This window comes from Candoia aspera, chromosome 2 (genome assembly GCF_035149785.1).
Source record: "Candoia aspera isolate rCanAsp1 chromosome 2, rCanAsp1.hap2, whole genome shotgun sequence".
NCBI classification, from domain to species: domain Eukaryota; kingdom Metazoa; phylum Chordata; class Lepidosauria; order Squamata; family Boidae; genus Candoia; species Candoia aspera.
In genome coordinates this window covers 205,253,583-205,325,671 of record NC_086154.1, presented here as the reverse complement: position 1 = coordinate 205,325,671, position 72,089 = coordinate 205,253,583, and the positions used below count along the sequence as shown (strand labels likewise).

The window sequence follows — 72,089 nt, the reverse complement described above, 5'->3', positions numbered from 1 at the left end:
GCTTGGAGCAATGCCCATTTGAAAGGTCTTTCTTGAAAAATCTAAGGCAGCAAACCTATTTCCATTTTCCCATAGAAAAAATTAAATCTCCTTTGGGTCAACCTTGATGTCTGGTGCCTTCATGGATATGTCCTAGAAGTAAATCCTGTTGAATTCAGTAGGATTTAAGTAGACATGATGCTGGACTATGCAATAGAAAATTTAAACTTCCACAACTGTAGATTAATAAAAAGGACATTGTAAAGTACAAAAAAATCCTTTAGATGAATCCTTTAGTTAATTTTTCCATTTCAGCTACAAACCACATCTGTCAAAGCCGATCAGTGCAATGCTAGCAGGCAGCATGAAGTTATGCCAGCTCGTTACAATCGCATATCAGCTGGCTAAAAGTGGATAGCCGATTAATTTTCACAAATTGGTATCTTGTGACAGGAGCTTATACTTTTTCTTATAATTGCTCTTGAATTAAACAGGAAGGGAAATACATTCCTTTTATTAAATAAATATGCTGCATTTCCCCCTGCAAGATACAATAATTGAGCAGGATTAGATACTCCTCTGAACCAGAGTTCCTCTAGATGAGGAAGGAATTGAGAAATAGATTCTATGAATAGCTTATGTTTTAACACAGCACAATTCAGTGCATATCTTTTCTCTAATTAATCTAAATATTAACTCACATGTTTTACTTCTGTAACAAAGGATATCTGCATATATAACCATATAGCTCATTTCCAATGAGAAAAATAATTACTTAATGCAAGAAGATATATTTCAGAATTATGACCCTTTGGTATCTCAGGAGCTGTTCTGAAAACAGTCTAGGTATTCAGTTTTCTCTTTGCAGATTGTCCTCTTTTCCTGCATCAAGACCATCTACATATATCAGACATTTCTTTATATTCCTGTATAATTCCAAGCTAAATTAATTAAATGCAGAACTTATCAAGTAAAACCTACCATGCATTTCCTTGATTTATTTTGTCCTGATACAGGCATCACTAAGTTAACAAGAAATATTGTGTGTTGTGGGCTTGTAATGTATCTGCTGTACCTGTGCATTTTAATATGATGTCATGGCAGGAAGCAAGGACAATTAGGAAGGAACGTAATTGGTCAGGATCTATATTTGGATGAAATAAGATGGGTGAAGGCCCCTTAGGAAATGAGCGTTGACAATATTTTACTTTAAAATTTCATCAAATGAAAACTAAAAATGGTAAGGATGGAAATATAGAATTTATGGCTGCTCCTTTTAGCAATATGAACAGCTATTTGTCTTGTTAATTCCCTGGTCAAGAGCTTTCCCAATTCCATGAATCTCCTAGCTTATAGGTATAATAAATTTTGGGTTATGTTTTTTTGTTTTGTTTGTTTATTTACTGGTTCATTTTTCAAATTGAATTCTCAAGCTAAGATAAACTATGGTTCCTTGGTAGAAAAGACTCGGAGTTAATTCCCTGGTACATCTATTGCTAAGGTAACTAAAATGGAAAATCTTTACCAACATGAAATTAAAAGACAGAATAATGTCATATTTTATTGACTTATGCATTTATGTCCCACCATTCATCTGGGGTCTCCAAGCAGTGTATATAGCATTCTTTCCTTACACATCATGCTGCTGGTCTCAAAGTGCTGCTGATAAATGCCATAAGTTGTCTGCTATAAGACCCCCTTCATTCCCAATTTAGACATGGTGTGTATTACTGAAAAAAAACTTTCAGGAATCTGCCATCCTGAGTTTCATATCCTAGAGCAGCTGCATCACCCAAGCCTGGAAAGGGGGCAACAGCCTTGACCCTAAAAAATAATCTGTGACTAGTGGCTCTGTTCTTGAAGTGGTGCAGTGCAAATGCCTGAATATGACCTTAGGCCCTATTGACAAACTGGGTATCTGCTAGTTAGGCAGATGGCCACTTGCCCAATCAAAGCCCTACCTGAAGTGAGAGGAGCTTGCTACAATGATTCATGAACCCATCAACAGTCATATGGATTAGTCCATGCTTTGCATTGAAGACCATCTGCAAACTGCAGCTGGTTCAGAATGCAGCAACCTATCTGTTATCTGGTACATGTGATCATGCATGTCATCTAAATGTTGTATTAATTATCAGGTCTGCCATTCAAAGTGCTGTAAAGTCATTTATACTTTGGCACAAAGGTTCTTTCAGGACTGTCTACTCCACCCAAAATGGACTCCTCTGAGATGCTAATCTCAGGAAAAAAACTGCTTATAATACCTAATTTTGGGTAGAGAAGCAGAGCACCAAGAGTTGAGATGTGGCATTCTATATGAATGAATGAATGAATGAATGAATGAATGAATGAATAAATAATAAATAAAAAGAAAATAAATTCAGTTTTCATACTTCTTACTAACTTGTCAGGTACAGTAGGTTAAGCTGGGAGATAGTGACTGGCCCAAGACTGGTGTGAAGGAAGAAGCCAACCAAAGAAAGATTGAGTTTCTGACAGGCTGGAACTGGTTAGGAGCTGTAGAAAAAGATATTTTCCCCCTAAATTGCCCCCCCCCCCAGGTATCCCTTTGGGAAAGGATCAAAATTCTGCTTAGTGCTCTAAACCCCCTCCCATTTGGCTATGTGACTCAAAGTGGAGCATCTGCAGCCTTTCCTATGCTTCCCAGTGCACATACATATGTGATCACAGGTACAATATACAAAAAATAACTCTTATACACTTCCACCCCCATGTTACTGTGTTTCACAGAAGAAAATACACATATCTCCAATGGCCACTGCTGGTAAAGGATTTTGAAATAATTCCAGAAATGATGTTCTACATGTTTTCGCTACCTTGTTCTAGTTTTAAGTAGACCTGGCTTGGACAGGCCGTCTGATACTGCTGTTGTCCCCAGCTTTGTTGGCCATATTGAGTTGGGATGCTGAGGCATGCTTGAATGGCAGGATGCTTGGCAAATTAGAGAATGCCTTCAAACAAGAGACTATCTGTGTAAACAAGGCCAAGTGGTGACCACATATTCAGTCAGCCAGTGCATCACTTGTGGAGGACCAGGTTAAATAGAGTAAACCACAATTCACTCACATATGTCTTCAGCATGATCCATGGATCACTCTGTTGCCTTAGTGTAATAGCAAAACAAATGCTCTGCAGAGCGACTTCTGCAGAAAGGAAAAAGATACAGTATTTATTACCAAGACAACTATTTTTTTTAAAAAAAAAATCTTTAAATCAGTAAAAATCCTAGAAACTATAGAAACACCACCTTTAAGTATACAGTTCAGTGGCATTAATAAGAAATACACATCCTATCACAAATCAGAGAAATGCATACTGGCTTGCAATATTTTGGGGCTCAGCAACATAATCTTATAAGTAGAGAATTAAGGGCTAGGAAAAAAAAAAGATACGATTCAGCTTTATGCAAAGAAAAGCTAATCCTGTGACTTACTTCTGAGAACCCCACTTTTACATTTGTTTCATTGTGCTTGAGGGAAAGTGTTTCAGTTCATACCTAGCTGATGTCTATTGGATTATATATTTTACATGGCAGATTAGGTTAACTGTAATTCAGATCATCAGTTGTGATTGCTAAATTCAGTTTGCCAAATCAGATTGTGAAAATTTATTTATATTTGGGAAAGTTGATTCAATATATATTTTTTTAAAAAAAATTCTGTACATGCACAAAATGCCTTTGAAATTTCAGATCAGTTCAGAGATACTGTAGCTGATTTGATTTGTTGATTCAATACATATCAATGATCCAATTTGGAAAGTATGTTAGTTCATTCAATTGAATAACCTTTGAATTAAACTTCTGAATTTCATTATCATGAAGCCCAGTTGTGTAATAAGTGCACAATAAATTATACCTGTATGCTCAATAATAATGAAAATAGCCTGCTTGAAAATTTGAGTTCCCTAATGTAAAATATGCAGATTTTTTTTTCATGTTGATAAAGCCATTTAATACTAAGTGCCAAGGCAATTACCGTATGTGATAATATATAGTAGCAATATGAATATTGAAAGAGAAAATAGAGTGGGTCATCACTGAAGCACTGCGGATGCCTTCAAGTTTCCTTCTGGGCCATTGTGTTCTACTTCGTTGTATTCTTCTTTGGGGGAAAAAAAATCAAAACTCAGTATGGAAAAGTAGTATGAGAGAAGGTCATAGTAAAGAGCAAATTAAATATGCATCCAATTTTAACAAGTGATCATTTGAATTCATAATGCTTTTTCTAAAAAAAAATAAGATGCACTTTTTTCCACACTTGTGATAAACAGTCCTGAATTTCAGTTTTATTTTGAGATGACCTAATTTCCCTACCATATGATAAGAGGTTGAAGTACTTTTAAAACCAATTACCTTTAAAGTTGACCTACGTCTTAACAAATGATTGACTTGCTAATTAGCTTTCATAAATATTGCTTAATAAATATGCAAAGAAAATAAGTTTCCAGCTTTTGTGTCTAACTTATTTTTGGAGTTTCAGCTGGCCATGTTGGGACACATCTCATACCCAAACTCACCAAGCTTTTTCAAAACAGTTGTGCTTGTAAATATGCTTCGCTGGATTATTGAAGGAATAAACATATCCAGCAGATAATTAAATAGTAGGAATTAGTTCTATAATACTTTATATCTGATGTCCATATTTAGGCCACAAGCCATCAATAAGCATCTCAATTCCTCTTTTTTATTTGTATCGTGTTGATCTTCTGATTTTATCCCTTTTCCCACCACCAAAGGAACAAAAAATTGCCTGGGTTTTCAAACATCCATTTACTCTGAGTATTTTCTATCTAGCAGCGGCAACTCTGGAAAGTCTCTACACCTGCCCACCACCATGGACAAAGTACTATGCGTAGGGAGAATTTCAACTTCACTGCATCCTATAATAGCAGATTTTTACTTGCTTCTTTCCCCCACTAGACTCACTCTGAACCACTTTTTGTGCAGGGGTAGGTATGTATAAATGGTTTCTTATTTTCCCTCTCAGAGAGACCTGCAGTATTAGCAAAGAAGGGAGGGATGGAGAGAGAGAGAGAGAGACAGAGGGAGAGAAAGAGAGAAGCAAAACATTAGAATTAAGAGTTCCAGGAATTGTTGGAGGACCATTCTGTGTAAATTGGACTTCAGAAGATGCCAGTCCCTGATGCCAACTTTGGGGCTCTACATTAGGATAGGATTATTTTAGATATAGCAAAGGATGAGGGCTTTCCAAGACCTTCTTCTCTATAAGCAAGCTGGGATCCTATACAAAACCTGTCCCCTACCTACATTTACTCTCATAGATTCATTTTCTTATCTCATCCAACACTTTCTGTTTATGAACTTAGTATGGATAAATCTATACATTTTCATGTATTATTCTCCTAATGCACATATTTTTGTATTCCTTTTTCTAATGTATGCTCTTTTTGCAAGCCATTTTTCTGCACATTTCTTGCATATTTTTCTCCAGTATATACATTTTATGTGGATTTCCCCTCTCTGTAGCTTTCATTGCCAAATTCTGAAAAATGTCAGGTAGTCCTCAACTTATGACCACAATTGGGACTGGAATGCCTATTGCTAAGCAAGGTGGTCATTAAGTGAGTCATGCCCAATTTTATGACCATTTCTGCCATGGCCGTTAAGCAAATCAAGTGGTCGCCAAGTGAATCTGGCTTCCCCTATTGACTTTGCTTGTTGGAAACCAGCTGGGAAGGTCACAAATGGCAATCACATGACCCCAGGATACTGCAACCATTGTAAATATATGCTGGTTGCCAAGTGCCTGCATTTTGTTCACATGATCACAGGAATGCTGTGGCAGTCAAAAGTGCAAGAACTGGTTGTAAGTCACTTTTTTCAGCATCGTCATAAGTTCAAACGGTTGCTAAATGAATGGTCGTAAGTCGAGGATTACCTGTATCAGGATGCACAGGTTTTCTGAGTTCTGATATAATTCAGCAAGTCAAAAATTTGGATATTCATTTAAAAATTACAATAGAATGAACTTCTCATCCAATGTTACGCAGAAATAAATTTAATAGACTCATTCCAAAATAAGTGCAAATATGATTGTAACCTTAGTCTGGAAATAAAATTTACTGAAATGAAGGGTATTTCTTGCCAAGTCAATTAATTTGGATGAAGGAAATCAGTTTTCTGGTTTGTTTAATAAACTGAAGTTATGAGTTTATTAAGGGTTGACAGATAAGGCCTGATTCACACATTGATATATATCCCATTGATATGCATCACTTGATGGCTACAATAGCTATCATATTTAAAGACTTCACATATAAAGCAGAAGTTTTCTGTGTAATGTGGCAACCTTGTGTCAAGTATCTGGTGATGACATGTGAATGGACAAACCGTAATTTATTGTTTATATTTATTTTCTGAGTCCTCTACGCTGATCCAATTAAAAATTACTCTGAGCAGCTAGATATCATGCCACAGATCAAGATTGTCCCCAAAATCTTGACATGCTGTCTGGTGGGGCTTTTTGCTATTGCATTTATTTATTTACTCTTCACATTTCTATCCCACCACAACTGAAATACTTTGGCATCATGCTGTGGTTCTCTTATCCATCTAGCTGTTTATCAGTTAATTCTGTAATCCTCTGATATACAGATGGTGCCACTTTGCATTCCTGAACATCAAAGACAGAAAATTGCATTGGCTTGTATAATGGAATCAGATCATACCTCAAGTATAGAAAAATTACGTATGTACGTGAGAAATGATATAATCCTCCAAAATCTCTGGTATTACTATGATCCATTGGATTAGTTCTGGTGCTAAAACCAGACAATGTTCTTATTGCTTTGAAAACCACCTTGGGCTGCTTTTTCTTGCTTACCATTCTAATGTAGAACACTTTTCTTTTTCCCCTCCCTCGTGCCTGTGCTTTTAAAAAATGCAGAAGAAGATGGCTTAGGAAAAAAACGTAATGTTGTAATGATCTGAAATATGTAACAGAGAATTGTTTGGAGTATAAAGCTTGTTGAAGAAACCTTATTTTACTCCGCCAGAGCGGCTGTTCTCTTTTCTTATTATTTTTCCAAGTTGACAGGTGCAACTGAGAGGGGAAAACATCATTTAATGTTATTGGTTTGTAGTGGGAAACATGCTCAATCTGGATGAAGCTGACAGTTCCTGCTTCTCTCTTTCACACATAATCATACTTGCATGCCCAGAATGAACTATACGAAAGACAGCATGTTTTGAAAATTACCTGAACACAGTTTTATCCTTTCATTGGCTTTCTGGCTGATGGGTTTGTGTGTGTGTGTGTGTGTTTTAAAATCATGCATAGTAGAGTAGCTTGGAGCTTTGCACTGATTCATGAGGTGGGATAGAACAGCAGTGAGCAGCGGTGTAGTTGGATGTCGGCAAGAAAAGCATCCCCCCCCCTTTTTTTAAGTCTCAAGATTATACTGAAGCTCACACAAGTGTTTTATATTTTCATCATTCACACCACACCACAGACTGCATACGCATTATGGCCAGGTGTGCCTCCAGGGATTGCAATACAATTTGAGAAATTCATAAGTTCGTGCAGGCTGTGGACCATGGTCTGCCTATTGTCCACTGAAGGCAATGAACTACCAAAAACAAAAACAAAACAACAACAACCCAGAACCTATTCCATGTATTATTAACTTGGAAGACAAGCATAGTTCTAACAATAATTAGGGTGACATCACTTCAGGCACCAACAAATTACCCTAATTTCTCTCTGAGTGAGTTCAACATATATATATCTGTTCCACTTAATCTCCTCATCAATCTGGGATTTTTTAAAAATGTACAAAATGTTACATTTATTTTGAGACCCCATTTCACCAAATGTGCTGTTTCTACCCAACATCTTGCAATGTATGCATTTTGTATGCAGCTTTCCCTAATGAACACGTTCTACACTATTTGTAAGCCAAGGACCATATCATGAAATTCAGAAATTGGACATCCTGATAACTATGTTCCCTAGGAAACCCTAAGTCTTGAAACATTTTGTTCCTCAGAGGCAGAAAACATAGAAAAGAAAGATTTCCATTCGTACATTATTAATTAACAGGGCTGTACGGCACTCAAGATTCAAAGGCAAAAACATTTTTTGGAGCGTGCAGGGCTTTCATATAGCACTTCTTGGCAACATCTGAAATCAAGTGTGTCTTTTCCTAAGATCGCTGGCAATATAGAGCAAAGCTGCACAATCCTGGGAGAAGATGCAGCTGTTTTAAGGAGTTCCAGAAAGGAGCTTTCTGAACATGCTCCAAAGCTCATTTTGGCTTTCACCTCCAAAGGCTATCTTCATTATACCTTTGCCAGAAAGAGCAAGTCAGAAGAAAAGAAAGTCAGAAATTGGGTAGCTCTACAAGATGGGGGTGGCAGAATATTTACTGGGCTTGATCAGTTCAAGGATGGAACCATTCTTTTTGGAAAGCAGAGTTCTTTTCAGAGTTGAATCCCCCAGAGATTTTCCAAAGATAATCTGTTTCAGCTCCTGCAGAATTTATCCTTGTCAAGCCTGTTAACCTCCCACTTAAGAGCAGGGGGGCGGGCTCTATGGGGTGACTTTCCTCCTCCCTCCTGGGCATCCAGTATGAAAAAGAATTATCTTGCACCCTCTTTTCACTGCACTGACTTGCTGCTCAGGTATTCCTTGAACAAAACTTTTCTTTTCTCCTTCATCTTGGGGATAAGGGCAGGATCCAAATGTTCTTCCTTCCTTTTGCCCTTGCACAGTGGTGAATGCACTCTTCAGGAAAGTTGCCGTGGTCAGCATTATTCAAACTGATAAATTGCAATCTTACAAAATCCCCTTTGAGGATTAAGCTAGCAGGGTGGGATTTTTTTTTTTTTTTGAGGAGTTCAAAGAAGTAAGCTCAGAGAGTAGGAATGGCTAAAATCAGTATCATTTTCACATGCATTTAGCATTTATTAAATATATTTTAGCATTAACCTGAGATTTTTAAAAAATCCTCATGAAAATATGCATTCAAACTGGTTTATCAGCTAGAAATTGGCTAACATTATTGCTGATTGTAAAAATACATGCTGAGCATGAATCTACAGTCCTTCCTACCAAATTTCTGAACTTTAATCCTTCCACTTCATCCTTCATAAAGAGAAAAATAAATAGATATCACGAAACATCTACATTCTGGTAACAGTTAATACTGACTAATAGAAATATGAGAAACTTTGATATAAGGAGCGGGTTCACTTTGCAGTGTGGGGTGTCCTTTTAAATCTCCACAGCTGGTCTAATGGTTAAGGTATTGGACCAGGGCCGGGGACAAAGTCCACTCTCAGGCATGGAAACTCAGAGAAATTCCAGATGATGTGTTCCCCCACTTTTCTTTCCACGGTGGTGTTGAGGACCAGTACTTCCCATTGATGTGAGGAAAAAACACCCAGCAACCATTGAGTCATCCAGTTGGGAGGGACTTTAGAAGAGATCTAATCCAATCCTCTGTTCATGCAAGAATTGTTTGCTCACAATTAGCCTTTCATAGCCTTTCACTGTTTTTGCTGTCACTTGGGCTAGAAGAGGAAACTAGCAAACTTTTGTAAATCTCACTCAGTCCTTGTGTTCAGTGGAGGTCCGTCTGATTTGCCAGACCCTGCTTGGACCAGGGTAATTTGGCCACCGTGAGCCAGACTTGCTCATGACTTAAACTACTAAAAAGTCTGCTATCCAGGACTGCCCTTGAAAATGGTCCAGGGGCTTCAATTGGTGTGGAATGCTGTTCTCTTACAAGGCAATTTGTAAGATCAAAATCATGATCTGCTCTAGCTGTTCATTTGATTTCAAATCCTTCTTTTAATTTAGATTAGCGGAGGACCCATTTCTTACGTATGTACCAGTCCCAATGATCATCATAAATGTTTCCATTATACTACAACTCTTCCAACTTAGAATAAATTTCTTTAAAATGAATACAAATTATTCACACATCCACAGGAAGAAGGTCTTGAAGCTCCTAGTATGAGGCCCAGGAAATCTGACACTTACAGCTCTCTAGTCTGAGAATGCAAAAAAATAAGAAAGAAAGGTGCAGCATTCATAGTATCTATCATTTTTTCCTCCTGCTGACCTCCAGGCTAAAGATAGCTCTACAAGCTACAACACTATAGTCATCAAAATGCAAAACCCTGTGTTCAAATCCTGCCAAGGGTTATAAAACTTCTTATATGGGAGCTACTTATGCCTGACAAGTTCCAGCAAGAACAAAACTGATTCTGTGGCGCCACCTAGTGTTCAATTAAACTGCCTGTTTTGTTTGACTCTGATGGCCAAACATCCGGAAATACTCCTATTATGATAAAATACATACAGTTTTTTTCCCCCCATCAATGCTCCTCTCTATCATACATCTCCAATCTTACATTTTATCTGGCATTTGATTTCTAAAAGAGATAAAGGAAAAGGCATATTAATATCCATGTGATACAATCCCTCTTTAGCTATGTGGTCTACATTTTCATTGCTGATATACCCAAGGTGACAGGGATCCAGCAAAATTGAATCCCAAGGCCCAGAAGCAGCAATTCTGTTTTCAAAATTGCATTTACCAACCCATATCTCCATTGTTAACAACCATCGACCTTGTCTCAAATCTAATATCCTAAAAACATTCAAATCCAACATTTTTGCCACAGGAATAAAGCAGAAATTATTAAACTAATACAGCTAGTGACAGCTTATTTAGTTTGGCACTTTGTGTTAGCATTTAGGTTCAAAGGCTCTTAATTCAATATAATGCAATTTCTATAAACAATTCGTATTTATTCCTTTCATTTTTAGAGATGTGATGTAGTTCCATTTAAATTTCAACAACATTAAAACTTGTAAGTGCTGAAATCAAGTGTCTTGGTTACACTATATTTATTCTCTTCAGTGCTATGTTCCAACAATTTTCCTTTGAGTATTCTGTCACTGTTAAAAGTTATTATTATTTAGTAACCTTTCATATCAGCTGTTTGGTCTTTTGAAAACAGAATGAAATTTGTCACCTTCAGTAACAAAGACTAGCTTCAGTTATGAGGTTTTGGCTTGCTTTGAACAACAATAGTGGAATATGAGAAAGCACTAGTCCTGTATGCTGTATTCTTACTTCACTTTTAATTCACTGAAGTGGTAAATCATACATTAATTTTTTTGTGTTCAGTTTTTCTTGGTGGCATCTTCAGAACCAAGGCATGTCAAACACTCTATTGCAAAGCATTCCAAGATCAAGATGGCTTCTTTCAAAGTCAGACTACTCCTGGGTACTCTGAACAGGACATTCCAAGGCTAATCAGTTTTGTTCTCCATGTTATACACACCACTATAGCAGAGGCAGATTCCTACATACATAGGTTAGGGTGTAATGTTTTCACTTTTTTCCCCTTTGCCTAAACACTATTCATGTTATCTTTCAAAAGCATTTTACTCTCCATTTGCTTCTCTTTTTGAAATAATCATATGCATTTTCTCTTAACGATTTCAAAGGACGTTCTGAAAAACGGTATTATTAAATCATAATATTCAGTTAATGATTTTTGGATGTCTTTAAAAAGAGGATATTGAGAATACTAATTTTACTTTTCTCTGCTAAAGAAGATAGGATGTGTTCAATAGCTAATAGCTATCAGTCATCAAAATTCATCAGATCAACAATATCAGCTAGCAAACTGTAAGAAAATGCAGAGGGAGATTGTTTTGTTTATCCATTGAAAACACCTGCAGGACTATATTTATTACATACTACATGACACATTCCACAGGATAGTAGTTATGATGATCTGATCTATGCTACATATGCTTGTTCATCACTACCTTGGCAAACTGAGCAAGCAATTTAACTCTGCCATCTCTTGGCCCAGCTATTTTCCTTGCTTTCCTGGTCTAAGGGCAACAAAACAGTTAATATCTTTACCAAATGGGAAGTGCATAATGGATTACAAAATCCTTGCAGTTAAAATCAAATCAAATCAAATTTGAGGAAGAATTTTTCAAGTTATTATGATTTTTGTTTTTTTGCCAAAGAGGAAAAAAGAGCTGCTGAAATGTGCCTCTATCCTGCACATCGTTATTTCCAATGTTTGTTTTTAGAACCCAAATGTTGGCTAAAATTTATGGAGAGTTCTTGCACAATCTTCAGTAGTTAAGGAATATATTTGTCTGGAATCTTATTTATGTTTGCAGTTTAACTTCCTACCTATTCTCTCTCTTTGATCTGGTTTCTTCCCCATCTCTCTGGATCTTACCTTAAAGAAGTAAATTATGCCAAAGGGAAAATGGAAGGAGGTTCTCCTTGACAAGTACCTTTCTCACATGAATTGTTGGGGCACTATGGTTATAGGGAAGGCACTTTTTAACATATAAATTATGAATCACTAACTGGAAATCAAAGTAAAATTGAAATTCAAAAATGCTTATTTGAGGTTTAAATCTATTAAAATCAGTAGCAATTAAACATTGCTTTTTAAATATCTTATTTTATTGGGATTTTAAAAAAAATGATTATCTGCTATTAAGTTGGTGTTGACTCTTAGCAACCACATAGATAGATGGATCTTCTCCATGTGGATCTGTCCCTAGGCTGGTCTTCCAAGTCTTCTCACAGCGCACTCATTGCCACTGTAACTGGATCCATCCAGCAGGCTGCCAGTCATCCTCTTCTTCTCTTTCTTTCCACCAATGCCAGCATTAGAGTCTTCTTTAGAGAGCTAGGTGTTTGTATAATGTGTCTGAGGTAGGATAACAAGAGCCTGGTCATTTGTGCCTCAAGTGAGAATTCTGGGTCAGTTTGTTTGATGATTGATCTGTTTTCTTGACTGTCCACAGTATTCTCAAGAGTCTTCTCCAACATCAAAGTTCAAAAGTGTCAATAGTCTTTCTATCCTGCTTCTTCAAAGTCCAACTTTCACTTCCATAGAGTGTGAGGAAATACCAAGGCTTGCACTATTCTGATCTTTCTTAAGTATAGACACATCACTACATCTGAATATCTTTTCCAGGGCCTTTATGACTGCTCTGCCAAGTGCTAGTCTGTGGTGTATTTCTTGACTGCTTGTTCCTTTACTATTGATAGAAATAGCAGATGCTATTTACCACTTTTTTTGCTACCTTGAGTTATTTATAAAATAATAATAATAATAAAGGCAGGATAGAAAATAAATAAAAATAAAATAAAATTGTGAAATCTAAGGCTGGCCTGTTGTCATTGGTTTGCTCCTCTTTATATTTAATTTAGTTATTTTTTAGTTTTAAAAATCCCATTTTTCACAATGCTCCTTGACTTTCATTACTAGAGCTTGCAGATCCTTTGCATTTTTGACTATTAGAGTAGTGTCACGAGCATAGTGCAGGTTATTGATCTTTCTTCCACTAATAAAGCTCATCTTTTTATAATCCAGCTTCCCTTAACATACACTGAATCCACCATAGGTTGAATAAATAAGGGGGGAGTATACAGCCTTGTTTTACTCTTTTGCCAACCTGGAGTGAGTCTGTTTCACTATGGTCTATTCATACTGTGGCTTCCTGATCTGTATATAGACTTGTCACAAAGACAATGAGATGTTCTGGGATTTCTATTTCATTAAGCACATTCCACAGCTTGATGTGATCAACATAATCAAAGGTTTTTCTACAATCAGTGAAGCACATATTGACTTCTTCTTGGTATTCATCCTCTTCTTGTTATTCTTTGGCTTTCTCAATTATCCAGCATGCATCAGAAATAATTTCTTGTTGTCCTCAGCCTTTTTCCATTTAAGGGTTATAGTTTGTGTTGGGTGATCCTAATCATTATTTTGCTAGCATGTGAAATTAAGGGTATTGTATTATAGTCTGCACACTCTGTTAAGTGTCCTTTTTTGGTATTGGAATGTAGATTGACCTCTTCCAATCTATTGGCCCCTGTGTCATTTTCCATTCTTACTGGTATAGCTTAGTTAAAATTTTAATTGATTCTTCTATGCTTGTTATATTTCTGTAGGTATTCCATCAGTTCCTTCTGACTTGGTAATGAGTGGGGTGCTGATCTAACTTCATCTTCTGTTAGGAAAGGTTCTTGAAAGTAAGGAATATCTTCTAAGGTATCTTGGATGTTGATGTCTCTTCTGTACAGTATTTTGCTACACCCCTTCTATCTTTGTTTGATCTCTTTTGAATTGAATGTGTTCAGGCTGGACAGCCATCTCTCAGAAATGGTTTCTGCACTAACAGCAGGTTAGATCTGATGGCTCAAATTTATCTTTCCAGATCTAGAATCCTCATTTCTATAAAACATTTAGTCATCTAGTCTCTCATTTAGATGTCTGTTGAATAGTTTTATTCATTCTTTGGGATTACATGGTCCTGGACAGTTTTTGATGAAAGGCAATTAAGAAATATGTAAAATAGGATAAATGTAATGTTTTAAGATCATAAAATATGTAAAATAGTATAAAATGTAATGCTTTATTATCAGAATATTAATGTAAATTATACTTTTTTTTTTCTTGCAGAAATCTAATATGGGGGACCAGCCCACATATTAGATTCAAAATCAAGATTTTTTTTCTTTCCATGCTTTCCCTTCAGTAGGCCCTCCCCTGGCTGTTTCTAATATCGAAGCATCTCTACAATTGAAAAGTAAATAAAGCAGTATCTATCCAACCTTGGCTTAGCTCAAAGAACTAAGCAGGATTGGACTTGGATGAAAGACCATTGGTAAAGTCCAGGACTGGTTGTAACCACCATTTATTCAGCACTGTCATAACTTGGATTGGTCACTGACTTGAATGGCCATAGGTCAAGGACTACCTGTAATGCTGAGATTCTTCCTTCTGCTGACAATAGCATGTTATTTCGAAACTGGGAAAAATGATTTCCCATACCTTTTTTTTATTTTTATTTTAAACTGCCATGTCCATTGTGCCACTTTTGCACTTTTCCCTTGAGGAGTAAGAAAAAAAAAATCGTGAGTGTTTAACATGGCCAAATTAGAGATTCACTAGGAGTCTAAGTTAGTGCTTGGTGTAGGCAACCTGGATTTCCTGGTGCTGCAGGTTAGTTCAGAAATAATAATAATAATAATAATAATAATAATTTAAAAAGTCATATTTGGAAGAAGGCAGTAGCAAAACACTGTTGTAATGTTCCCAAGAAACTGCATGGAACCCGGCTTAGGAAGCCAAGTCAACTCAAGGGTGCCTTGCCTTCACCTTTTATCAGCTGTTGAACACCTAAAGAGTTATGCCTCCTTTTTTAGCAGTATGATTTAGAACAAACTCTTACATTTTTATCTTCTCCCTTGGTGACCCACATTAATAGAAGGGCAAAGAAAGATAGCAGAGTTGAAGAGAAGAACATTTTTGCTCACCATCCAGAGCCAGCAATTTTATCGGTACGAGGACTATGATAATTGTCTGAGAACTGAAGGTGAGGTTAATCTCCACTTCTACTCAGACTCAGTCTATAAAAGGCAGAAGATAAATGTATTCCCCTTACATTGCTGAGCCTGTCAAACTATAGCTATTTCTTCTTCTTAAAACCCTTCAGAGTTTAGCAGACATTCTGATAGCATCACCTCCTTTTCCTGTTCTGTTCTCTTTGACAAACACAAGTACACACATTTGGCCACAAAACAAAAAAGAAATATTTGTGTAGGGCAAATGAGTACAATTTTAGGATCCAAACAGGCTGATACTATTAAAAGAATATGTCAGATAGTTGGGTAAAATGAGCAGTAAGGCGACTTGGTACATTAAATTGTGAAATAACCATCTAAGATGCCCCAGGCAAAGCTCTTTTAACTCTTTGCATAGAAGTTCTTCATTTGCCTTAGGGAAAATATCTGCACCATTTTCCTGATCAGGATACTTGTAAGCAAATACCTCAAGTGAACTTCCAGCAATGCTGTAGAAGCACCTGTATGTAATGTAGCCTTAACATACACACTTTGTGATTCAGAGACCAAAGAATTTGATTAAACTACCAATCTGTATTTTCAGGTCTCTCTATTACCAACCTAGAATTATATTTCAGTGCTCTGTTTGCCCTTCTAAAATAGTCTTTTTCTTACACAGTGGCAGGTGGATATGGGTTTCCATTCTTCTAAGTTAGACTAAACACTGTCTTTCCAAAGAAGTGACTGTATTTCATTTCCGAGTGGATTCACAGCAACTTCATGATGGGTAGAAAAGGCGCTGTATTTTTCCTATACCAGATTGCTGCCATACAGAAACGTCCTTGCATCAAAATAAATGAAACAGCAGTTTGAGGATTCTTGTGGATATGCCTGCTATAACCTCAATGACTACAATATACTCTGTTAACAGTTCAGAATTCTTGCAATGCTGGCCTCCTTCTTTGAGATGAGTTAGGAAGGTCCTGTTTGTATTCCAGTTAGGAGACTTGCTGTTCCTGCCTGCATCTTACATCCTGCCACTGTGTGTTGGACCATCTGAGGCCTCTCTGTACAATCTGCACCTCGGGTCCTGTCTAGTGTGGTAGACCCCTGCTTCTGTGAATCTGGAGATTAGTGCCTGTTCTTGTGCTGCTGTGATCAGTGCCTCAGTGTTATCTTTTAGTCCAGCCCTTTCCAGCCACTGGTAGGATTTCCCAATGGCAGCCACCTCAGCTATCTGTCAATGGTTCATCCCATACAGGGACTTGTATACAATTTTATATACATAAAAATAAAATAGTTTATAGTTTATAATTATATATTTAAAAAATAAAAAAAAATATTTTTATATAAAAATAAAAACATGCAGAAAAAGAAAGAAAAAGAAAAAAGAAGACCCCCAGCCTTTGTCCCCAGCAAGTATGGTTAACATTAACAGCTTTTCACCCTCTCTTACTTCAGCAAAGGATCATTACCTTGTCGTGGTGCTGGAGCTTGAGCACCTCAATGATGCCATGAGCTAAACCGTGAAGGGCCACCCAAGACGGGAAGGTCATGACAGAGAGGTCAGACTAAATGCGATCCCTGGGGAAGGTAATGGCAACTCACCTCAGTATTCTTGCCGTGAAAACTAAATGGATCAGTACAACCAGAGATATGTCGGTTTACCATCGGAAGATGAGACCCCCAGGTCGGAAGATGGTCAAAATGCTACTGGGGAGGAACAGAGGATGAGCTCAACTAGCCCCAGACGTGATGACGCAGCTAGCTCAAAGCCGAAAGGACGGCTAGCGGCTGACGGTGCTGGTGGTGAACGGCGAATCCGATGTTCTAAGGATCAACACACCATCAGAACCTGGAATGTAAGATCTATGAGCCAGGGCAAATTGGATGTGGTTATTGGTGAGATGTCAAGATTAAAGATAGACATTCTGGGCGTCAGTGAACTGAAATGGACTGGAATGGGCCACTTCACATCAAATGACCACCAGATCTACTACTGCGGACAAGAGGACCAGAGAAGAAATGGAGTAGCCTTCATAATTAATAGTAAAGTGGCTAAAGCAGTGCTTGGATACAACCCAAAAAATGATAGAATGATCTCAATTCGAATTCAGGGCAAGCCATCTAACATCACAGTGATCCAAATATACGCCCCAACCACAAATGCTGAAGAAGCTGAAGTAGAGCAGTTCTATGAGGATCTGCAGCACCTATTGGACAACACGCCTAAAAGAGATGTTATTTTCATCACAGGAGACTGGAATGCTAAGGTGGGCAGTCAAATGACACCTCGAATTACAGGTAAGTATGGCCTGGGAGAACAAAATGAAGCAGGACATAGGCTGATAGAATTTTGCCAAGACAATTCACTCTGCATAACAAACACTCTCTTCCAACAACCTAAGAGACGGCTTTATACATGGACTTCACCAGATGGACAACACCGAAATCAGATTGACTACATCCTTTGCAGCCAAAGGTGGCGGACATCTGTACAGTCGGTAAAAACAAGGCCTGGAGCTGACTGTAGTTCAGATCACGAACTTCTTCTTGCACAATTTAGGATCAGACTAAAGAGATTAGGGAAGACCCACAGATCAGCTAGATATGAGCTCACTAATATTCCTAAGGAATATGCAGTGGAGGTGAAGAATAGATTTAAGGGACTGGACTTAGTAGATAGGGTCCCGGAAGAACTCTGGACAGAAGTTGGCAGCATTGTTCAGGAGGCGGCAACAAAATACATCCCAAAGAAAGAGAAAACCAAGAAGGCAAAATGGCTGTCTGCTGAGACACTAGAAGTAGCCCAAGAAAGAAGGAAAGCAAAAGGCAACAGTGATAGGGGGAGATATGCCCAATTAAATGCAAAATTCCAGAGGTTAGCCAGAAGAGATAAGGAATTATTTTTAAACAAGCAATGCGCGGAAGTGGAAGAAGACAATAGAATAGGAAGGACAAGAGACCTCTTCCAGAAAATTAGAAACATTGGAGGTAAATTCCAGGCAAAAATGGGTATGATCAAAAACAAAGATGGCAAGGACCTAACAGAAGAAGAAGAGATCAAGAAAAGGTGGCAAGAATATACAGAAAACCTGTATAGGAAGGATAACAATATCGGGGATAGCTTTGACAGTGTGATCGGTGAGCTAGAGCCAGACATCCTGAAGAGTGAGGTTGAGTGGGCCTTAAGAAGCATTGCTAATAACAAGGCAACAGGAGACGACAGCATCCCAGCTGAACTGTTCGAAATCTTGCAAGATGATGCTGTCAAGGTAATGCATGCTATATGCCAGCAAATTTGGAAAACACAAGAATGGCCATCAGACTGGAAAAAATCAACTTATATCCCCATACCAAAAAAGGGAAACACTAAAGAATGTTCAAACTATCGAACAGTGGCACTCATTTCACATGCCAGTAAGGTAATGCTCAAGATCCTGCAAGGTAGACTTCAGCAGTTCATGGAGTGAGAATTGCCAGACGTACAAGCTGGGTTTAGAAAAGGCAGAGGAACTAGAGACCAAATAGCCAATATCTGCTGGATAATGGAAAAAGCCAGGGAGTTTCAGAAAAACATCTATTTCTGTTTAATTGACTATTCTAAAGCCTTTGACTGTGTGGACCATAACAAATTGTGGCAAGTTCTTAGTGGTATGGGGATACCAAGTCATCTTGTATGCCTCCTGAAGAATCTGTATAACGACCAAGTAGCAACAGTAAGAACAGACCACGGAACAACAGACTGGTTTAAGATTGGGAAAGGAGTACGGCAGGGCTGTATACTCTCACCCTACCTATTCAACTTGTATGCAGAACACATCATGCGACAAGCTGGCCTTGAGGAATCCAAGGCTGGAGTTAAAATCTCTGGAAGAAACATTAACAATCTCAGATATGCAGATGATACCACTTTGATGGCTGAAAGTGAAGAGGAACTGAGGAGCCTTATGATGAAGGTGAAAGAAGAAAGTGCAAAAGCTGGTTTGCAGCTAAACCTCAAAAAAACCAAGATTATGGCAACCAGCTTGATTGATAACTGGCAAATAGAGGGAGAAAATGTAGAAGCAGTGAAAGACTTTGTATTCCTAGGTGCAAAGATTACTGCAGATGCTGACTGCAGTCAGGAAATCAGAAGACGCTTAATCCTTGGGAGAAGAGCAATGACCAATCTCGATAAAATAGTTAAGAGCAGAGACATCACACTGACAACAAAGGTCCGCATAGTTAAAACAATGGTGTTCCCCGTAGTAATATATGGCTGCGAGAGCTGGACCATAAGGAAGGCTGAGCGAAGGAAGATCGATGCTTTTGAACTGTGGTGTTGGAGGAAAATTCTGAGAGTGCCTTGGACTGCACGAAGATCAAACCAGTCCATCCTCCAGGAAATAAAGCCAGACTGCTCACTTGAGGGAATGATATTAAAGGCCAAACTGAAATACTTTGGCCACATAATGAGAAGACAGGACACCCTGGGGAAGATGCTGATGCTAAGGAGAGTGGAAGGCAAAAGGAAGAGGGGCCGACCAAGGGCAAGATGGACGGATGATATTCTAGAGGTGACGGACTCGTCCCTGAGGGAGCTGGGGGTGTTGACGACCGACAGGAAGCTCTGGCGTGGGCTGGTCCATGAAGTCACGAAGAGTCGGAAGCGACTAAACGAATAAACAACAACAAACCCTCTCTTAAAATACAACCAACCATCTCTTCATCCCTTATCCCACCCCATTCTCTATAAACAAACCTCATCACTCCATTTTAATCAGCAAAACTCCATAAAGGGTTAAGAAGTAACTATTGCAAACTATACCTAATAAACCCACTTTGAATCCTTTTCTTTACATTTATTTCTCATTTTGTATTTAAACAAATCCCATCTCATTTCTTCAAATAAACAAAACTTTTAAAACATCGTCATCCAGTCCTTTTCCATATAAATCCATTAAACATTACCAAAAATAGCAATCCATCTGTTTTAGCCTTGATCAAATAAACTGACTCTGTAATCTTTCCACTTTCTCATAATCATCTTTAGTACCCTCAGATAATATCCAAACATCTGTTTTCTTTTTATGCTCTCTTTGTCTTTTCTCGCAAAATCGATGGCAATTTTTGCAAGCCCCTTTTGTAGTTCCAGTGTAAAGAGGCTATCCACATCACTCTTCATATTCTCTCTTCTCACAAAATATTTGACAATTTTAACAAATCCCTTTTGTAAATCCCATATGAAAAGTTTATCCATGTTACTCTTCTAGTTTAGTATTTGTATGCCTTTCTTAATTGTTAAAATCATCCGCTGGTTTCCCTTGGATATCCAGAAGCTCATCTTTCTGAGTATCCACTGTTTCATATGTTTCCATCTGCTTATATGTTAAATCCACATTTAGATCAATTTCAACTTTATCCGGTAAACCTTTTTTCTCTTCCATAACACCACCCAGTTTATCTATCATGGCAGATAAATTTAAAATTATTTTTTGTGCCCAAAAGTCATCTCTTTCTCTCAATGTCCACTGATACATTCATTTCCTTCTGGTGTCTTCTAGTGGCCAACCTTCAAAGTCATCTTATCCATTATTTGTAAATGTAAACATAGAAAGTTTCCCATGAGAAGGATCCTTTTAATCAACTTCAAAGTCCATCTAAACCCTTAATCCATTTAATCCATTACAAACTTTCTAAAATAACACTCTAATTACCCTTTTGCTGTATAATCCAAAAAAGAATTTTTTTAGAAAACCTTAAACTCATAATTTTCTTTCTTAAAGAATTGAAGAAGAAAAAATCCCTCACCCAGTGAATACAATAAAACTTGCAGTTCTGAAGGTTCTCAATCTTTTAAAAATAATAATAATAATAATAATAATAATAATAATAATAATAATAATAATAATCCAGAGTGATTAAGAAGTGAGGTTTCAGGGAAGACTACATCAACAGCTATGAGCTTGATGAAATTCCACTCCCAGCTAATTGCAAGCAGCCACAAAAACCTCGGTTCCTGCTGTCTGCTCACAGAAAATAGCCGTCTGGTGTATGTTTGGGTGATCTTGAAGATCTCTCTTTTCTCTGTAGAGATTTTGGCAGTCTGGATCCAGCATCCAGCCACTCTTTTCAGCTGTAATGTCTCCTGCTGCTCTGTGGGATGTCAGTTCACCATTTCCTCACTGGAAGCTTCGAAGTTACACATTTTATATTTTAATGGGATGGACAAATCATTTGACTAAGCACGTTTCTGGATTTCTTCCTTGAAACCAAGAATCAACTGCAGGTATTCATAGGCTCAGTGCAGCTGCTTTAGGCTATCCTGAGGTGTTCTGGCCAAATGGGGATAGCTGACACAGTGTATCATCAAATGATTTCTGTATTCTAATTTTATACCGTAATGCTGTATTTATCTTATTGTGACTTCCCTGAGCTGATATAAATAATCATCTTCATCCTCATCATCCTTGGTACATGCATAGCTCTTTGGAATTAAACTTGGTGAATGTGTAAGTGCCATGTGGAGGTACTACATGAACTAACTAGTAATTTTAGAAACCACAACCAAAGCCTGTTTTGATTCTGCTTTCATGTATGCCCTGCTTGTAGTATCCCCCCTTCCTACCATTTCCTGTTCCAAAAGGAGGAAAATGAGAACCCACGCCTTCCCCTACACCTTTATGATGTCCGCAAATGTGACTGATCATCATATTTTCCAACTGCTCATCCAAGCCATTTATAAATATGTTGGAACAGCATAGTGCCTAGAACAAAGCCTGTGGTATATCACATTACTCCTTCTAGCTTGATGCAGAGCTATTGATATATACTCATTAAGTACAATTGTCCAGTCCTTTCTGTATCAGTATCATAGTAGCATAGTTCAGTCCACATTTTTCCATCTTCTTTACCAGGATCTTCTAATGACTTTATCAATTGCTTTGCTAAAGTCAAGGTACACCATGTCCATTATATTCCTATTGATAACTAAACTGATCTTTCAATCAAACGAGGGGATCAGTTTGGTTTGGCATGATTTGTTCTTGATAAATTCATGCTGGCACCTGCTAAGGAAAAATTATTTTATAAATGCTCATAAACATCTATAAATGGGTTTTGCTGGACCAACCAAGGAATCCCCAGAATGACTAAAGGACCCCCCACAGGTGCCACTACAAACGGCAGCCCCTCACGGTGGCTGCCCATTTGCAACGCCACCATGCCCATGGAATGGGTGACTGGCTTCCCCCCCGCCGTAGAACCATCCAGCTGGGTAAAAATCATGGGACGTTTTAGTGGAAAACTGGGTAACTCCAAAGCAGCCACCACATCAGGGTGCATCAAGCAATGCAAACACCCTGAATCGATCAAAGCCCACACTTCAACAGTTCTCGTGCGGGAGCCTAGCTTCACTTTCACTGTCAGTGTGGGATAGTTGCCACTCACTGAAACATGGTCACACCCTTCCTCTACCACCTGCCCAGAGGCGCCCTTTAAAGCAGGTGGCTGGCGTTTCCCACCGGCTGGAGTATATCGGGCTCCCCCTCATCCCCGAAGTAAGGAATTTCCTCCACTTCAGTCTCAGCCAAAACCGCCTTCATTTTCCTGGGTAAAGAGGGAGATTTCCCCGACAACTTTCCTGGACGTTCTTCGGTCTTTCCTTTCGGGCACGCCGCTGCTTGTTGACCGTCCTTCCCACATCAGAGGCATTGTCCCTTCGCATAGTGGCATTCTTGCTCCTCTTCCCAAGCGCGTTGGCCAGATTTTCCAGTGGGTGCAGCTGTGCGGGAACCCTTGCTGAGCCTAGCATATCTCATCATCTTCCGGTGAGCAAAAGTTTCATGGGCATGCTCAGCCTTCCCTGCCAGCTGTATCCACTCATATAGGGAATCCGGGTCGTCTCGGCCAAGTGACCACCTTAGGACCTCCGTATTCAGACCATCCTTAAAAAGTTCTATTAAAGTGGATTGGGACCAATCCTCCACTTTCCCAGCCAAAGCCTTAAATTCCAGAGCGTAGTCTGCCACTGATCGTGGCCCCTGGCACAGCTCTCTCAATGCCCGTTTTGCTCTTTCCTTAGCTAACGGGTCTTCAAAGTGTAATTTTAGCACCCACAGGAATTCCTCGAACTCCTCCAGCTCAGGGGCCTCTGATTGACACAACTGCACATACCAATCGGCCGGCCGCCCCTTGAGCTTAGTGGCATGGCATTAATCTTGGCTCTTTCTGAGCGGAAACACTGTTCCCATTTGTCCATATAACTCCTTGCATTGGTAAGGAAAAACGACAGCTTAGTTGGATCTCCATCAAATTTAAGGGTAAAGTCCTTTACCCCCACTCCGGGTGGTCCCTTCGCCACAGCTGGACGGTCGGGCTTCCTCCTAGCCCCCAGGGATCTCTGCTCTCGAGGAGGGGACCTTGAAATTCTTCCTCTCGGTGCCGGGTCCTACTCCTTTCCTCTGGGGAAGGTGGGGGCGAAGTAGGAGTTGAATATCTATGACTGGACTCCTCTGTCCTCCTCTCCCGTGGACCCCAGTCCATGGACATTTTCCGAAACATAAATTCTAAGGACTCCAATTTAGCCTCCACCAGTTTTATACGATCAGGGGTTTGGGAATCCTCCTTTCTCTCTTGCCTCACCATGGTTGGGGACAACGGGTACCGCTGCTTCCAAGACGTTCTTGACGTCCCTGGTAGGGTTCCGTGTGTCTCATCCCAGGTGAGCAACTCGCCTGGTGACTCGCCGGTCAGTTCAGGGTCTCTTTTACCTCCAACCTCCTTGTCTCCTAGGCTTGACCCCTCCCGAATTTCTGAAGTCTCTCGAGGAGGGACTCTCTCCGTTCTTATTACTGTAGGGTCGGGTTCCCCCTCACTCGATTCTTCACTTTCCATGGTTTGTGGATTTGGTTTGCTCATCGCTAGCACTTCCCCTCACAAAATAAATCTGGAAAGGGGCTAACGGAAAAAATTTTTTGGATTCTCAGCTTTATGTAATGATTGCCTATCCCAATAGACTCAGACTCACAAGCAGGTACTTAATGATATCTGATTTATTAGAAGAATAGTATGCAAATACAGAGAAAGCTGAGAATGAGTAAAAGCGCGCCAAATACAAACTAAAAACCCTCGGCTCAAAACGTAATCCCTCCCCTCGCCCTGCCATTGCAAACTCCACCCCCCCAGGTGCTGGTAACCGTTTCTACTGATGTCCTGGGAAAGTAACCTTGAACACATGAGATAACCCAAACACATTCCAACCCAGCAGCCAACAGATAACAACTCCACGAGATGGAATCCTCCTCCCTTCCCAGATGAAACACGTATCAGTGAAATGACATGCGAAACGTTATGATGTACCAGCAACATTGGAACGGTGAACATGACATACCGCCCCCCCCCAAAATACTAAGGAGCAGGTTTCATAGGATAAGCCAGATGAAAACGTCTAACTAAAACAGGAGATTGAACATCGTGGGCAGCCACCCACTCAGAGTGGGGGAAATGCTTCCAGTGAATGAGGTACTGCAAGGTGCCATGAAGCCTGTGAGAATCAAGGACCTTCTTCACTTCAAAATGTTGTTGACCGTCAATCATGATTGGCGCAGGAGGTGTAGGTTGCAGATGCCACCGATCGGAGTGGTTGACAGGCTTGAGCAAGCTGCAATGAAAAACAGGATGTAAACATCTAAGATTGTGTGGCAAATCCAATTTAAACGTGACAGGGTTCACAACTCCCACAATGGGAAAAGGACCAACAAATTTAGGAGCCAATTTTTTCGAGGGCTGAGGAGACTTAATGAACTTGGTGGAAAGGTAGACCCTATCACCAACTTTAAAAGTAGGTTGGAGGGCCCGTCTCTTATCAGCATGCAGTTTATAGGCAGACTGGGCATCTGCCAATGCTTGTTGAATTACTGGCCAGGAATCGGCCAGGTGCGCAGCCCAATCAGAAGCAGAACAGGGCGGTGTAGTGGATTGAGGCAGATCAGGAATGGGAACAAAATCCCGGCCAAAAACAGTACGGAAAGGGGTGTGCCCTGTGCTCTGATAGACGACATTGTTGTAAGCCACTTCAGCAAAAGGCAGGAGATCAACCCAATTGTCCTGCTGATAGTTGACAAACGCTCGCAAAAATTGTTCAAGGATCGAATTGAATACTCAACTGGAATTGTCCTTAGATAACCTAGGGAGATATTCCTCATAGTCCACACTTCTGAGAGAAGAGGTGAAACGAGCTGAAGCCAAAGAGCAGTGCTTCTCTCTGGTGGCGCCAGTGCTCTGGAATGCTCTTCTAGTGGAGATCCGGCTAGCCCCCTCCACGATGGTTTTCAGAAAGATTGTTGAAAATGGAACTACATTGGAGAACATTTTAACTGAGTTCAGGCACTTTGCCAACTTTTATTCTTTTCTATTTTCTTTTTCTGGTATATTCTTTTTTTATACTGTATTTTTTGGCTTGGAGTTTTATGATTGTTATACTGTATATTAGTATATTTTTAAGCATACTGTAAATGTTTAATATTTTTCTATATTGTATATCATGTATGCTGTTGAGAGTTATTGAACTGGGGTGGATATAAATACAATAAATGCAGTAAGTAAGTAAGTAAGTAAATGGTAAAAGGGCACATGAAATAGGGGCTGGAACTGATCACGTGGCTTTTTATTCCCCATGTCCCTGTGGATGTCCTTGGCCTAAATGGGCCAATGGTATGATCCAATGCAGTCTACTTTCTGCAAGGATAAATAGAGGTGGCTTTGTCCCATTTGTGGATACTGAACTCACTTCTTGGTTTAATCTTTTTTCAGGAATTCTAATCATTATTATTAATTTAGAAGGTATTTCTTTAGAAAGATAACATTATGTGAAACGATAGTAAGCATTGTTGTTGTTGTTTTCAAGCTTCGTGACCATATTTCATATACTGTAATGTGTTATCAAAGTCTTGTTCAAATTTTCCAAGACTTTTACTTAAACTTTACTTTGACTAACATATTCATTAAAATTAAATCACCAGTTGCTCCCCCCATTCTTTCTTCCATTAGAAGCCAATAATAATGAAAATGAGTATTTCTAAATTACTGTGCCTGTTCTTGTGGAACAGAGAGAGCATTATTAAAAGCATGCCATCATCTCCCATATTTAAAACTCTGCTTCTTGTTCATTATATTCCTGCAATACTTCTTGCACTGGATAAGAAACCATGTCCTCAACAGACCTTAAGATAATGAGTTTTGAAACATCAGAATGCTTAGAAGACTAATGTGTAAGATCTTTCTTTTTAATCTTCCCATTTGGGTTTTAAATATTGTGTGTGTTTGTGTGTGTGTGTGTGTGTGTGCATGTGTGTGTGTGTGTTTCCTGTATCTGAACAGGTCAGGAATCCAACATTCAAATGTATTATGTCCATAAATGGATGAACAGAAGAAAGAGTTAAGTACCATTCTTGGTCAGTGTCTAAATAATAAACATGGATGTCTTTGGAACCACCTTCCCACCCCAGTCGCTTTTGAACACTGTAAATTCACTTGTAGGATCATATTTCATGCTTGTAAAGGCTGTACTCAAAGATTTAATAGCGTCTCCATATGTACCCATAAGCATCATGAATGTACTTTTTTTAAAAATATGCATACTCATTTTGTCACTTCTGTTATCCTACTTACAACTTACATTTGTCAATACTTTTAGTATTCCATTAACTGAGAAGTTTACAGTATAATTCTGTGCATATCTACTCAAAAGAATCAGTAAGTTCAGTTCAACTTTTAGATTCCTGTGCCTAGCACTTAATATGCTAGTTACTTTCAACAGCAAATTTCTCATCTGAAGCTCAACAAATATTATCTTTTTGCTACACTGCCTGCATAAAACATATTATTTCCTTTGTCTGTGTTAATACCTTTTAGTATGTTAGATTAGACTGGTATCTTTTAAAGAACGGATTAATATCACGTCTCCCATCTGTGATTCTTTAAAAGTAGCTAAAAATGACAAGAGATTTTCTTTTCTGTTAAATTGTAATTAACTATGTGATTGTAACTGTCATGAAAGGATTATTTTTTTCATATTTAAAAAAAAAAACCTTGAATATTTTATTATTCTGAACTTCTAACATAATTTTTTGATAGACATGGTTTTCTCTCTGTGCTCTTACTGAAAAAAGCATGCTGTAGAAATAAGAAAGAATCTTTTCTTTAGTACTTTTTTGTCTTCTATTTTTAAAATTCATTTTCACACTCCCTCAATTATGTCTGATTCTTTTTTCAGATAGCATGCATTAGATGTCTAAATAGGAGGTGCTCCAAAATATTGCTTATGGTACTTCAGAAGCTACTTCAGAAATGAGATGGAACATTTAAAAAAAAAACTAACTGAAAAAAAGACTAAAAGACTAAAAATTATTGTTATTTTATGATGAGTGATCATTTTCCAGCACTTCCTTTATTTTAGTTTTGTAAAAAGACAAAGTAGATAGTAAGCAAACAAACTACATAGTAAGCTTCAATGTATCCAAAACAAGCCAAATGGTGCCCTGGTTTGTTCCAAATCAGAAATGTAACAGGATTGGATCCTTCCTCAGGATCCTATAAGCCTTTTCCTCCAATCTTTTACTTGGCAATGGCTGCACCTACTCAAAATGGCAGTTGCAACAATTGTGGCCTGGCATTTGGATTACTGTTGTTCCAGGTATCAGGAGGAAGAAAAGAGATGTATAGAGGTATCTCTTCCTCCATCCCACTGGCAGTAGCATTCAGCTAAGTGTGGAGATAGAGAGCTAGTGGTTAAGGCACCAGGCTAGAAACTAGGAGACTGAGAGTTCTAGTCCTTCCTGAGGCCTGAAAGCCAGCTGGGTGACCTTGGGTCGGTCAGTCTCTCTCAGCCCAACTCACCTCACAGGACTGTTGTTGTGGGGAAAATAGGAGGAGGAAGGAGCATTAGGTATGTTCACCGCCTTGAGTTATTTATCAAAATAATAAAGACGGGATAATAAATAAATAAGTATTTTCCAACTTGGGTAGAATCATAGCCAAAGAAAACTGTACATGTTCACAAAGCTCAAATCATTTAAAAAAAACAAAAACATTTTACTTTGTAATAAGTAAAAGCACCACCTCTTAAGTGCCTGTGTGCAATGTCGTGACAGAAGTACAAAAGGGGCATTGCAATGTTGTGATGCCCATTTTGTCATTTGGCCTCCATGTACTCCCATGGATGCCCAATATTATTTCTAACCAATTCCATCAACAACAACAACAAAATCTAGCTTTTTTTAAAAAAAAAAGTTGGAAGTTTAGAATTAAAATTTAATCCCATATACAAATGTGAAACTGGTAACTTTTCATAACATAGATTCAACTTTTAAATAAAGTATATTCTTTATTTAAAAGTTGAATCTATGTTATGAAAAGTTACCAGTTTCACATTTGTATATGGGATTAAATTTTAATTCTAAACATCCAACATTCTTTTGGAGCAGGTCCCATGTTTTGAATGGAATTTACTTCAAAGTAGTTGTGCTGAGGTGCTACCTTCAGTGTTGTGGTTTGACATCGGTATTTACTAGTCATTAAGCATCTTTCCTTCAGCAAAGGATCGTTACCTTGTTGTGGTGCTGGAGCTTGAGCACCTCAATGATGCCATGAGCTAAACTGTGAAGGGCCACCCAAGACGGGAGGGTCATGACAGAGAGGTCAGACTAAATGCAATCCCTGGGGAAGGTAATGGCAACCCACCCCAGTATTCTTGCCATGAAAACTAAATGGATCAGTACAACCAGAGGTATGTCGGTATACCATCGGAAGATGAGACCCCCAGGTCAGAAGATGGTCAAAATGCTACTGGGGAGGAACAGAGGATGAGTTCAACTAGCCCCAGACGTGATGACGCAGCTAGCTCAAAGCCGAAAGGACGGCTAGCGGCCAACGGTGCTGGTAGTGAACGGCGAATCCGATGTTCTAAGGATCAACACACCATTGGAACCTGGAATGTAAGATCTATGAGCCAGGGCAAATTGGATGTGGTTATTGGTGAGATGTCAAGATTAAAGATAGACATTTTGGGCGTCAGTGAACTGAAATGGAATGGAATGGGCCACTTCACATCAAATGACCACCAGATCTACTACTGTGGACAAGAGGACCACAGAAGAAATGGAGTAGCCTTTGTAATTAATAGTAAAGTGGCTAAAGCAGTGCTTGGATACAATCCAAACAACAATAGAATGATCTCAATTTAAATTCAGGGCAAGCCATCTAACATCACAGTGATCCAAATATATGCCCCAACCACAGATGCTGAAGAAGCTGAAGTAGAGCAGTTCTATGAGGATCTGCAGTACCTACTGGACAACACACCTAAAAGAGATGTTATTTTCATCACAGGAGACTGGAATGCTAAGGTGGGCAGTCAAATGACACCTGGAATTACAGGTAAGCATGGCCTGGGAGAACAAAACGAAGCAGGACATAGGCTGGTAAAATTTTGCCAAGACAATTCACTCTGCATAACAAACACTCTCTTCCAACAACCTAAGAGACGGCTTTATACATGGACTTCACCAGATGAACAACACCGAAATCAGATTGACTACATCCTTTGCAGCCAAAGGTGGCAGACATCTATACAGTCGGTAAAAACAAGACCTGGAGCTGACTGTAGTTCAGATCACGAACTTCTTATTGCACAATTTAGGATCAGACTCAAGAGATTGGGGAAGACCCACAGATCAGCTAGATGTGAGCTCACTAATATTCCTAAGGAATATGCAGTGGAGGTGAAGAATAGATTTAAGGGACAGGACTTAGTAGATAGGGTCCTAGAAGAACTCTGGACAGAAGTTCGCAACATTATTCAGGAGGCGGCAACAAAATACATCCCAAAGAAAGAGAAAACCAAGAAGGCAAAATGGCTGTCTGCTGAGACACTAGAAGTAGCCCAAGAAAGAAGGAAAGCAAAAGGCAACAGCGATAGGGGGAGATATGCCCAATTAAATGCAAAATTCCAGAGGTTAGCCAGAAGAGATAAGGAATTATTTTTAAACAAGCAATGCGTGGAAGTGGAAGAAGACAATAGAATAGGAAGGACAAGAGACCTCTTCCAGAAAATTAGGAACATCAGAGGTAAATTCCAGGCAAAAATGGGTATGATCAAAAACAAAGATGGCAAGGACCTAACAGAAGAAGAAGAGATCAAGAAAAGGTGGCAAGAATATACAGAAGACCTGTATAGGAAGGATAACAATATCGGGGATGGCTTTGATGGTGTGGTCAGTGAGCTAGAGCCAGACATCCTGAAGAGTGAGGTTGAATGGGCCTTAAGAAGCATTGCTAATAAGAAGGCAACAGGAGACGATGGCATCCCAGCTGAACTGTTCAAAATCTTGCAAGATGATGCTGTCAAGGTAATGCATGCTATATGCCAGCAAATTTGGAAAACACAAGAATGGCCATCAGATTGGAAAAAAATCAACTTATATCCCCATACCAAAAAAGGGAAACACTAAAGAATGTTCAAACTATTGAACAGTGGCACTCATTTCACATGCCAGTAAGGTAATGCTCAAGATCCTGCAAGGTAGACTTCAGCAATTCATGGAGCGAGAATTGCCAGATGTACAAGCTGGGTTTAAAAAAGGCAGAGGAACTAGGGACCAAATTGCCAATATCCGCTGGATAATGGAAAAAGCCAGGGAATTTCAGAAAAACATCTATTTCTGTTTTATTGACTATTCTAAAGCCTTTGACTGTGTGGACCATAACAAATTGTGGCAAGTTCCTAGCATTATGGGGATACCAAGTCATCTTGTATGCCTCCTGAAGAATCTGTATAACGACCAAGTATCAACGGTAAGAACAGACCACGGAACAACGGACTGGTTTAAGATTGGGAAAGGAGTACGACAGGGCTGTATACTCTCACCCTACCTATTCAACTTGTATGCAGAACACATCATGCGACATGCTGGGCTTGAGGAATCCAAGGCTGGAGTTAAAATTGCTGGAAGAAACATTAACAATCTCAGATATGCAGATGATACCACTTTGATGGCTGAAAGTGAAGAGGAACTGAGGAGCCTTATGATGAAGGTGAAAGAAGGAAGTACAAAAGCTGGCTTGCAGCTAAACCTCAAAAAAACCAAGATTATGGCAACCAGCTTGATTGATAACTGGCAAATAGAGAAAATGTAGAAGCAGCGAAAGACTTTGTATTTCTAGGTGTGAAGATTACTGCAGATGCTGACTGCAGTCAGGAAATCAGAAGACGCTTAATCCTTGGGAAAAGAGCAATGACAAATCTCGATAAAATAGTTAAGAGCAGAGACATCACACTGACAACAAAGGTCCGCATAGTTAAAGCAATGGTGTTCCCTGTAGTAACATATGGCTGCGAGAGCTGGACCATAAGGAAGGCTGAGAGAAGGCAGATCGATGCTTTTGAACTGTGGTGTTGGAGGAAAATTCTGAGAGTGCCTTGGACTGCAAGAAGATCAAACCAGTCCATCCTCCAGGAAATAAAGCCAGACTGCTCACTTGAGGAAACGATATTTAAGGCAAAACTGAAATACTTTGGCCACATAATGAGAAGACAGGATACTCTGAAGAAGGTGCTGATGCTAGGGAGAGTGGAAGGCAAAAGGAAGAGGGGCCGACCAAGGGCAAGATGGATGGATGATATTCTAGAGGTGATGGACTCGTCCCTGTGGGAGCTGGGGGTGTGGACGACCGACAGGAAGCTCTGGTGTGGGCTGGTCCATGAAGTCACGAAGAGTCGGAAGTGACTAAACAAATAAACAACAACAAGCATCTTTCACATGGAAGACTAATTATTATTCCATATTTTGTATAGAATTATTTTGTGAGATAATTTAATTATTAGGGTCTTGAAGACCTCTAGCTTCTCTTCAGATTTTGGTGCTATTTCTTTGAAAGAAAAAAAAAAAACCTGGCAAGACAGTTGCATGTACTTTTGCTCAATAAATAGTATATACTTCCTACAAGAAACTAGGGACATTTTATCAAATATGTCAGATGGCCATACAGTTATTTAACTTTAATGCCTTTGCTTTCGTTCTTCAGACTAACTGATCTCTGAAGAAGATCCATTTACTCTAATAGTCCTATTCATTGATAATTAAACCATTTATTTTAAAACCTCAAGGCAGTAATAATTGGAACCGGTTAAAAATTAATTTGGTCATACTTTTCAAGGATCATATGTCACTTCAGTCACCTCAAGTTTGATATCAACCAAATCTAAATCTGAAATAGATTATCTAATACTGTGCTGGTTACAAGGAAGATATCAAAGATGAAAAGTAATCAATACTTTGTATATAGAGCCAGTTGCATCTAGTGGTTAAGGTGCTGGGCTAGAAACCAGGAATCTGTGAGTTCTAGTCCTGCCTTAGGCATGAAAGCTGGCTGGGTGACCTTGGGCCAGTCACACTCTCTCAGCGGGACTCACCTCACAGGATTGTTGTTGTGGGGAAAATAGGAGGACGAAGGAGTACTAGGTATGTTTGTTGCCTTGAGTTATTTATAAAAATAATAAAGGCAGGACAAAAATTAAATTAAATTAATTTTTGCCCCCCACTCCCCAGTTGGAGTCAATTTGTGTCATTCTTAAGCAGTTCATAAGTTGCTCTTAATAAAATATTAAGTTGGTAAAATATCTTAAAAATAAAAGTGATCTGCGTTCTGATGGAAATTTAAGAAAGAGAGATAAACATCACTAAAGATAAATATGAATGGGTAATCACCAATTCTGCAACTGTAATTGCCCACTTGGTTTAAATTGGATTTTCTGCACTCACTCAATCAACACATGGTCCAGCGACCTTCAGTTTATATAGATAGGTTCTATCTGCATTGCAGTTTCTTTTTTAAAAAAATCAACTTTGGGAAACATTTGGATGGACTGGGCTGTTAACACCTTATGATTAGCAGGAAAGATTTCCATCTGTTTTCAAATATCCCTACCTCATCTCCCTGCTATCCTTCATTTTCAAGTTGTACCCAGGCTAAATGTATTTATCAGTCCATCTATCCAGCATAGTATTTTTTTTACTCTTCTGCAGACTATCTCTAGCCCTGTTCATATGAATGCATGTGTAGCAAATGGCATGTGCATTTTTATGTGCACAATACTCCATGCAACAAGATTTCAAAGAAGAACAAAACAAAAACAAACCCCAGTTCTGCTGGAAGTCTAGGGCTACCAGATTGGGCTGCAGAAATCCAGTTGACACTAGAGGTCAAGCAAGAGATACAGAAAGCTCTAGTTCTTTGCTGCAATCTATAGTCATCTGAATTTTTGCAGTCCACATTTGGTAGCCCAGACAGAGTTCTATCTGCATGTATACACATATTCCAGACATAAACATTCTGTCTGCAGCCTCCAAGACATGTGTGTTAAGTGAAAAGGTCTCAGAAATATCCTTTTACAAATATAAAGGCACAAAAGCTTCAGGGCTCCTAGAAAGCATCAAAAATGAGCAGTTGCTTTTTCTCTTAATACCAGGGTGCAGTGTTTCACTCATGCTGTGCTACAGCAGCTACTTTTGTCAGTGCATTTGTTTTAATATCTGCATGAACAATATATGCTGACAGGAGGCTCCCTCAATCCTTTCACTTTTTGCTATTGAACTTCTTTTCTATACAGTTTAGTTATAATCTGTCAGAGCTATCAACCCTCCTGAATCCATAAATCAAATGAGGTTGGTGTTTCAAAGCCATCCTGTTTGTGTGTCTGTGCATGTGAAGGGGAAGACTTCCTTTACTGTGACTACATCATAACTGGAGTATTTCAGGGCAGAAAAAAGCATTATTATTGGAAAGAAAGATTAATTTCTTTCTGGTCATGCAGAGAGGGCATGCTATGGACCACGTCTGTAAGAGAACTCCATCTGGTGGGGTCCAGGAGGTGGGCCTTCTCAGCAACAGCCCCCGCCCCCCGGAAGTGAGATTGGCTCCCTCCCTCCTGGACTTTAGGAAACAACCCAAGACCTGGTTCTGTCATCATGCCTGGGGTGGGAGGGAGAATAGGCATTTCTGGGGATGGCTAGTCTCTTAGAAGGACCCTGCTCTGCTTGCAAATGACAGAGAACTTTTAGCCATCATGTTCCTATTATATTTATTTTTATTATGTATTATATTATTTTATAGTTTTATATTCCTCTTATTTATGTTTTATTGTAAACTGCCCAGAGTCCATTTTGTGGGAGATGGGCAGTGATAAATTTGATAAATAAATAATCAATCCTTCTCACTGAATCCATTCCAGGCTTGTTAAGGTGATATATATGACTTGTATTGTATGGATTTAATTAACTTTTCAGGTTTAAGCTGTTTCTAAAACTAGACATTAAGCCAAGGTGAAATTCAGTGAGGGTCCTTTGATTTGAAACACCATTTCAGTTCTCTTAGGAATTTTTCAGAGTATACCTCCCAGAACCCACCATCTTTGAGATTTCGCACTATTAACTGAGGATCTGGGGATCTGCAAACATGGTTACTGCAATTCTGAAGGTGCCAGTTTAAGGCTGTCAAATGCAACAGAATCATCAGAAATCCAAATCTTTTTCATAACATATAAAATGTGTGTGACCATTATGGGAACACAGGTGCTCCCCATTCACCATACTGTACTCTTAGAACAGGGGATGGACCCTCTGTGAGTGCTGAGGGAGAATTTAATATTTTGTGAGGAGGAGAAACTGAAGCTAGTGGGGCAGAAACTAAAATGGGCAACAACACATAACAACATGTGATACAAATGGCTGGGGCTGAGGTATTTTTCCTGGGCTTTGGATGATTTGGGGGTAGAGGATAGGAGAGGTTCTTGAATTTTAAAAAACTATGCTAAGTTCATGTTAGGACATGCATAACAGTTTTCTTATCTCATGTAACTTAACATGCAGGAGGGCATGCCACCATTTCTGGATGATCATGGCTGGACAGGTCTCTGGGGCTAATGAAAAGATTGGGTGAGCCAAGGGTACAAATTGCCCATCTGTACTTGAGAATTTGGAGAGGAAGAAGGTGTACCTAGGAGTCTATGAATATCCTGCTTCTATAGTTCTCCAAACTCTGCTTTGAGCGACAGGAAAATGTTTCCTATATACCACTTCTCTTTGTAAGATTGCTAGGGAAGGTCTGACAGCTGGCTTTCTTTAGTCTTTTCTTACTGAGAATTAGTATCAAGCACCTCTCTCTCCCTCAACTTTTCTCAGAGGGTTGTGGTAGTGGGGAAAGATAAGAGGTGGGAACATTATACACACTGCTTTGAGCTCCCAGACAAAAGGTAGGCTAAAAATCAATCAATCAATCAATCAATGTTTTGCTATGTTGTTATTACTGTTGCTTTAGGTTACAGGTAGTCCTTGCTTAATGACCATTTTCATTAAGCAACCATTTGAAATTATGATGGCGCTGAAAAAATGGACTTACAACCTGTGCCCAAAGATTGCAGCACCCCCAGGGTCATGTGATCAAAATTCAGGCACTTTGAAGCTTATGACCACAGGGGCGCTACAACTCCCCCTCCGCATATCTCCCCCCATCTATGCCCTTTTGGCTCCCTGCTGCCCTGCACTCCATCACCCCAGCTGACCTTTGCCACCCTATTCTCGTTCCTGCTGCTGATGAGGCATGCCCGGCCTAGCTACTGGCCCCTATGGGGCTGGTTTTGCACTGTGAAGAAGGGGAAAAAAGGCACCCCCACACTCCTTACCTGCGACTGTGTCCTCTTAATGACCCACGATTCTCACTTAAAAACAGATGCTGGGAGTGCCAGGATTGTGGTCGCTAAGTGAAGAGGTCTCGCTTAACAACTGCATTGCTTAGCGATCTAAATTCTAGTCCCAAATATGGTCGTTAAATGAGGACTACCTGTATATGTTTGCAAACCAGACCAAGTGCATTTTCTTTTGGGGGGGCACAGAAAATACATACAACACTACTTTCATTAGATAAATTATAATAATGTCCACATGATTCTACTAAATGTTAATTCAATAGTATAGGTGCCAAACCCAAGCTTTTCTCTTTACTTTCAGAATGTGCAAGGGTTTTATTTTCCAATCCTGTTTTCAAAAATCCTATCTTACCCCGCTTTTAGCATAATTCATCTTGCTGCTCCAGTGATCGTATCCAGCTGATCTCTTTCTTGCACTTCTGACACCATTTAATGAGACAAAATTCTTGTATTACTGAGCAACTCAAGACCCCTGCCTTGACTTAAAAACAAGAGAAGAAAAGTTCAGATGAAATGAGAAAATTATGCAGTAATCTGGCACCTCAAAGCTACTACACTAAGTAACATTGCCCTTGCTAGTTATGTAGAGTTTCTTAGGGTTTATCCACACTGCCAGGATTATGGAGATGGGGGGGGGGTGATCGCCAGTCATGGGCCAGCAACCATTTTTGGAGTACAGGGTAGGTGATATCAATATTTAATCACCCCCTCCAGGAATGATTTCCTGCTTCGCTTTCAAAGTAGCATTTTCCTGCTTCTGTCAGCTCCAGTGCTGCTGTCAGGTCTGGTTGCTGCACTTTACTTTCTTCTAGGCCAAATCTTGCATTTATTTTGCAGAGGTAGGAAAACCCTCACTACATTTTTTCTGCTCTTCCTGAATAACATCCCCTGTGGATGCTGTTGTAGCAGATCTTCCTTACCAGTGTAATGGCTGTAATATTTGCTGTATCTGCAGAACAGCCCTGGGTTAAAATTCATCAGGAATGTTTTTTTTTAATTATTATTTTTCATTCCCTGAGTTACCTACTTTACTGCTTGACTGTTTTTTCTTTCATTTTTTTTTTAAAAACCCTCCAGTGATACACTTTTTCATCCTTTTCCAGTTACATTTTCCAGTCATGCTACCAAGGAAAACTTGCTACACCAGCAAGTATTCAGGAAAAGAAGAAAAATAAGAAATGGACTTTAAAAAACAACAAAAAAAAAACTGGTTCCTTTGCCTGCAGATATGTCCATGTTGATGTTTTAATGTTCTATGTACAAATTTAATATAGCTTTCTACATTATAGTTACATTTCATTTACATTGCATACAGCTAGCTGGGTGACCCTGGCCCAGTCACTCTTTCTCAGCCCTAGGAAGGAGGCAATGGCAAACCACTTCTGGAAAACCTTGTCAAGTAAACTGCAGAGACTTGTCCAGGCAGACTCTGAGAATCAGACATGATTGAGCAGATTAAAAACAAAACAAAACAAAAAACAAAAAAATTACATTAGACACACCCCACAAACGTATATATGTCCAAGTAGACCTGCCCGCCAGAAGGAAAGTGGCAGTTGCTTTCCTGGAACAGAATGTTGGAAGGGCACATCAGCAGGGGAGTTGTCCAATGGGATGGCATTGTGGCCTGCAGTCTGGACTGAATAACTTGCAAGCTTAAGAGGATTCAGTGCAGATATGTCCTTAGTTTGGAATTCAGTCTTAATTGGGAAATACAGCAGTGTGTGATAATGCCCCAGTCATGCAATCATATAAAATGGTATCCCACTCTAAGCACAGCTGTGAATAAAAAGAGATAACTCCATTTTGATATATCTTGGATGAGTACCTCATTCTCAGTTCTCTCATACACAGATTTCTGGTGGTAGGCCCATCAGTTATGGAGAAATATTTGCTCCGAAGGAAGAAAGATCTTCAAGATCTCTAGTAAGAAAACACTGAATTAAATTATCTCTACCTTTGCTACAATTGTAATGATTCAAGGCACTCATTGATCACTGCAATTCCTTGGACTCACAGGACTTTAATTAAGCTTCTAGTCTACATGGTTTCTTCTGTTAAGGGAAATGCAAACAACATGCTTCCTTCTTTAGCACTTTATAATAATAAATAGCATAATTTAGACTGTTACCTTTCTCATTGTCATTTTCTGAGATACTCAGAGCATTCCTATTATTTTTCTTTGGCTTGATTACCTTTTGCATCTCTATTAATTCCTTAAAGCAGTTGCTTATATTTTTACTTTTTTAGCAAACCTGAGTTACCAGAAGATCATCTTACATGCATCATCACTTTACCTTATAGGTTCTTCTTGAAAGTTAAAATAACATTTCAAATGATTTAGTGAGGTAACAGAGTACATACAGTTCTTATGATAGAATCTTTCAATTGGAAAATCAGTGATACGAATCACGAAGTAGTATCTATAGCTTTTACTCCAGTATAAAAAAAAATCAGTTTAAACTTTGCAGATTTGTTTCAGTCCTGACACTAAGAACAGAATTCCTTAGGTTACACTTCCATAAGACCATTAGTCACTAGAAATATATACATGCATGTACATGTGCACTTCCCATCTCTGCTTTGGAAAGTGTATCTGTGGACACAATGCTATACAGATCCATTTCATATGTTGACAAGGAAATAACTATATCATGAGATAATTGCATAGGATGCCTTTAATGAAATATCCAGATAATTATCACTGAGTTACTACAAATGTTTCTTCAGTCCATACAAATGTGTATTTATGTTGAGAAAACAGCAAATATATACTTTCATTAAGCCTATGAATGGGGGGGTTCTTCTGATAACATAGCTGCCTGGTTCATCCTTCATACCAAAGTAGTGCTTTATCCTCTGTTTATGCTGGCTCAAAGGATAGGAGATGCTTTCTTTTCACTTCTTTCTTTGCTATCATTTTGATTAAAGGTGAGCTCAGATGTTGCTTCTGAGAACAGCTAACCCAACAAAATAAAAACATTACACAATCTAGCAAACCACTTCAGAGTTATGGATCAAATTTATCCAAATTCTGACTTGAATTGCCTAGATGTAGAAAGAACTGGTGGAATCAGAATGGAATCTGAACTTCCTGCAACATTGTGAGCACCCTGGACCTTCAGTAAACTGTAGAAAAGCACAATCATTTTCCATTTATGGGAAAGAACAGATAAAGAAAAGGAATGAGAAAGATGAGTTGAGCAATTTCCAGGTGGCCAGCAAACTGTTTACTAATGGTCTTTCAAATCCCTAAATCAAATGCTTTGGAAAGGAAAAGAAAAAATATTATATAATACTTGCTCAACTTTGCTTATGATTTCTGTTGATTAAAGCTCCTCTAAATAGATGCATTGGAAGAGCTTTAATAGAGTCAGTACTGGTTGAAGCCATTTTGTAAAGGCAGTAAATCAAGTGGTGCCTGTTGGTATTTCTTTGTTTTTTGCAAGGACCAAGCCATTAAGGTTACTATGGTAACAAATCGCTCTGGCAGGGTGAACAGGTCAAACTTAAGTATCCTTAGTTTTGGGTGTGAAAAGGCATGACCATATAAGGTAAAGCTCCTGATTTGCCTGGAGGGCAGCTTGCCTGGGCTTGTTAGTTTCAGTTTCCTTTCTACACAGCCTTCCTCCCAGTCCTCCCTGAGCACGTGTGAATGCACAAGCTTGTAAATATGTTTTTGTGCTTTCTGTAAATACATTTATTTTTATAGAAATGCCTGGTGTGTGTTTTTTCTGACCTCTCTGGCCAAATGCTTTCCAGCACTCTGCCACAGTGCCCAGAAGGAGAATTGTTATGGCCTTTTGTTTTGTTGTTTATTCATTTAGTCACTTCTGACTCTTCATGACTTCATGGACCAGCCCATGCCAGAGCTTCCTGTTGGTCGTCAACACCCCCAGCTCCCCCAGGGACAAGCCCATCACCTCTAGAATATCATCTATCCACCTTGCCCTTGGTCGGCCCCTCTTCCTTTTCCCCTCCACTCTTCCTAGCATCAGTATCTTCTCCAGGGTGTCCTGTCTTCTCATTATGTGGCCAAAGTATTTCAGTTTTGCCTTTAATATCATTCCCTCAAGTGAGCAGTCTGGCTTTATTTCCTGGAGGAGGACTGGTTTGATCTTCTTGCAGTCCAAGGCACTCTGAGAATTTTCCTCCAACCCCATTGTTCAAAAGCATCTATCTTCCTTCTCTCAGCCTTCCTTATGGTCCAGCTCTCGCAGCCATATGTTACTACAGGGAACACCATTGCTTTAACTATGCGGGCCTTTGTTGTCAGTGTGATGTCTCTGCTCTTAACTATTTTATCGAGATTTGTCATTGCTCTTCTCCCAAGGATTAAGCGTCTTCTGATTTCCTGACTGCAGTCAGCATCTGCAGTAATCTTCGCACCTAGAAATACAAAGTCTTTCACTGCTTCTACATTTTCTCCCTCTATTTGCCAGTTATCAATCAAGCTGGTTGCCATAAACTTGGTTTTTTTGAGGTTTAGCTGCAAGCCAGCTTTTGCACTTTCTTCTTTCACCTTCATCATAAGGCTCCTCAGTTCCTCTTCGCTTTCAGCCATCAAAGTGGTATCATCTGCATATCTGAGATTGTTAATGTTTCTTCCAGAGATTTTAACTCCAGCCTTGGATTCCTCAAGCCCAGCATGTCGCATGAGGTGTTCTGCATACAAGTTGAATAGGTAGGGTGAGAGTATACAGCCCTGCCGTACTCCTTTCCCAATCTTAAACCAGTCCATTGTTCCGTGGTCTGTTCTTACCGTTGCTACTTGGTCGTTATACAGATTCTTCAGGAGGCATACAAGATGACTTGGTATCCCCATACCACTAAGAACTTGCCACAGTTTGTTATGGTCCACACAGTCAAAGGCTTTAGAATAGTCAATAAAAACAGAAATAGATGTTTTTCTGAAACTCCCTGGCTTTTTCCATTATCCAGCGGATATTGGCAATTTGGTCCCTAGTTCCTCTGCCTTTTCTAAACCCAGCTTGTACATCTGGCAATTCTCGCTCCATGAATTGCTGAAGTCTACTTTATGTTATGTTAAGGCCATTGTTATGGCCTTAACAATGCCTAATTAAAAAAAAAAAAACTTCCAGTATTTGCAGCAGGAACCTCAGATGGCACTGGATAATAGCCCTTAAACTACTATCTATACCTTTCACCATAACTCTGAAGTTGATGGCAGTGGCTTCAATGGAGGAAGAGACAGAGGAAATAATCTTGTTTGAGATCAGTATTAACAAGGAACTTTCTGATGTGATGTATTTCTGGACCTGTCTTCAACTCTAGACAAAATAAACTGTGTCCACAGTCTTATATACCTTTTCCTTCATAACACTCTTCCTGTCCAGGCTCCAGTTTTCAAATCCTTTGCTAAATTTGTAATGGTTTTATTCTATAGTCAACTGAGTAGCTTGTAGATTGCATTTCACTGACTAAGCTTCTGCATCAGCAATGTACTTTGGCATTTTCTTCATACTATGGAGCTACTCTATAAAATGTGTTTTCACAAAATTGTCCACTAAACAATAGGGGTAAAGACTCTCTGTAGGAGCTGTGGATTATTTTATCCTCAGACAACAGGAAATTATGACTGCAAATCAAATTCTGCCTGAAAAGTTTTCTGTGTCAGCGGTAGCCAAACCAAATATTAGAAGGAGGTGTTTTCAGATTGTAGCAGGCTGGTTAACTTCACTGGTTCTCCATACCGTTTTTTGAAGGTATGTCTAAAAGATTCCTGGGGTGCAAGTATATATCTTTTAAATATATTCACTCTTAATATGCTGTTTTATCATAGCATTCAGACACATTTTATGTCAGAGATTAGGATTTCACTGTGATTTCAGTTACACTGAAGTACTGTACACGTAGCTTCTTCCCTTCTCTGTTCTTTATGTTTCTTGGAGACAAATTAAGTCTAGTCCTCAAAGTATTGCTCAAGGTCACTTAAAGCTAATGAGCTTAGTACACCAGTGGATGAGTCTAAGGGTCTCATAGCCAGATATGACAAAACTCCTCAACAAAGGATAGCTAAAGTCGTCCTCCTGTTTTATTTCCTATTGATTTCCTATTGTTTAGGATGAGATATAAAATGTATATCATGTGACCTTGGCTGTCATGCTTATTATTCTTTGCTCTCAATTGTAGTAGATTTTAAATGCACACCTGTACCTTCAAGTTGAAGGAAAACCATAAGAAAGAGTAGTTAGATTAGATTCATCAGTTGCTCATCCTTCAGCCTACATGGATATAATCATTTCATATAAAATCAATAATTTAAATATAGTGTATATTTAGTAGACTAAAACACAAGAAACTCTCCTTATATGGCCGATGTTATGAATCCCATGTGTATTTGTCTTTACATTACCTCTGCTGAAAATGGAATTTATTTCTAATGAGAGGAATTTAACATTCAACAGTTTTAGCACTACATATGTCAAAGTCAATTATGCAATATCCCCCTTGCATGGAGTAAGAACACTTGTTGGGGACTGTACTCTTTTTCCTGAGATGGATGGTACAGAAGCTATTATTAATTTATCATCTAAAAATGGAGTTTGTTCAGATGAATAGTTTTGTTTAGGAATTCTAATTAAGGGAAACATAGCATTATGTTTTTAAAAGGAAAGAACCCAATCTCATATACCAGCTTACGTCCCATAGAATTCAAGAGATCTTGCTGCCAGCTGGATAAATTTATATAGCATCCCAGCCTAATTCTCCTCTTTTCATTTTGTTTTGCTTTTGTTCCATTTGAAAGCCTAACCCCTTTTCATATATTATACCTTCTGGGAATTAATTTGCATATTTGAAATTTCAGTGTTTGAAATAAATCCAGGGCATTATCCAAATGAGTCACATTGCTTCCCTTATAATTTCACTGGGTTAGCCATTTTGTCTACAGTTATGATTCCCTTGCCCCTGTGCATGCCCTATAATAGTGCAGGGGAACAAGATGAAGAAAAAAAATGGTGGAGCTGCCTAAACTTGGGTGATAGCAATGCCAAACAGAAAGATGGTACCCTCACAAACCTGAGGGAGAGTTTCAACATGTCTCTCCAAAATTAAATAAAAGCTACTCCAAATTTCTGCCCAATAAATGGAAATATATTGGCTATTATTTATTTATTTATTTAAATGTATTGGCTGCCCAACTCCAGTGGACTCTGGGGGGTGTATAAAATTAGAAAAATAACATAAAACCAGCTAAAAACATTAAGTCAAACAGACAGCCCAGACTAAAATGATCTAATAAACAAAATCCACAAAATGAAAAAGAGGCCTTAAACAATAATAAACATCAGTCCCAGGCCTAGGACCAAAGCCAGGTTTTCAAAGCTTTCTGGAATCTCAGGAGAGAGGGTGCCATCCTCATCTCTGGTGAAATGCTGTTATTGAGCCACAGTTCCAAAACACACACAATCTGGGAAGAAGTGGGTGTCAAAGGTTTATCCTAGCCATGCCTCCTCTCTAAATGTGTGTGTGTATGTGTGTATATGTGTGTGTATGTATCAAACCAAGCAAGATGGTTGTTGTATCAGCACAATCAACCCACTCCCCCTTTTCGATGTGCATTGACACCACACAAATGTACAAGGAGGAAGGGCTTTGTTTGTGCTGCTGTGATTGCCGTCCTGCTTGTTTTGATCCCCTGTAGATATTGCTTTCTCTCTAAGTTATTTCTCTTCTGCTATTTTTTTTTTCAGCAGAAATTAAGTATAGCTCAAAGACCTAATAGAAGAACACCACAGAAACCCAGATGGGGGGGGGGGCAGCTTGGCAGATGCTTTTTAAAGAGGAGTGTGACACTTCTGAACTGGTGTGACAGTCCAGGATTGGTTTCCCACCTTTAATTCATTTTCACTTGACTCTATCCTCGTTCCCTTCAGATTTATCAGAGAACCACTATTAACACTGAGGTCTAATACTATTAAGTCTACCAAGACACTTGGGAGATATTTTCAGAATTTTCCAGATTATTTCAGTTTTAAAATTTTATTCAACATTTTTTCAAAATCACTTTTAGTTGAAGAAGGAGGTTTTGCTTGGCTAGGAAAGATTGTTCATGGCTGTGCTAAGTATTAGTCAGGGAATCTCCCAGGGGTTCTCTGCCCTGAAAGTTAATCCAAAGAAGAGAAAAAATTCTGGAGCTCAGGAAACTTATCTCTCCTATCAGTCAGGGTTTTTTTAATGAGGACCTGAAGCCTTCTTTTTCTGAGCCTGGCTTCAGAGCATATTTAGAAAGCTTGCAAGATCTGAACTTCGTATTTTGTGGAAAGTCTGATGATCATCCTCTAAATATCCAAGAGCAATGAGCATACCAGGAAAGAGGAAGGGAAGATGCCCTTATCTGACATTGCACAATAGTTTTTAAAATATAAAATATTAAAAAAACTTAAACCAGCTAAGTATTCCATTTCATACAGTCTTGGAAAATCCCAGTAAATAGAAATTACTGGTCCCTAGCCTGAAGGATCCCTTATAAGCTTCAATTTATCCTTTCATATAGCTATTTTTTTTTTGTTTATTTTGCACCTGAAAATAAGCTTATTCTAAATGAATCTTTTTTTAATTTGAATCCTCAAACACAAATTGGATTGATTGGTAACAACAGGACAACTCTCTTGTTAAGTTCATCCATATTTGAAAAAGAGCATCTTAGAGAAAATAACATATTTTGAGAACGTTCTGGATTAATAGTGCTTGCTTCTTAAAACAATAAAAGTTAGTTACAGTATATGCTTCAAATATTATCCTTTAAACTGATGTTACATTTTTTACAGTTGGCTCCATTTTTTCCCCAAAGGATATCAAAACAGGATCATAAATTATTTCACAAAATACTAGAATTAATATATGCTGGTCTTTGACCATAATAAAGATTTGTTTGTTTTGTTTGTTAGAATTAATCAATTACTAAGATAATTCATAAACTGCCAGAATGTGTTTATAAATAGTTTTACAGTGTTTTTAATTTTTCTTAAATAAAATGCAAGTAATCATTATTAGGACTCTGCAGATCTTCAAAGAAATCCTTTGTTTGGGGAAAGGCTCAAGTGAAGCATCATGTTGCTTTCTTCCCTTTGCCTACTTGGAACGTTTATCAGCACTTCTAATAGCCCCAAGTCTCTTCCTGCAGGAAGCCCATTCCAACCATTGGCAGACTCAATTGGTCCTTCAAGACAAATTGCATCACCCCTTCCCCCCAGTGAGAACTGGATCTCTTCAGTGACACAAAGCACTGCATCAAAGCAAATCAAAGCAGTCTTGCTAGGACAAGTTATGACTGTATTAGGTGAGAAAATCAATTAGTTGATAGAGGTTACAGTGCACTTTATCAGGATCCAGGTTATTAGATCTGTGTTGGCTTCCTTTCAGAAGTGTCTGTGCTAGAAGCTCCACCCCTTTGGGGCATGGGTGCCATATCACAATGTATGTAGGAAAGAAGTACGGTTTGCACTGCAACACTGTGATGCTGCTTGCATCACTCTGACATCCCCCTTCCTCTTCAGACACTGGGTGATTGATTGATTGATTGATTGCTTATGTGCCATTAAATCATTTTTGACTCCTAGCAACCATATGGATAGATTTTCTCCATGTCGATCTATCCCTAACCTGGTTTTTCAGTTTCTCCCAATGGTGCACTCATAGCCACTGTAACTGAGTACATTCACCTTGCTGCTGGTCATCTTCTTCTTTTCTTTCCTTCCGCCTTTCCCAGCATTAGACCCTTTTCCAGAGAGCTGGGTCTTCGCATGTGTCTGAAGTAGGATAATTTGAGCCTGGTCATTTGTCCCTTGAATGAGAACTCTGGGTTGATTTATTCAATGATCCATTGGTTGCTCTGGATTAATTCTGTCATTTCAACAGGAAAGACAACTCTGTATAAATGAACCTAGAGTAGATCAGGAACTCTCAGAAGCTTTGTGTTAAAAAACAGTACTTTTGAGATTTGCAAAAGGCAGACATTGCCTTATCACCAGAACAGGCCAGCAACCATTTTTATAGGCAGGAATGAAAGAAGTCACTCTGTACTTACACAGCGCAAATCCAATTCTGGGTGCATTTTCTTGCTGAGCTTTTAAAGTATTCTCCTCTTTATATCACTTCAAGTTACCTTGTCAGTTTTGACTGGTGCTTTACTTCCTTAGAGACTAATGTTTGCAGTTCATTGGCTACTTTACTCCCCCTCACCTACCATGGTCTTTAATATTTTATTGAACTCCTTTTAGCAGCAATGCTACAATAGTGCAATGGTTATAATATATGACTAATTCTGTCCAAAATCAAGTTACAACTTTAGATTTATCCTTAACTTGTTTCCAATATTTCTATACTGCCACAATTATGCAACTTTTGTCAGTTTACAAATTAAATCATCAAAATGGTAAACACCATAAATATATAACTTTTAAAAAAATGCCAAAGGTGACTAAAGTGAGGGTTAGCCAGAAATTGGGGATGGAGATTGTTCCAGAAGGTAAAGCAGAAATATAGAAGCAATGCTTCTGGGTCCTGGGTCCCTCTAAAGCACAGTGGACAGGTTCTCCAGAAGAGATGGTCCCATATATATGCTGGGTCCTCTCCTTATGGAATTTCACAAGTTAAACCAGGATCTTGAATTGCATTAAGAAGCCCACCTGAAAGCCAGGGAAGTGTACTTATCAGCATATAGGCTGCTGAATATTGAAGAAATTGCAGTTCCCAGGTAGTCTTCAAGGGGAGCCTGACATAGTGCATTGTAGTCATCAAGTCTGGGGGCAGGGAAGGTATCATGCCCTTTGGAAGCTGCTGAACTGAAAGCAATTCTTTTCTCTGCACAATGCTTTCCTAGTTCTCTCTAGCAGGATGCATTGAGATGAAAGGCAGAGGAGTACGGAAATCCAGCAAGTGAACTAAATTTCCATTTGAAGCCGATGTACCAGTCAGCCTTGTGAGGTAGACAAGAAGCACACCCAGGAGTACTAGCTCTATCTTAATTGTAAGGTAATAGAATCTTGCAAGTCTGAAAGTACAACTCTCCTCCCTCACCTTTACAGTTCAATAAATTAGGGAGGGTTCCCTCTGAGACATTTGTCATGCCCCCATTCCTACTTCAGGCTCAGCTGCTTATCTGACTGTTGCCTAGTCTGCGGCTCTTCCTCCTGTCTCCCAAGGTCATTCCCACATGCTATTATAGTACCTCTGTGTACATTAAAGTGGGGGCTTCCAGAGTCTCTTCCTCACAGCCATATAGTACCTCAGAGTAGAGGTAGCTCTCTTCACTGAGAACAAGGAAGTCTACACCTGGTGGCTTCTATACTGGTAGCTGGAATCTTATAGCCAATTCTTATATCATCTGTTTTCTCTAGAATTCATCCTCCACCTCAGAGCCTAGAGATTCTCTTCCTTCCTCCTCCCTCCTAGGAAAAGCTTCTGAAAATTCTAAAATGAAGAAAAACCTACCTCCAATCCCATGAAAAAGAGGCAGGAAGTTCTTTCAAAATAGACCTCCTTCCCCTGGAGTCTGGTGAGGGATGGGTAAGGAAAACATCCCCCATAAATGTAGAATTTGAGTGAGAAAAATTCTAGGCAGAGGCAGAAGCCACTCCCTCCCTTTGTGTAACAGGTATTTTAGAGGATTGATAAAGTTGTCACCTTGCTTGTCCAAATCTGATGAATCACTAGAAATTTCAGTCTGACCAATTGTGGGCAGGAGGCTTTGATTTGTGTGGATTTGTTTCATCAGGATTTTAACTGTATTAATGCTTTTGTATTTTTAATGGTGTAAGCCATTTTGACTGTGGATTACTACAAAGGCAGTGTATAAACCCATTATTCAATCAATCAATCAATCAATGAAATAATCTTTCACCAGTTGGTCATTTCAAGTGACAGAGCTGCTTATAGGAGATCAAAAAGTATATCCATATCTTGCAATTAATAAATATGCTAGTCACTTTGGAAATAACTATGCCCCAGCAGTGACTAAATTACTTAAAACTAAATTTATGGGTATGATGCTATTTGGTGCTCAGTTGTGTATCTATAAGAAACCCAAGCTTAGAAGTCATCCAATCAAAATTCTTAAAAATTATCACATGTGCCCTTACTTGACTTCTAATGCTTTAATATGGTTGCAATTAGGCTGTATCTTCCTTGGGGCTTGATTAAGATTCTGCCGACTCAAATTCTGGCTGAAGCACATCTTTGAGGGAACTTCATCTCACCTTGCTAGATAGGTTTGGCTCTAACTCAAGGAGACAAATTAACAATGACTTAGCATATTGTTGCCTTTTCTTGCCAGCACTTTCTACCCTTGGCCTGGATAAAAATCAGGCAGAATTGGTCTTGGACAGTAAGTAAGTACATCAATCAATCAATCAATCAATCAATTAATTAACAAGGTAACTTTTTGATAACACTTTAAACCAGGTTACTAGAGCTTCCAATAATTTAATCAGAGTTGTTGAAATAACTTTGTGCATATTCAGCAATATATGTTATTGACCCACAGTGCAACACAATAACAAGTAATTTGATAATATTTATGATCAAACATAAGTGCCTATTCACTATGATATGTTATATATCTGAAACAACACAGAGACCCATCCTGAAATAATTATAATTACTGAGTTAACATGTGTTAAATTCTTTCCGTTCTTTCTTGAAGCACACACAAATTAGTTCCTGTCACTGTTATTTATGCCTTTCTCTTGGGAAAAATATCCTATTGAAAAACTCTCTTAATGAGATCTCTGACATTATAAGCTCTCATTTTAAACATTATATTATAAATATTTAGGCCCACAGTCAAACTTTTCAACAGTAATAACTGTTGTGATGTAACCTGTAATCCTTAAAAATCCATTTATGAAAGGTATTTCTTCAATTAACTTTCCTCTGAGAAAACATGGTTGTTTACATATAATGGAAAATATTGCTTTTTCATATAGGCCCGTTATATGTAGCAGCAGGCATTTAAGTAACACCTTATCTTTACGTTTTTAAGACCTGCCAATGTCAGTCAATGGGCATTCTTTAGCTTCATGCCAAAACAGGCACTCCAGAAAAATAAGAAAATAAAAGCTTAGTTTTTAAATAATGTTTATGTTTTACTACACTTGATCTTAGCCAAAAGGCTGAGAAGCTGGCCTATGACTGTAATAAAGATTTGATTTGATGTTTCAAGTTTTGAGTTTACAGTTGGACTAGAACATTTTTACATTAGTTCAGTATAATGTCTCCCTAGAATCTTTTCTATTAGGAGCCATTTTGGTGCAGAGGTTAAGGCACACGGCTAGAAACCAGAAAACTGTGAGTTCTAGTCCTGCCTTGGCACAAAGCCAGCTGGGTGACCTTGGGCTCTCTCTCAGCCTTAGGAAGCAGGCAATGGCAAACCACTTCTGAAAAACCTTGCCAAGAAAATTGCAGGGACTTGTCCAGGTAGCCATCAGGAGTCAACACTGACTCAAAGGTGCACGCACGTGTGCGCACACACGCACACACGCACACACACACCCAACTATTCGCTGGATAAAAGGAAGCTGTCATGGTGTCCTTTCCTATCCCTGCTTGTTCTGGCTTAAAAATAGTGTAGCAATTTCAAAATTGATGTAGGATAAATCATTAGAATAGTATTTCTGAGGAAGAAATAGTGGACCAAAGACAGTTCTGCAAAAAGTGAAGCCGATGACCGCAATGGAATGAAGAGTTGGGAAGTAGACTGGCTCTTTGATAACTCCTCTCCAGACAAGGAGAAGATTTGAGATTGCCCACAAGATGCTTCTTGTGAGGAGACCACAAGACAGCAGTTTCTGGCAGGTTTAGAGTTCTGGGAGTTGAGGGAATAGCCATCTTGCTCAACCTGCAGTCAGTGCCTTTGAAAGTTCACATACTTCCTTTTCTAATCACTTTTGGAAATTGCTCGTTAACTGCTTTTCAGCTATTAGGAGCCTTCGGATTGACAAGTTTTACAGCACTGGGTGAGCTTTCTTTAATCCTTAGCAAAAGAAGTTTTAAATGCAAGTTTAAGAACTTTTTAAAAAATTGGAATAAACAGCAAAAGGGTGATTAAATTTTTGATTTCAGAAAGTTACAAATGGACTAAGGGTCCAGATAAATTTGAAATAAGATTTTTGAATTAATAATAAAGATCCTTCCCATGGGAAAATGGTTTTGTTTTGATTTTTTTTTTAAGCATAATAAGATAAGACTTTAAAAATTGGACACTAGAGGGAACTAAAGATTATAATTAAAGGAGAAGAACTGTCAAAGTCAACTCACAATAACAGAATGAAGCAAAATATTATAACATTGGACATACTGAAGGATATTTGTGGACTCAGAAGTCAATCTTAAATGTATCTGCCATTATAGATAGACTGTGTTCAGATGTTAAGGAACAGGAACAAGTTTCACCAGACAGGACTGAATCTGATCTGAAAGTGGATTTAAAAGTGACAAGCTACAAGAATGATATGGAAAAAGATGTTACACTGGATATACAGATGAAACTGGATGATGTTTTAATAATTAAAAGAGATATACAAATGGCAAACCAAAAAGGCAACTTAGATAATTTTCTTATATTGCATTTAAAAAAGAGACCTGTGAAAGTTCTGGGGATTTTGTGAGAAGGACAAAGAAAAAATGAAAAGAAAACAAGTTCTAGGACATTATTTGAAGGGATTAAAGATTAAGATTGTTAAAAGGAAAAGGAAAATATAAAGTGGGTTTATTTGATTAAACCGCTGAGCTGCTGAGCTTCCCGATCGGAAGGTCAGCGGTTCGAATCTGCGTGACGGGATGAGCTCCCATTGCTAGTCCCAGCTCCTGCCAACCTAGCAGTTCGAAAACATGCAAATGTGAGTAGATTAATAGGTACTGCTTCAGTGGGCAGGTAACGGCATTCTGTTTAGTCATGCTGGCCACATGACCATGGAAGTGTCTACGGACAAACACCGGCTCTCTGGTTTTGAAACGGAGATGAGCACCACCCCCTAGAGTCGGATACGACTGGACTTAATGTCAAGGGAAACCATTACCTTTACTTTAAAATAGATATGTTGTTATTTCTGGTAACCCTTAATGGACCAGGATCGAATGATGAAGTTTTAAAGATCTGTTTATAGATAAGAGATGAGGTATGGGACAAAGAGATTATTTGTTGTATTTTAAGAGAAGGTGATAAGTTGTTAGAATTGTTTATACTTGCTGTGACGAAGGGGGAAGTTACTTCTTTATATATTTATTTTCCTTTTCTTTGCTACATTATTTTTCCTTTTTAATTTTTCTTTCTACATTATTCTTTTTTCTTTTTTCTGCACTTTCTATTTGTTCTTTTTATTCTTTTATTTTTTGTAGTATGTATTAGTTTTTATCTGTCTAACTGTGATGTTTCATAAAATTATTATATTTTTAAAAAGCAACTGCAGAAATTTTGATATTTCCCCATGAAGTGCGTGAATGTATCTTTTCATTAAATAACATTCTGAAGGTATTTTAACTGAATCAGATGCCTTCAAATCTTGAATGGCAAACTCAGATTGAATCATGTCTGTTTCAAATCACAAATCTACAGTTTGGTATGAATCAGGGCCGATTTGTACAGCTCTGAATACTGGTTCATATCAACACAGTTAAAATAACATCAATTACATGAGTAGCAGAAAATCCATAATCCCTGCATTTTATTTTATAAAATCTTGGCAGCATGAAAGATTCCATTGATCAATTTCACTTCTCCCAGGTTAAAAAGGCTCCAAACCTTAAGTTGACAATTGCCCTTTGTTCATGTGTTATCCAGTCTGCTGTTTCTCTTTCAGCTGCTAAAATAAAATGCACATCAGCTTTAATGACAGATGGAGAATCAACACATCCCTCTCATTCCTAAGACAAAGTGAAGTCATCACTTTTATTTGTTCTGAAGCTTCATCTAGCAATTGTAATAGCTGGAAGAGGTTTCTGATACTACACATGTGCAGATGGTTTTTCCACTCATCTACAAAACTGCAAGAAAAAGGCTTTTGACCATGTGCTGTAATCATAGAGATGCCTTTCCTGACACTGCTAGATGAAACTTTGAAGGAACACAATACACTTTAAGTTAAGGAAAATCAGCCACCTGTTCACCTCAGTGAAGGAAATCACATCTCCATAATACAAAGTGCTTCACTGAGGTAAAGCACAAGCTTACTACGTATCCATTTCAACTGACTAAAACATGTTTACTCCAACAATGGTAACTAATGTTTTTAAATTATTGAGACAAATCTAAGTCTTCCTGAGTGTGTGTTCTCAAGGCCAAAGGACAAGTTTTAATACAACAGTTATACCAAATGACAAGTTTTAGTATAACAGTTATCTATGGAAGAAAAAGATCTAGAATATTTCAGAGGCAATCAACCAAGCAGCAAACAACAGCCCAATCAAAGAACTCCCAAGGAGAGAACAACACCCCCACCAACACAAGCAGGGCAAGCCACGGTATATAAACAGAGAGCAAGGCCCACTCCCTCTTCGCACTGAAGATGTTGCCTAGTCTGGCAATGAAATGTCTGCAAGAAAACAACAAGGCTCAGAGAGCACCAAGGACTCCACAGAGGCAACAATCTATATGTCAATTTAGCAAGGGCACAATCTGAAAGTCACTCATTTTAACAGGTAGCTCTTTAAGTGGGGAAGGGGGTGTCTTGTCATAAATCTCCTGACACACTTTCACACAAAGAACTTAAATACATTGAGGTTTATTCCCAAAACATCCTGGTATTGTCAAGAAGCAAGCCTCTTCCTCAGTAAGTAGGTAAAACTGCAACCACTCAGAGAACCCTAACTTTTCCCAGGAAGTAATCTCTATCTAATCCTTCTGTGCCAAACATGACGTATCACTAAAACCTTCATGGCCCACTTGAGACATGTAAGTATCTACTCTGAAAATTGCCATAAACCTTCCTACTTCCTATTCCAATTAGAGCTGTGAATAGAGAATAGATTCCACTCTCTTTCCTACCCTCCCAACATACATCCTCTTACCCACAAATGCCGATGCTGGTCAATATAAAAACATTCCTAGATTTAACTGAATCAGAAATCCAGACCACGGAAGAAGAAATGTCCTGCTCAGTTTCACTGAGTGCTGATATAATCAATTAAAGGCTAAGCTGTAATGCAGGACTACTGCATAAGGCAAATTCAATTGCTCAGAAAGCCACAAACATGAGGCCATAAACAAACAATGAGAGCACATGTTACGTAACTCAGCACTTCAGCCAAGTGGATTGGTTGGTCCTCCTGGGTATTAACAGGAAGAAGTCATACTAATTTGATTTAGCACAGGTAAATACATTTTTAAAAAACAAAATGTAAATTAATATCAACAATAGGGCAATGCAACAATCCACATAAGATATTTCCTAATACAGTATCATATAACCAGTATAAAACATTTCCTAATACTAACACAACTGTATCATAAATCTATAGCAAATAATGACAAAGAAGTTTCTTCTGGCTTCATAGAAATGATATTTGACCAAGTTTTAATGTACTTACTTGATTATACACTACCTTTCTAGTCCAGCAAGGATTCAAGGCAGTTAATAACAGGAACAACAACAGTTTCCCCCTCTTCTCTTCTCTTCTCTTCTCTTCCTTTTTTCTTTTAATAACTTAATAACTTAATAACTCCCTTATATCTGTAGATTTGGATTTCTTGGGTTTGGAGGATAATTTCTTATTAAAAACTTCCTCTTAAATTTCAGGACTGGCAAATGTTTGTCAGTTTCTGTATTTATGGGCAGGAAGATCTGGTACTTGCTTTTTATTTTCCTGGAACTAGTCTGAAGGGAGAAGTACTGAGAATTATGTGGTACGAAGAGGCTTAGCTTAACTGGTGGCAGCCTATTGCAATTGCCTTTTAGTGGTTAAACTTGGAAGAAGGAGAGAGAGAGGGAGATTGTAAATTTCCCCTCCTGTTTTCTAAAAGCAATACTTTGTCACAAACTGTATTTTATTGTCCTCTTTAAGCTTATAACCAAGAGTCTCTGCTAATGGTCTCATCCTATCAGCAGATGACCATCTCCATGCAAACTCTTTTTGCCAAATTGTTCACATAGGGTATTTTGTAGAGGGTGCCCCTTTTGTAACCAGATGCTTATCCCCCAGTCTTAGAGAAGAAAATGTTTAATTCTTTCTTACAGAAAAGAACAGAAAACCATGAAAACAGAATCAATACATATGCCCTCTTCAATCCACAATGTCAACATGTTTTAAATTCAAAGCAGGGTTGAAAATCCCATTGATTCTCTGAATTGATCCTACACCAATCTCCACGGATCTTGATCAATTCTGCAACTACTTTATGCTTTAACACCAATTATATTTTTGTGACAAATTACAATTGTGCCTTGATTGGTTTATTTAGGCAACTGGGCTGATATTTTTAATCTAAATATGACTAACAAATATAAATACAAATAAATATAATGCCTAAAAATAATATACTTTTATACAACAAAAAATAATATACAACATGATATACCTATGTTGATTCTTAACTAGGTCTATTGGCTGAGTCTATTAGATTTGTTTTTGCTCAAAGGTAACAGATAAGTTACCTAATCTTTTAAATGCCTGAATAGTCTTGTAAGTGACAGGACATCAGAAATATGCTGAGCCCGCTCACCTTCGAAGGAAAGGTCATTATGCTTTCATTTCTTGGCCTGCATTGTGAACTATGTAGATAAATCACCATGACTTGGAGGCCAATAAAAATACTCCAAGTCCAAAAGGTCAAGCCAAGAATATTAAAACAATTGAATACATGGCAGAAGAGGAATGAATTCCAAGACAGAGTTCCTGCCTCTAGTACCTATAATATAATACCATCCATTGCAGCATGGAGGACAACATGCACTGAAGACAGATACACACAGGCTCCTTGTCCCAGCATGAGGACATCCCACTAGCCATTTCCACTCATCTCTGCTTGTCTTTTAGTATTGTCCCACATTAGTGCACCTTATGCTGCCTCATACCATATCCTGGAGTGAGATATTGGGGAAAGCACCTTTCCTACTTAGTACCTTAAGCCTTCCATTTCCTAAGTGGAAATGGTGCTTTCCCCAATATCTCACTCCAGGATACTGTATGAGGCAGCATCAGGTGCGCTAATACGCATTGGCAAGGCAGTCTGAAAAGTCATGTCCTGTGTCAGTGATCTTCTGGTTCTATGTGGTTTTGCTGCTTTTCTATGGGACCAGTTCAGTCCTGACCTCCTCAGTCCTCTCTGGGCTTCAAGGGAGGCTCTGGTTCCCATAACCACTTTGTTTGTTGTTTAAACGGGTTGGTTGATTGCTCAACTGCTCAACCTAGAGAGTGTGGAGCCCTGAAATTAACTGGCCCTCCCTGGCTTAATGCAAGTAATTAGAAATATAATTTAAAGCACTTGGCTCAGACTTCTGCAGCCTACTTGGAAAGGAATTCCTTTCCCAGAAACCCTCACTACTCACTTCCACTCCTCACATTATGTTCATCTTCCATACTGATCCTCACAGCTTTCACAAAGTCCAGATCTTCAACAATACTTGTCCAGTGTTTGCAACTCAGCTAAACAAATCCTAATAGCAACTAGGTGGCAGCCAAGAGATACAACCTCCCATAACCTTTTTGTTGCCATCTATTAGCTGAAAGGTCAAAAATTGAACATATTTACATACTGTGTGCCAATTCCTGAAATTAAATAATTCACCCTGGCTTAAAGGGTGTAGGTGAAAGGATTGAGTTCTTACACTTCTGTTTTGTTTTTTTTTTAACAGAAAAACTATTATTCTTTCAAAGCATATTTAAAACACAAAATATAGAGTATAGAAAAAATAGAACATAGAACTGAAGAAAAAAGAGAAAATATAAAAGTGCAAAATTAGAAAAAAGTAGAAAAAAAGTGACTTCTGACTTTCTCCAGTACAGATTGTTGTTTATTCGTTTAGTCGCTTCCGACTCTTCGTGACTTCATGGACCAGCCCACGCCAGAGCTTCCTGTCGGTCGTCAACACCCCCAGCTCCCCCAGGGACGAGTCCGTCACCTCTAGAATATCATCCATCCATCTTGCCCTTGGTCGGCCCCTCTTCCTTTTGCCTTCCACTCTCCCTAGCATCAGCATCTTCTCCAGGGTGTCCTGTCTTCTCATTATGTGGCCAAAGTATTTCAGTTTTGCCTTTAATATCATTCCCTCAAGTGAGCAGTCTGGCTTTATTTCCTGGAGGATGGACTGGTTTGATCTTCTTGCAGTCCAAGGCACTCTCAGAATTTTCCTCCAACACCACAGTTCAAAAGCATCGATCTTCCTTCGCTCAGCCTTCCTTATGGTCCAGCTCTCGCAGCCATATGTTACTACGGGGAACACCATTGCTTTAACTATGCGGACCTTTGTTGTCAGTGTGATGTCTCTGCTCTTAACTATTTTATCGAGATTTGTCATTGCTCTTCTCCCAAGGATTAAGCGTCTTCTGATTTCCTGACTGCAGTCAGCATCTGCAGTAATCTTTGCACCTAGAAATACAAAGTCTTTCACTGCTTCTACATTTTCTCCCTCTATTTGCCAGTTATCAATCAAGCTGGTTGCCATAATCTTGGTTTTTTTGAGGTTTAGCTGCAAACCAGCTTTTGCACTTTCTTCTTTCACCTTCATCATAAGGCTCCTCAGTTCCTCTTCGCTTTCAGCCATCAAAGTGGTATCATCTGCATATCTGAGATTGTTAATGTTTCTTCCAGAGATTTTAACTCCAACCTTGGATTCCTCAAGCCCAGCTTGTCGCATGATGTGTTCTGCATACAAGTTGAATAGGTAGGGTGAGAGTATACAGCCCTGCCGTACTCCTTTCCCAATCCTAAACCAGTCAGTTGTTCCGTGGTCTGTTCTTACTGTTGCTACTTGGTCGTTATACAGATTCTTCAGGAGGCAGACAAGATGATTTCGTATCCCCATACCGCTAAGAACTTGCCACAATTTGTTATGGTCCACACAGTCAAAGGCTTTAGAATAGTCAATAAAACAGAAATAGATGTTTTTCTGAAACTCCCTGGCTTTTTCCATTATCCAGCGGATATTGGCAATTTGGTCTCTAGTTCCTCTGCCTTTTCTAAACCCAGCTTGTACATCTGGCAATTCTCGCTCCATGAACTGCTGAAGTCTACCTTGCAGGATCTTGAGCATTACCTTACTGGCATGCGAAATGAGTGCCACTGTTCGATAGTTTGAACATTCTTTAGTGTTTCCCTTTTTTGGTATGGGGATATAAGTTGATTTTTTCCAATCTGATGGCCATTCTTGTGTTTTCCAAATTTGCTGGCATATAGCATGCATTACCTTGACAGCATCATCTTGCAAGATTTTGAACAGTTCCGCTGGGATGCCGTCGTCTCCTGCTGCCTTGTTATTAGCAATGCTTCTTAAGGCCCACTCAACCTCACCCTTCAGGATGTCTGGCTCTAGCTCACTGACCACACCGTCAAAGCTATCCCCGATATTGTTATCCTTCCTATACAGGTCTTCTGTATATTCTTGCCACCTTTTCTTGATCTCTTCTTCTTCTGTTAGGTCCTTGCCATCTTTGTTTTTGATCATACCCAGTTTTGCCTGGAATTTACCTCCAATGTTTCTAATTTTCTGGAAGAGGTCTCTTGTCCTTCCTATTCTGTTGTCTTCTTCCACTTCCGCACATTGCTTGTTTAAAAATAATTCCTTATCTCTTCTGGCTAACCTCTGGAATTTTGCATTTAATTGGGCATATCTCCCCTTATCACTGTTGCCTTTTGCTTTCCTTCTTTCTTGGGCTACTTCTAGTGTCTCAGCAGACAGCCATTTTGCCTTCTTGGTTTTCTCTTTCTTTGGGATGTATTTTGTTGCCGCCTCCTGAACAATGCTGCCAACTTCTGTCCAGAGTTCTTCTGGGACCCTATCTACTATGTCCAGTCCCTTAAATCTATTCTTCACCTCCACTGCATATTCCTTAGGAATATTAGTGAGCTCATATCTAGCTGATCTGTGGGTCTTCCCTAATCTCTTTAGTCTGATCCTAAATTGTGCAAGAAGAAGTTCGTGATCGGAACTACAGTCAGCTCCAGGCCTTGTTTTTACCGAGTGTACAGATGTCCGCCACCTTTGGCTGCAAAGGATGTAATCAATCTGATTTCGGTGTTGTCCATCTGGTGAAGTCCATGTATAAAGCCTTCTCTTAGGTTGTTGGAAGAGAGTGTTTGTTATGCAGAGTGAATTGTCTTGGCAAAATTCTATCAGCCTATGTCCTGCTTCATTTTGTTCTCCCAGGCCATACTTACCTGTAATTCGAGGTGTCATTTGACTGCCCACCTTAGCATTCCAGTCTCCTGTGATGAAAATAACATCTCTTTTAGGCGTGTTGTCCAGTAGGTGCTGCAGATCCTCATAGAACTGCTCTACTTCAGCTTCTTCAGCATTTGTGGTTGGGGCGTATATTTGGATCACTGTGATGTTAGATGGCTTGCCCTGAATTCGAATTGAGATCATTCTGTCGTTCTTTGGGTTGTATCCAAGCACTGCTTTAGCCACTTTACTATTAATTATGAAGGCTACTCCATTTCTTCTGTGGTCCTCTTGTCCACAGTAGTAGATCTGGTGGTCATTTGATGTGAAGTGGCCCATTCCAGTCCATTTCAGTTCACTGACGCCCAGAATGTCTATCTTTAATCTTGACATCTCACCAATAACCACATCCAATTTGCCCTGGCTCATAGATCTTACATTCCAGGTTCCGATGGTGTGTTGATCCTTAGAACATCGGATTCGCCGTTCACCACCAGCACCGTCGGCCGCTAGCCGTCCTTTCGGCTTTGAGCTAGCTGCGTCATCACGTCTGGGGCTAGTTGAACTCATCCTCTGTTCCTCCCCAGTAGCGTTTTGACCATCTTCCGACCTGGGGGTCTCATCTTCCGATGGTATACCGACATATCTCTGGTTGTACTGATCCATTTAGTTTTCACGGCAAGAATACTGGGGTGGGTTGCCATTACCTTCCCCAGGGATCGCATTTAGTCTGACCTCTCTGTCATGACCTTCCCATCTTGGGTGGCCCTTCATGGTTTAGCTCATGGCATCATTGAGGTGCTCAAGCTCCAGCACCACGACAAGGTAACGATCCTTTGCTGAAGCCAGTACAGATATAAATGCAATTACAAATATAATTTCTTACCATTAGTTAAACCTTAGAAACATTATTTCTATAAAATCAAACCTTTTAATCATCAAAACCCAAAATTAAAGCTTCATTTTTTTCTGACATGAGCAAATGATCTAAAAGTGGTTGCCAAGTAGAAACAAATCTAGAAATGGTATTTGCTCTTATCAACGCTGTTAACTTAGCCATTTGGGCCAGTTCCATCAGTTTATTAATCCAGTTCTCCACTGTAGGTATTTGTGGATCTTTCCATCTTTGTGCATAGAAAAGTCTTGCTGCTTCAATCATATATAAAAGCAAAGTCCCATGTTGTTGCTCAAGTTGTTTCTCCATCAGTCTCAAAAGAAACGGTTCTGAGGTTTTTTTGGTAAGTCCAGTTTAATAATCTTTTGTACATTGACATGTATTTGATCCCAGAAGGTTTTGGCCTTCTCACAAGTCCACCAAAAATGATAAAAAGTTCCTTCACCGTGAGAACATTTCCAACAAACATTTGTCACGTCATTTTACATTTTGGACAACTTACCAGGAGTTAAATACCAATGATACATCGCTTCTGTATTTGTTTGGGAATTCCTTTCTTAGTGGCTGCTGGTCCCAGGCTTGCTTCTTCTTCTTACATTTTTAGGATAGTTTGCAGCTCCCACACTAATCCTCAAAGCTAAACCATTTTTTTCAAACTCCTGCTCTTCAGAAGCACTTCCCACTGGCTGTATCTTGGCCTCACAAATCCAGACAACCAAGACATACAAAACAACACTCTAATGCTTTGCTACAACCTGGTGGTCACTAGGTTGAACAGCTGACCCATTGATTCATAGTTCTGAAGATTTTTTCTGTTTTAAATAATGATCAACAGGAAAGGGGTAAGATTGCAATGCATGGAGTGATGAATGCATTGTGCTTAGCTACTGGAGAGGCTTTTCATGTACTGGATGACATTGGCAGGGCTGATATTTCAGCTCTGGAGCTTCTGTTCCTTAGAAAGTTGGCTGTTAAAGCTGTATGGGCAGACCTGTTCCAAATAACTGTGACAGGGTTTTTGGATGGGTTGGTGTGCCTTTGGGTCAGTATTGACTCCTGGTGACTGCTTGGACTACTTCCTGCAGTTTTCTTGGCAAGATTTCGGAAGTGGTTTGCCACATCTTCTTTCTAGGGCTGAGAGAGAATGACTGGCCCAAGCTCACCCAGTGGGCTTTGTGCCTCAGACAGAACTAGAACTCACAGTCTCCCAGTTACTAGCCTGGTGCCTTAACCCCTACACTAAACTGGCTTTCAAATAATTGGTAGAGCTGTTCTATGTAGGGATTAAGATTTAGAGCAAGACAACATGGTAAAATAGGTATGTGGATGTGGTCCAAGTCAACTCAAATGTCTTGATCTTAACTCAAAACAAAATAGTATATATTTGAGAAAGTTGCAAACAACAAAGTGTCTACTGGAGTAGTTCCATTCAAAATATAAGTTGTCCACGAAAACAAACATGGATTCTCTTGCATTTAAAATATTGATTTATCAAATGTATTTAGCTTAATGGCTGTAGGCACCTCACATAGACACAATAATTCCACCCATAAAAACAAGCATAGCATATATTAAAAAGTAATGGGAAAACTTACAGAGCATAGCTTAAGCAATTCTTTACAATTCCTTTAACAGCAGGGACTGTAGGAGATGCCTCTTTTCTTCCGTGTAACAAAATAATGTCTGTGTATGTTTCTGCTTTCCCCTTGTGTTTCATTTGCCTATGTTTGTGTGTTTCTCTGCCCTGGGAAGCATGGTAGGCTATATATGCTTCTCTTTAGGTCACATAGGTAGTAAAAGAAAAAGTGCCTAGAATGGAGGCACTGCCCATAGGGGGATTTTTTTTTTTTCTGGATTGTTCTTTTCTGCAGCCCTAAGGCAGATCCTACACATTTTTGAACCTAATCTTTCTTTTGCTTGCTTCTTCCACCATACCAAAATTGGTCCCATTTTGTACAGTTTTCAGAGACCTATCCAGGGGATGGATGACAGGCAGACAAAGTCCTGAGCTGCTTTCAACCATTCTGTTCAGTTGGCAGTGATACAGAAGTGGGTTGTCATTGCCTTTTTATGGGATTATCATTTTTTCTCCTAATTACCAAGTCTAGCCTACAGCCCTGGGATTTCCTGATTGTTTCCAATCCAAATCCTAACCAGGTACACTCTGCCTACTTTTTCACGATAGGCCAAGCTCAAGTAGATGCTGCCATCTGCTGCAGTTTAACACATATAAAACACAAATGAAAACAGTAAAATTAAAAGGCCTGGGTAAAAATAAGTGTTTTTAAGTCCACTCCTATCTGGAGCAAGGAAGGATGTACCCCAACCTTCTAGTACCATCTACTCATTACCGAGGCATGATAAGCCACTTCGTATTACTGTTATACTGGCAGAAGAAAAAACTGGAAGACTCTAGAAGATGCTGTAAATCACTCACAGGGAAATGGCCACAGATGGGATTTGACCTGTGACATTAATGAAGATTGAACCAAGTCTATTGAATAGTGACCAGTCACTTCTCTACATCTTTCATCTTTCCATCCAGTGCTATCCTTAATCCTACTGAAAACTGCCACTTAATTATTTATTTAATGTATTTAATAAATTTATAGGTTGCCCATCTCATATACATGACTCTGGTTGGCTAACAATTAAAACAGAGTAAAACAATAAACAATAATTATACTACTTCTGAGCCAATATACAGTGATATAACAAATTAACAAAAAGGAAAGAATAGCTTAGCTTGGAAACAATGTAAAATAGATAATTTTAAAGAGGACTTTTAGTTATTTATTCACTTACCTTGCTTTATATCCTTCAAGAAGGTTAAAAGTTTAAATTTATGCATTTCATACATTCTAAACAGCCATACCATGTGTGCAGCTTGTTTAAATTACTGTCACATTAATTGATTTGTAATTATAGTAATAGAAAATAATCTGTTGCTTTAGGGAGTAACAAGAGACAATGGCTTATTCCTTGTTTGGATTTTTTTTAGCATCTTTAAATATTTAGCATCAGTAAAAATAAAATCATGGCTAGAAATCTTCTGCATTGTATCATTTTGTTAAAGTAAATTTTTTAAAAAGAAGATCTTGGATTTCTAAATGTTTTGCTGTATAAATTACTTTGTTGTTTATTCGTTTAGTCGCTTCCGACTCTTCGTGACTTCATGGACCAGCCCACGCCAGAGCTTCCTGTCGGTCGTCAACACCCCCAGCTCCCCCAGGGACGAGTCCGTCACCTCTAGAATATCATCCATCCATCTTGCCCTTGGTCGGCCCCTCTTCCTTTTGCCTTCCACTCTCCCTAGCATCAGCATCTTCTCCAGGGTGTCCTGTCTTCTCATTATGTGGCCAAAGTATTTCAGTTTTGCCTTTAATATCATTCCCTCAAGTGAGCAGTCTGGCTTTATTTCCTGGAGGATGGACTGGTTTGATCTTCTTGCAGTCCAAGGCACTCTCAGAATTTTCCTCCAACACCACAGTTCAAAAGCATCGATCTTCCTTCGCTCAGCCTTCCTTATGGTCCAGCTCTCGCAGCCATATGTTACTACGGGGAACACCATTGCTTTAACTATGCGGACCTTTGTTGTCAGTGTGATGTCTCTGCTCTTAACTATTTTATCGAGATTTGTCATTGCTCTTCTCCCAAGGATTAAGCGTCTTCTGATTTCCTGACTGCAGTCAGCATCTGCAGTAATCTTTGCACCTAGGAATACAAAGTCTTTCACTGCTTCTACATTTTCTCCCTCTATTTGCCAGTTATCAATCAAGCTGGTTGCCATAATCTTGGTTTTTTTGAGGTTTAGCTGCAAACCAGCTTTTGCACTTTCTTCTTTCACCTTCATCATAAGGCTCCTCAGTTCCTCTTCACTTTCAGCCATCAAAGTGGTATCATCTGCATATCTGAGATTGTTAATGTTTCTTCCAGAGATTTTAACTCCAACCTTGGATTCCTCAAGCCCAGCTTGTCGCATGATGTGTTCTGCATACAAGTTGAATAGGTAGGGTGAGAGTATACAGCCCTGCCGTACTCCTTTCCCAATCCTAAACCAGTCAGTTGTTCCGTGGTCTGTTCTTACTGTTGCTACTTGGTCGTTATACAGATTCTTCAGGAGGCAGACAAGATGACTTGGTATCCCCATACCGCTAAGAACTTGCCACAATTTGTTATGGTCCACACAGTCAAAGGCTTTAGAATAGTCAATAAAACAGAAATAGATGTTTTTCTGAAACTCCCTGGCTTTTTCCATTATCCAGCGGATATTGGCAATTTGGTCTCTAGTTCCTCTGCCTTTTCTAAACCCAGCTTGTACATCTGGCAATTCTCGCTCCATGAACTGCTGAAGTCTACCTTGCAGGATCTTGAGCATTACCTTACTGGCATGTGAAATGAGTGCCACTGTTCGATAGTTTGAACATTCTTTAGTGTTTCCCTTTTTTGGTATGGGGATATAAGTTGATTTTTTCCAATCTGATGGCCATTCTTGTGTTTTCCAAATTTGCTGGCATATAGCATGCATTACCTTGACAGCATCATCTTGCAAGATTTTGAACAGTTCCGCTGGGATGCCGTCGTCTCCTGCTGCCTTGTTATTAGCAATGCTTCTTAAGGCCCACTCAACCTCACTCTTCAGGATGTCTGGCTCTAGCTCACTGACCACACCGTCAAAGCTATCCCTGATATTGTTATCCTTCCTATACAGGTCTTCTGTATATTCTTGCCACCTTTTCTTGATCTCTTCTTCTTCTGTTAGGTCCTTGCCATCTTTGTTTTTGATCATACCCAGTTTTCCCTGGAATTTACCTCCAATGTTTCTAATTTTCTGGAAGAGGTCTCTTGTCCTTCCTATTCTGTTGTCTTCTTCCACTTCCGCACATTGCTTGTTTAAAAATAATTCCTTATCTCTTCTGGCTAACCTCTGGAATTTTGCATTTAATTGGGCATATCTCCCCTTATTACTGTTGCCTTTTGCTTTCCTTCTTTCTTGGGCTACTTCTAGTGTCTCAGCAGACAGCCATTTTGCCTTCTTGGTTTTCTCTTTCTTTGGGATGTATTTTGTTGCCGCCTCCTGAACAATGCTGCCAACTTCTGTCCAGAGTTCTTCTGGGACCCTATCTACTAAGTCCAGTCCCTTAAATCTATTCTTCACCTCCACTGCATATTCCTTAGGAATATTAGTGAGCTCATACCTAGCTGATCTGTGGGTCTTCCCTAATCTCTTTAGTCTGATCCTAAATTGTGCAAGAAGAAGTTCGTGATCGGAACTACAGTCAGCTCCAGGCCTTGTTTTTACCGAGTGTACAGATGTCCGCCACCTTTGGCTGCAAAGGATGTAATCAATCTGATTTCGGTGTTGTCCATCTGGTGAAGTCCATGTATAAAGCCTTCTCTTAGGTTGTTGGAAGAGAGTGTTTGTTATGCAGAGTGAATTGTCTTGGCAAAATTCTATCAGCCTATGTCCTGCTCCATTTTGTTCTCCCAGGCCATACTTACCTGTAATTCGAGGTGTCATTTGACTGCCCACCTTAGCATTCCAGTCTCCTGTGATGAAAATAACATCTCTTTTAGGCGTGTTGTCCAGTAGGTGCTGCAGATCCTCATAGAACTGCTCTACTTCAGCTTCTTCGGCATTTGTGGTTGGGGCGTATATTTGGATCACTGTGATGTTAGATGGCTTGCCCTGAATTCGAATTGAGATCATTCTGTCGTTTTTTGGGTTGTATCCAAGCACTGCTTTAGCCACTTGACTATTAATTATGAAGGCTACTCCATTTCTTCTGTGGTCCTCTTGTCCACAGTAGTAGATCTGGTGGTCATTTGATGTGAAGTGGCCCATTCCAGTCCATTTCAGTTCACTGACGCCCAGAATGTCTATCTTTAATCTTGACATCTCACCAATAACCACATCCAATTTGCCCTGGCTCATAGATCTTACATTCCAGGTTCCAATGGTGTGTTGATCCTTAGAACATCGGATTCGCTGTTCACCACCAGCACCGTCGGCCGCTAGCCGTCCTTTCGGCTTTGAGCTAGCTGCGTCATCACGTCTGGGGCTAGTTGAACTCATCCTCTGTTCCTCCCCAGTAGCATTTTGACCATCTTCCGACCTGGGGGTCTCATCTTCCGATGGTATACCGACATATCTCTGTTTGTACTGATCCATTTAGTTTTCACGGCAAGAATACTGGGGTGGGTTGCCATTACCTTCCCCAGGGATCGCATTTAGTCTGACCTCTCTGTCATGACCTTCCCGTCTTGGGTGGCCCTTCACGGTTTAGCTCATGGCATCATTGAGGTGCTCAAGCTCCAGCACCACGACAAGGTAACGATCCTTTGATGAAGATAAATTACTTATCTTTACCAAAAAAACATTTTGTCTGTAAAGAAAAATGAAAAAACAAACAAACTATAGTGTTGAAAACTATAACTGAAATGTTAAGGCCACTAATCTTAAGAAGGATAAAATTGTTCTTCAGTTGCTTCTATTTAGCACTAGAAATGACTTCAGAATGCTAAAAAAAGAATCATCTATATTTGAGCTCGAGGGTGCATATTTTATATCCATTAAATTTTCCAAGGAGGAGTTTATGTATGTGTGTGAGAGAGACAAAGAGAGCAAGAGAAAAGAAATGCATTTCTGTTTCTTCAAGACAAATGTTTCATTTAGCACCCTTAGAAGGAAGGGAGGGTTCTGTCTTCCAAAGCAATCAGATTCTGCTTGCAATCCTAAAGCTGCCTACTCTGTATTGATTGATAAAAGCCTATGCAACATCTCCTGTTCTCTCTCTTCTTTTCTCTTCTTGTTCATAATAATGATAGACCATAAGGGAGAAGTGGTGTGTGTGTTTTGCCTGCATATCATTCTAGATTTCATAAATAGCATTTCTATTCTCCATTCAAATTTGCTAGCTCTGGAAAAAAAGCATCCTCCTCAGACACTGGGGAATCAAAGTCAATAACAGCTGGCTGAAAGAGACAGCTTCATAAGTTTGATATGATCTCACACTTACATTATAGAATGACAATGGAGATGAGTAATTTTAATCAGATGCCAGTTGGCACCTGATTGTACTTGATGACAATAATATGTATGCTGCATGTGTGGATGTCTTCTTGGTCAACTTTGCTGGGCAGACAACCCAGGAAATAACCAACTTAGTATAGAAAATGGTTCCTCTAGCATGTTGAGCTAAGTTCCCTCAATTACTTTGGTTCCAGATTGGCTGGTTTTCTAAAAGTGGATACGTAGTTTTCAGAGAAGTATAGACAAGTCTCCAAAACAAATGTGTTCGCCTGTATTGATTAACTAATTATGGGTGAGGTTCAGCAAAAATCTGAGCTGGAACCATACTGTCAGCTATGGCAGAAGAATGTCTGGACTAGATCTGCAGCCTACTTCCTTTCAACAATCTGTTCTAAAATATATATAAAATCTGAGTGGAATAGCAGCTTGGCTGTTGACCAACCTATAGTCACATTTTATGATTTTTTTCCCCAAGCACTCAGAGAATAGCCATAATACCACTCTTCAGTATCATAGTAACATTAGAACAGGAATACATGGGTATGGTAATGTGTTCTAAATATTAATGGATTAAGAAGTAGGGTATATATGGGTGACATAATGAATTCTACCAGGTCTGTAATGTGAAATGGATTTTTTGTGTTTGTTTTTTAAAATCAGTTATTCCAAAAACATCTAGATAAAAATAATTCTGTCTATGCAACTTCATAATTATCTATCTATCTATCTATCTATCTATCTATCTATCTAATCTATCACATAGGTTGGTAATATGTAGTTTGCATACCTTCACATAGTGATGTGGCAGTAATGCAGATCACACTTTAGTGAGCAAAAGATTATTAAATATCCTGAGAGACTAGAGAATTGGGTGGAAGTTAACAGGATGAAATTTCAGTGACATAAATCAGAAGAAGCAAATACGACTTAGTTACAAGTTAAAATGAAGTAGAATAACTTAAAATCCATATGCATCAGGAAGTAAAGGAAGTCACTGAAATAGATGTGATTCCTAGTCAGACCAGAATGTTAAGAGCAATGGTTTAGAATGAAGAGAAATATTTTCATTTAGGTGAAGTTTGTAAAGTTCTCTCTGTGTGAAAGAGTCCCCCATCCGACTAGAATTGGATAAGTGTACAGACACAATGTTAATTATTATATATATGAAATTATTCATCCATACATCAGATGAGTTATTACATCAGTACACTTTACCATGTACTTTCAATACCAATTAAAATATGTATTATCCGTAGGACAGAATGCAAGAGTCTAATGTTGATGGCAACATCATCTCTGAGCAACAAACAGTGATGAAATCACAAATGTACTTAAATATGAAACTCAGGCATTTCATCGCAACGTTCTGAGACATGTGTGAAAAAGGATACAAAATGAATCTGTCATTGATTTCTGTTAGAACAAAATAACATTTTTTAAAGTCCCCATTAATAATCTTCTTTCGGACAAAAGTCGATTCAGTTAGAAGTGATAGTTGCTTATACCTGTTAATAGAGAACATGTGTGCCATATTCAGCATAAAATTTTAAGATTTATATATCTGTATAACGACCAAGTAGCAACAGTAAGAACAGACCACAGAACAACAGACTGATTTAAGATTGGGAAAGGAGTACAGCAGGGTTGTATACTCTCACCCTACCTATACAACTTGTACGCAGAACACATCATGCGACATGCTGGGCTTGAGGAATCCAAGGCTGGAGTTAAAATCACTGGAAGAAACATTAACAATCTCAGATATGCAGATGATACCACTTTGATGGCTGAAAGCGAAGAGGAACTGAGGAGCCTTATGATGAAGGTGAAAGGAGAAAGTGCAAAAGCTGGCTTGCAGCTAAACCTCAAAAAAACCAAGATTATGGCAACCAGCTTGATTGATAACTGGCAAATAGAGAAAATGTAGAAGCAGCGAAAGACTTTGTATTTCTAGGTGTGAAGATTACTGCAGATGCTGACTGCAGTCAGGAAATCAAAAGACGCTTAATCCTTGGGAGAAGAGCAATGACAAATCTTGATAAAATAGTTAAGAGCAGACAACAAAGGCCCGCATAGTTAAAGCAATGGTGTTCCCAGTAGTAACATATGGCTGTGAGAGCTGGACCATAAGGAAGGCTAAGAGAAGGAAGATCGATGCTTTGGAACTGTGGTGTTGGAGGAAAATTCTGAGAGTGCCTTGGACTGCAAGAAGATCAAACCAGTCCATATTCCAGGAAATAAAGCCAGACTGCTCACTTGAGGGAATGATATTAAGGGAAAAACTGAAATTCTTTGGCCACATAATGAGAAGACAGGACACCCTGGAGAAGATGCTGATGCTAGGGAGAGTGGTAGGCAAAAGGAAGAGGGGCTGACCAAGGGCAGGATGGATGGATGATATTCTAGAGGTGACGTACTCGACCTTGGGGGAGCTGGGGGTGGTGACAACCGACAGGCAACTCTGGCATGGGCTGGTCCATGAAGTCATGAAGAGTCAGAAGCGACTGAACAAATAAACAACAATATTTTATAAATATATATAAATGTATATATATTTATACACAGTGAAGGAATATTGGTAAGGAATTATGATGTTCCTGAATGCAGTGTAGCTGATTATCAATGCCTGATATAGAAGTATAAGGGATTAACTCACAATTTTTATAGAAAAGACAACTAGTCTCTAGACCAAATTAGCTGAGTTACATATTAGCATAGAGACACTGAGAACAAGATTTTATAGATGAGAATGATAAAACTAAAGATGATTGTCAAACACAACAGCTCTTCACCTATTAGCCTGATATGAAGACCTTGCAATGAAACCATACTGATCTCATTGCAAGGATAACAAATTTTTAAGGGTACTTATTAATCACTGCAGCCAATAATGTTTATTAACCAAATATTGGTGTGCAAACTTTTTTGGTGCAGTTACTGTGGTGATATTGTTCACTGTGCATCAAAGCTCCAAGAACAGATTGGAATTGGGAGCTTAATGAAGGCTCAGAATCAGAGCAGAGGGGGTTCAGAGCCATCTGCTCCATTCCAGGCAAATGATAATCTATTGCAAATTATGCCATTGCTCTCAGGAGCCAACGTTTGATCAGTAAGAAAAATAATTATAGCTAACAACTCAGAAAGAAGTCCAAAATACATTACTAATTAGCAGAAACAAGAAAGTGGAAATGTTACTATCTCTATGGATCCAAAATATCTTTCAGCTTAGAAAGGTAGTAAAAGGCAGCTCTGACTTATTCATTTATTTTTCTCAGAAGAAGGCTGTGTCTGCAGATCCAAAACACAAGTTAAACTGGACAGAAATTAATGGCAGTGTCACAAGGCTGGTAAACATGGCTTGATGTGGTCAAATAAACAAGCAGAATGAAGCAGAGATACCTGTCAAAGAGAATTTGCTAGAAATAAGTAATAGAAGGATTGGAATAATTGAATATTATTTTCCAGGAACTTGTTTTTGTTGATGTTTTCCTACTAACGATTAAGACTGCTATTGTACCTAATCATTTTGGCCGGGGGAAGAGGTTGTATTTGATTGTCTCCTGTCACGTGCTTGATGGCAATCGCCTGGGGGGAGGAACCTGCCCAGACTTGTTTCACTTCCTCTTTCTCTTGTCTGCCGGCAATGTAGTCAGCCAGGCTTGCTCTCAATGAGAGCTAAGTCCTTTACATATGTTTTGCTTTTGTTATGCTTTCTGTAAATAAATTATTTTTATAGATATGCCTGGTGTGTGTGACTTTTCTGATCTCTCCTGGGCTAAAGGCTTTCCCAGCATTCTGCCAACAGTTTTTATCTATTGTTTTCTCTATGGTACTTTTTTGTTCCTCTTCATAATTGTATAAATTCAATGCATTAATAGGAGGAGTGATTTCCTGGATATGTCACCAATGAATAACAATCCAATGATATGTTGCAAGCATACAATGGGTTGCATTTAGTAGCTTCTCCAGAAAAATCACACTAAATAAATATGGAACCAAACAGCTTCATATCCCATCTAAAGATCTGCACTAAAATAAAGTTCACACTTTTTGTGCTACATATTAGCTTGCTGCCTTTCCAAAAGCTTTTTTTTTTTAACATAAAGGGCAAAACTTTGTAAAACTATTATGATAGTGAATTGAACTTATATGATAACAGAAAATTACATTTGGAAAGTTATGATTCTGATTTTACTATAGTGCTTAGTTTCATGTAGTACTTATTTATCAGGTGTGTGATAAGCTCATCAGCAATTAATTCAGCAGAACATGCATTCAAATGTTTATTCATCTTGTTGCATGGAAATATTCAAGTATTATTGACATGTTATAAGTTCTAAAGTTACACTTCATTTAACCTAAGTATTATGAAGCACTAACTAGAGCTCATTGGTACTGTATATATAAAATTTATTCACCATCCATCTCACTCAGAGAGTGACTGTTTCATTTGTTGTTGGGTACAAAGGAAGATGCATTAGGCTTTCACTAACAACTGTCTTGAGAATAGTCCTAGAATAGGAGACTCATTTCAGAAAAAAATAAATTTAAACATTTCAGGAGGCAATGATATAGTAAAAGTAAAATATAGTAAAAGGGTACAGTTAGTCAACAAAATGGGGATGCGGTGGCGCTGCGGGTTAAACCGCTGAGCTGCTGAGCTTGCCGATTGGAAGGTCGGCAGTTCGAATCCGTGTGGCGGGTTGAGCTCCCGTTGCTAGTCCCAGCTCCTGCACACCTAGCAGTTCGAAAACATGCAAATGTGAGTAGATTAATAGGTACCGCTTCGGCGGGCAGGTAACAGCGTTCCATGAGTCATGCTGGCCACATGACCACAGACGGGTCTGTGGACAACGCCGGCTCCAAGGCTTTGAAACGGAGATGAGCACCGCCCCCTAGTCGGACACGACTGGACTTAACGTCAAGGGAAACCTTTACCTTTACCTAGTCAACAAAATAATCAAAGAGATGGTGGCATCTTCCACTGCTCAATGAATTTGAAAACTTTTTTTTGACAGAGGAATTAGTAAATCTAATATTAAATTTTAGATTATATGAAAGGAAACCAAGCAGGCTTCCCCATTTTCACACTCTCCAGAGATGTTTGGATTCAGAACCATATGCTGGTTGGAAATTCTGGGAACTGCAGTCAGAACATAATTGGAAGGCACCTGACTGAAGAAAGATTGACTATCTGAATGGACTTAACTAGGTAATGTTTTGCTACATTGAAATGTGGGCAGGGGGTTTGTGGGTTTGAAAGCAATAAGCACACAAATAAGATAAAAGCTGGATTTCTTAAGCAAAGCATATCAAAAGAATAAATGATTTCAAAGTGTAATATAGTCAGGAAATATCCATAAACAAGTCAATAAAACAAGACATGGCAACATTCAATAGGGGAATGTAAATACAGGACAGACTTTTGCATCTCTTCAATAGCTGGAAGCCTCTTGTCTTCACGAAAAGGAGCTATGAATGCTTCCCAGATTATTCCAGCTTGCAGGTAGCATATCTCCTGGGTGGGTTTATCCTGAGACTCACCCCAGGTAGACTTCTGAAGACTTATACAATATTCTATTAAAATTACTCGTCCTCCTAATTATGCACATTTAGTTTGTTGCCTAATAGTTATCAAAAGCTCATGTGAGTTACTACCCGCTCATCTATCGTGCCCTCCCTGCCAGGTGACTGGCCTTGGCAAAG

The 72,089-nt window shown here is 39.0% G+C and overlaps 1 pseudogene; it reads right to left on the bottom strand.

Annotated features, from left to right (window-relative positions):
- Positions 1 to 49,092: 49,092 nt before the first annotated feature.
- On the bottom strand, positions 49,093 to 49,266 carry LOC134492640 (U2 spliceosomal RNA; annotated as a pseudogene).
- Positions 49,267 to 72,089: the final 22,823 nt, after the last annotated feature.